We start from the raw sequence: 72,089 nt of genomic DNA, 5'->3' as shown, positions 1-72,089 counted from the left end.
TGGGAATTGAAGTCAGAGATGGGATTGAAGCACGAGGGAGTCAAGTGTTAGACTTATCTAATGGGTTGAAGCAACTCAAAGACGTGCAAGAGGAGCTGGAACGGCCCAACCAAGATGGCCCAATACATGCAGCAACAAAAGAAGGATAAGAACAGTTTGTTAAACATTATGTTATTATAGGGTGCCAGCTGGCATTGTTAGATTTTCTGTTCTACACTTGTAACTTAATAATACCTGCTGTAAACATCACATTTCCTTTATGCAATTAATGAAGTATTTCTTTTCTACAATCTCTCAATTTTCTTCTCTCGAATCTCTTTCTTTTCTCTCAATCCATAACATTGTCGATGCCAATTTGTGATTTAAGGGGTTTGTTTAAATCCACCATAACTGTTATTCTTGCGAACTTGCCTCTTTCTCCTGCTTGGGTATTGTAATCTACTTTAATTACTTGGCTAACCAGATTTGCTATATGCCGAAATAGAGCCTTACAGTAGTATCGGTATTGGAGGCCAGGTAATTTGATCCATACGATAACATGCGATGGGTAGTTTCCGTAGATGGTCCATGGCCCTTCGGTTAAGACATCTGAGTAATCTCTTACATCTTCAAATTTTACCAGGTAGTCGATAAGTTGAATATCTCCTCTTGGTTTCCATAGTGCATGGATCCTGTCCAGTAATGTTTTGTAACCGATCGTTCTTACTAATAGCCAGACTATTATTGTTGTGCTCATACTTTTATCGATTCGTTCATGAACACGGTCAGAGAATTTGATTGTGGGGAATCCACATGTTTCATCTATAGTACAATATTCGTCGAGTACTTCTATCGTTTCGGTTTCAAGTCTGTATCCGAGCCCTTCTCTTTGGTCTTGCGCTATGTTCTTCGTCGTCATTGAGGCATAGGTTGGTTTACCAATATTTGGTGTGGGAGAATTTAACCCTAGCTCTGCTCCTTGATTGATTACCGCACCTGCTTCAGTTTACATGACGGTTGCTTCTGATTGCATGGTAGAGTCCATGGCTGCATCTGTTCTTACCTTCTTGTTTGCATGGTGGTCCTCGACGAGAATTGGAGAGCCCAATCTTTCAAGGATTAACGGTTGTCCTATGGAAGGGATTTTTTCCGGTGGTCAATAATTCCCAAGTTAGGGATTCCTCCCGATATGGACATCTTTTTCGTTACCATTTGACACCTTTATTACATAAGATAAAGACCAATCAACTAGATATACATTTATCTTATATAACCGAAAATGATATAATATCTTTAAATATTTTTTATAGACATTAATCTTATAATTAACTTACAATATTTTGTAATCACATTATATTAATAAAAAACTTTAAAATTAGTATTTTTCACTAAATAAGCCAAACTTCTTACATCCTTTATAGATTTTATAATAAGCAACGAAACAACAAAGAATGCGTGTTAACGTATCGTGTCGTGCGTATCGCAATGAGATAAAAGTATTTTACTGCTATCGTTTATTTATTACAAATTTTTATACCTCAATACATTTATATTATATTATTTTTTATACGTTTATATGTTATCACTAACGAATGTGTACTATATTGAGGGTCAGCAAGTATTTACTATCCAATTATATTTACGTTAAAATTTTATTTATATTCATTTTATATAAAAACTTTATATTATTAATACATATATATTAATCTTTCAAAATATTGTTAAATATATAGTTATATGTTACACAAAATAGATTAGTTTAAAATAAAGTATAAATATATACAAATAAATTAGTTTAAAAATAATGTATCAAGTGACATTAATGGCATAAAAATGTTATTATTCATAGAAATTTTAAATTCTAAAAATTATGTAAGTAAAATATATATATTCTTTATCAATTGATTAAAAAATTATATCTTGTACTTACAGTAAATTATTAAAAAATAGTTTAAAACTCAAATAAAGAAACACTAAAAAAAAATGTGGTATTGTCCAACAGTCGCCATCGGCTCCACTCTTTAATTCTAAAATTCCATATACGGAAACCTATTTCTTCGCCGGTCCCACTTATATTTTCATTTTCCTAACTACAATCCACCGTTGATATGTTTCCCTCGTGATCCGGTTCCACGTGGACGGCCTTGATATTTGGCTGCATTTGTCTTTTTTGAGCTATCACGTCAAATTTGTCTAGTTTACTTTGACGTATTTGTCCATTATCAATAACTTTAAAACATAAACAGACAAGCTGTCCAAATAGTAGTGTTTTTATTACCATTTTCCACGATTTTGACTACTTTTTCTTAGCATATATAAATAAGTGTAAATATAATATACACGTGTACGATATATCGTGTTAGGTAATTTACAATAATTCATTCTTTTAGACAATTTAATTTATTATATTGTGTAATATATATTTTTAAAAAAAATTACAGTATTTGACGAGCATTACTGAACATCACTAATAATAAATACTACTGAATATTATTAATTTAATTTATAAAAATTTAGAATTATAAAGAATTTAACATATAAAAATATGGTGATTTTAAAAACATGTCTACCTGAAATATGATGCTAGCCATCTTCAAAAATTTAGGGATGTAAATTTGATTTGATTTTAAAAAATAATTTTTTTTAATTTAATTTCATGTTGAAAGAATTTATTTGTAATTTTATAAATTTGACTAAAAAATGTTAAATTCGAGTTGAGTTATTAAATAGAATTCGAATAACTCAAAATTTTTTTTAATTAATGAATTTTTTTAAATTCGAGTCGGATCCTTAAACTGTGCATGATATATGCATATCAAATATGAAAAAAATGAAGAAATATATATATGTATGTTTTATATGATTATATAAAAATATTTAAATTAAAATAAAATAGTATCAAAATATTATAAATATTTATAATTAATTTAAACATAAATTAAAATAACCTGACTCGATTTAAAAAACATAAATCAAATTTGAATTATAAAATAAAATTAATCAATTCAAATAACTCAAAAATAGATCAAATACACACTTCCTTGTGACAAAATAAAACCATTCAAAAAATTCAAAACAAAAGAGTAAAAAGTTAATATAATGCCTTTTAGTGGATCATGATGAGCCTGACTGTATCACAGTATAAGAGAGTATAAAACAATAAACATTATTATGTTGTATAACAAAGGTCAAAGTAAAGACAATTTAGGTTAGGGGTAATGATTTAAGAAGAAGGAAAGGTCGATCAGAAACTCGTGATGGGATTTTTATTTTCTATTTAAATTTTAAAATTTTCATTTTCGTTTTCATTTTTAGTTGATATTTATATTTCTCTGAACGTGCTCAGAAAATTAATATTGGGCGATTTGATTAAACTGATATTTTTTTTGGTTGAATATCTCTTTTTTTAATATCATTTAATTGATATTTTTTAAAATAGTACTTTTTCGCTTGAGGTGGCATAAAGACGCATCTTTGGGGACGTGTTTTATCTGAGTTTATACTGACTGGGATGCCACGTGTATAGGCATATCCTCAGATATGCGCTTTATATGGGTTCTGCTGAGTCGGATGTGATGCTGATATTTTTTTAATAATAAAGATTCTATTTTTATTGTTATTATAAATTATTAATATATTATGTAAAGTGTTTCTGTTATAATTTAAGAATTATTGAATGTATTTTTTTAAATATGTGTTAAAGGTAGAGTGAATTTAGGTTTTAGTGTTATATGTTTTAGGGACTTTGGCATTCACTCATTCAACGCGACATTAATCGGATGAAACAATAGATGAAAACCAACTTTGATTTTATTGTAATTATAGGAAAAATGTATGAAATTATAATATTACACGTATGATTATATATCTATTATTTTTTTTATTTTGATTATCGATCTATTAATTTTATCACTTAATTATTTAAATGTTATCAATCTAGTAATCTGTTATCAATATTTAATGAAAATATTGATGCATAAGTTAATAAAATTAATATAATTACACATTTAATCTTCAATACTTACATATTTTATCAATTTAGTCTTACTTTTAATTTAATTTAATAAATTTAATCTATCAATCAGAACATGAAATGTGTCATCGTATACATAATTTTTTTATAACTTTTAATTTGTTTAATTTAATATTTTTTTCTCTACTTAGAAGATGGAATTATTATAATATTTTAAAATTAATAATTAATTTTTTATAATAAATAATATTAATTAATATATTAAATAAATATTTTAAAATAATTTTTTTTAAAAATAAATTATTTAGGTGTACATACATTGAGAAATTATAGAAAATGCAATTACATTTAAATATTAGAAACAAAAACATTCATTTAAATAGAATATTAATCACATAAGGGTTAACGATTATGTGATGATAACAGAGCTAGACATTTTTTTCTATTGTGTCCGATGTTTCTACAATGCCCACATCGTTTTTGTTCTGTTGACTTCTCCTGAATATCCATATCACAATATATTCTAGTAGATTTTGGACGACCTGAGTCCCTCAATAGCAATGGATCTGGTACAATTATAAGCCAAGTTTGAGTCTCATCTGGGTCTCTTTCGTTTCCTATGGGCGGAAACTCAAATTCATATACCTTGAGTACTTGTGAAAGTTGGTATACGAGATCAACATAATTTTTGTAGTCTAAATGCGAATGTGAGCAAGCTGCAATGACATGAGAGCATGGATATTTGAGTGCTTGAAAGAAACCACAATCGCACCACCTCTTTTGCAGATTAACTCTGAAAGAGTTATCTTCAATCCCTTGCAGCAGACGTGGCATTTCGGTAACACGAAACAATTCACGGGTGCGAGAAAAATTTGTAACCAACATCCCATTTGATGCAGCCATTTTTTTTTGTAAATCAGCTACTAGTCTTAGGTGGTAAATATAGTCGTTTTGCACTCAAGTAAGAGCTTGTCCACCGAGCTTTGGAAATAGTTGACACAAACAAAAATAAGTCATTTTGACCAATATCGTGACTAGTAAATGACGCGCCCCTTTAAGGTTGAATTTATTGCTTCAGCCAAGTTGGTTGTCATATGACCATAGTGATACATACGCATTTGTCCACATTTCTTTGCTGATGTCCATAATGTACTCGCACCCCTTCTTATTTTTGCCAAACAACTGTTGTAGCATAGACTCAAACCTTTGAGGTAAGAGTTCGTAACCTAAGCCATTAGGAATATGTAATAGTTAATATGAAGTATAAATAAGTAATACGAAAATGATAGAAAAATTGGGAAAAAGTAACATACCCATCCGCACGACTAACTGAAGTTCATATTTCTTCTTGTATTTTCCGTAATAGTTTGCAGCAATATGACAGACACAATAACGATGTTAAACATATGGAGGTCTATACATTGTACCCAAAGACTCCATTGATCCTTTTATCTCGGCTCCTCGATCTGAAATAATGCATACTTATTCCCTGGTGACAACATATAAACGTAATTTTTTAAGGAAAAAAGCCCAGGACTCAATGTCTTCTCCTTGAATGAGGGCAAACACAACAGGAAGAATTTTGCGGTTTCCATCTTGGACCATAGCCAATAATAAAACTTGCTTGTATTTCCCATACAAGAAAGTCCCATCAATTTGGACAACTGGTTTACAATACTTGACTGCATTAATACACTGAGGGTAAGTCCAAAAGACATGTTAGAATTGACAGCTATCACAAACCACTCGATCATTCACGTAATGATGTTGAGTTTCGAACTCAACAATTGTCTCGGGATTGAGTCTTTGCACAACATGAAACCAACTGGGTAGCTCGTTGTAAGAGGAATCCCATTCGCCATGAAGTTTGCAAATGGCATTCTGTTTCAGCATCATCTGCACCTGGCTCCCGAAGAGGTTATTCTAATGGAGATGAGGGTTCCTCCGATAATCCAATGTTGAGTTCAAATAAGTTCCTGCTTGCGTGTCCTCCCCTTGAACTTGAGGCCATTGTATCATCTGGGATGTGAATAGACTGCCGTCTTGATGGCATTTCCATATGTAAGTCGAAAACATTGGAAGATGAATGCCTGCCCCTTGAAGTATAAGAGATGCTGCCATATGGATTATTGGTGAAGCCACGTGGGTTGAGATCATAAGCAGTTGCTGATGAATGTCTTCCTATTGAACTTGATGGCATGGCATCTAACTTTGGATCTACCATTAATGATGTGAAATCATTACAGATCAGTTGCGTCGGGCTATCAACTTGATCAGCTTGATATGCAATGCCAAAGTGAGAGGAATATGAGAGACCACGAGAAGCACGAACCTCAATAAAAGTGGCATACATTTCAATAAGAGATTGTGAACTCCCCATATGAGCATCAACTATCATAGAAACATCATCATCGTTGGAAAACTGAAATGATGTATACGTGAGTGGAAAAAGTTCAGTAGAAAATCTATACTGAAGTGAAGATAGTCTTCTCCAGCCAGCTACATGAATCTTTAACGGAATTTTTGTGATTAACTCCTCAAGAGTGATATTTCTCTTCAAGGTTAAGGGGATATAATGATCTGACTCTAAATCAACCACCTCTTCAGCTTCCTTAATTTCTCCATCATATAAAACAATAGTAGAAAGACGACTCATTTTCAGAGAATAGAGGATTGAGATTTTTGAGAAATTTAGAGTTTGAGAATTTGAAAGCTTGTGAACTAAAGTTTATTTTGAAAGTCCATAATACGTTGCATATAATAGTGTCTATAACCGGGTTACTATTCATGTGAAGGCGCATTCCTAGGGGGCGCCTTCCATTATTTTGTTAGAGAATATGTTATCATATGCCCTATTATGTCACTCATTTCCCCCGGGGAACTATTCATGTCAGTACCTATTATTTCTGAGGGGACTTGACAAAGTGATGAAAGCGTGTTCCCGGGGGCGCGCCTTCCATTATTTTGTTAGAGAATATGTTATCATTGCCCTATTATGTCACTCATATCCCCCGGGAACTATTCATGTCAATACCTATTATTTTTGAGTGAACTTGGCAAAGTGGTGAAAGCGCGTTCCCGGGGGCGCGCCTTCCATTATTTTGTCAGAGAATATGTTATCATTGCCCTATTATGTCACTCATGTCCCCCGGGGAACTATTTATGTCAGTACCTATTATTTCTTAGGGGACTTGGCAAAGTGGTGAAAGCACGTTACCGGGGGCACGCCTTCCATTATTTTGTCAGAGAATATGTTATCATTGCCCTATTATGTCACTCATGTCCTCCGGAAAACTATAGATGAATGGTGAAATCAGGTAAATTATAACCAAAATTTAAGTTCTTTTTGGAAGTTAAGCAAGTTAAGGATAAAATTATACATATGGATAAATTTAAGTTCATAACTTAAATTAAAACGTTATGTGAAGTTTGAATAAATTAGATAACATGTTATGAATAAATTGAATAAATGTGAAGTGATCAGTTGGTTGTTTGAATATATTGGATAAAATGTTATGGATAAATTGAATAAATGTGAAGTGATAAGTTGGTTGTGACATTGAAATTGTATGGAATGAGCATCGACATATTTTTACGAATAAATGTGAAGTGATAAGTTGGTTTTAATGCATATGTTAAGGATAAAATCATACGTATTGATAAATTTAATTTCAATTTAAGTACTGTGAACTATAATTGGAATATAACTTTTAATTTTGAATACAATTGGAATATTAAGTTGAATTTAATGTTAAATTTTGAATACCATAATTTGTATTTTAATTTTAAATTTCGAATACTATAATTTGTATATTAAAAACATTTAATGTTAAATTTGAATAAAAAATAACATTAAAATATTGGTCTAACAACCATGAAACATTTAAATAACATAACCAAATTACATAAAATTATGAAATATAACTATTTAAATAACATTAAAATACAAATGGATCACTGATGTCGTCTTCTCGAATGAGTTCCACATGGCGGTGGTTGTCTATTTCGTTGAGGATTTCTTCATGGAACTTGTTCTTCAGTCTCTTGATCTTCACTATCACCATCATCATCGACATTCTCTTTGGCTGGTGTTGTAGATGACATTGAAGGGCCTATATAAAATAACGACCCTGGAGGAGTGCTACTAACAATCCCACTGCTCATAGAAAATTGAAAAATGTGTGAAAACATTGGCATCGGTGTCTGTGATCCAGATGGAGATTGAGGTGTCTGTGGAGAAGGACCACCAACCAAATAAGATGTATATGAACCATATGTTGGATCATTAAACATAGCCATATATGCACCTCCATATAGTGTCATAAAACCCTGCGGGCTAGGCATATAACCTGGCGGGCTAGAAATGTAACCCTGAGGGCTAGGAATGTAACCCTACGAAGATGGAATATAAACTGGTGGGCTTGGTATATACCCCTGAGGAAATGGCATTTGAACTGGAGGGCTGGGCATTATCATCGGTAGATAGGGATATTGTAGTGGGACTGATGCAGAACCAGTAGCGCATTCTCTTCGTCCACGAGTCGGGGGATAATGATATTGAGACGGTGGACGTCTATCTCGGCGCCTAAGAATGTTAAGTAGAAACGACTTTCCATTTTCAAAAAACTAGTCCATATAGTTATCCGTAACCATATGACCAGTTTCAGCGTAAAATTGTCGAGGGGCCAACTATGCATACCGGTTTTCCCAAAGCGCAATCCAATCTCTGTGTCTCACCACCCAATTAACCTCTTTCTTGTCTCTTCTATCTATGTTATGCATGTTGTCTAAATTTCTATGTGCTCCAGGAATATATTGCGTACAACCAAACTGACGAAGCACCGATCAACTGGATGCCACTCAATAATAGTTGTCCGCTCTTGTGAGTACTACAAAATGAGTGCGGATATGTGTGCAAGTATAAACAATCGAACAAGTAATACAGTGATAAGTGAGTATCGTCTCCACAGGGATTGGAGGAAGTCGAATAAGTTCTATCAAAGCGCTTTACATTGTCACCTAAGTAAAGTTAGTGATGTTATGTACAAATGATAATGCTGTGGAAAAATGTGATGGATGTTGTGGAAATGGAATGGTGGTATGGTGGTAGCAAATGGATATGTCGTGGCAAAATAGATTGTGTTTAATGCAAACAAATGAAAATGTCAAGGCAAAATAAAATGTAAATATATGATTTGATTAATAGGACTTTGGCTTTCTCACACGACAAACAACTATGGAAGTGAGTGATAGGAGTCACTAAGGAAAATCTAAGTCTACTTCTCCGAATGGTCTTTCTTTTATACCTAGTCTACCCGACATAGTCTACTAAGGTGCCCTATGCTATCTCTAGTAAGGGACTCAACAAATTAAAGATGCCCTGGCAAAACTGATTGGCGTAAACCCTTGCAGTGATCCTATTGGTCCAGATAACAGGATATGTCTCGTCAATACCTTTTTGCGGCAACATTAACATCTAACTTATCGTTCATGCACAACTCCTTTTAGTCGAATGAAATCCTAGCCTTATCTCTAAGGTGGATTAGGCCTAGTTACTACATAGAACCCCTTATTTATGTAGTTCCTCCCTAGTTTCTCTCGAACACTAAGGATATATTACCTAAGTATTCTCTCAAACCCTAAGAATCTCCTAAGGAATGGCTACTCTCGTAGCCCCTACAACCTTAAGGCATTAAACTCCATAAACAAAACAGATTATAGCATAGAAAAATCAACCATTCATTGAAATAAAACTTAAACATCCAAAATGAACTCTCACCAAATAGGATTAGTTCATAGTGGGGTTCGAAATAAACAAGCACAAAGCAAGATTATCCGTTCCTTAAAACCCAAATAACAAAATATGAAAGCAAAAAACTAAGGGAAGGAGAAAAGCCTTCAACGTGCACTACCGGAGCTTCCCTCGGCCACCACAAACTGCTCCCAGCGAACTAGCTCCTCTTAGATGACTAGAACGCCACTCCCGCAGGCTTGTCACGGAAAAATACCACGACAAGTAGGATTGACTGAGAATGATGAGACATTCTCTCTCTAACTTTTTAAGCTCTAAACCGGGTGGAACCAAAGTCTTTAATAATGTGGTTTTATCATCTATTTATAGGGGAAAACTAATCCTAGGACTTGATGTTAACTTTCCTAGAAAACCCCAAAACCATGATTAAGTTACTTAGGAGTCAGCTAGAACAGGCTATGTTACAGCCTGGGTAGCTGGTTGAGTACCCGGCATAATCCCGCTACAGACGCCCAAGGACAGACAGGATCTACAGAGCAGGCGACGTAGTCAGCAGGATCGGCTGTAGCAGCGCCGACCCCTTCAGGAGGATCTTCGAGGTAGATTTCTCGGGCAGAGATCACGGAAAGTCGGATACAACTGGCTTCAAAAATATCTTCTCGCAATGTAAGCACTTTCGAAATGCCAGTTGGACTTGGCAAATTCATTTTGCTCAGAAATCTCCTTATATCACGACATTTTCTTTCCTCTTTTCCTTCATCTTAATACCTGCACATCATCAGACAAATACCTTTCTCATAAAGCAGCACCGCTGTAAAAGTAAAATGCCACGACAAACCGAAATCCACCACATGCAACTAAATGCTTCTAAATGCATCTACATGGTCCTAAATGAGCCTTTAGACATTCAATAACTTAAGTTGAAAGGTCCCAAAATATGGCCTTTTACGAAGTTATCACACCCCCAAACTTAAGCTATTGCTTGTCCTCAAGCAATGGATAGTAATCAGCAAAACAAAAATACCATGACAAGTTCAGAAGCAGAATAGTCTAATGGGATAAAATTTCAGCCCTCAGCACATATGGCTTCACCATGCTAGACTAGTTCGAGAAATCTAGTATTGTCCCCTAGGGCAAGATTCTTTACGTGGGTGTGTGTGTGCTTGTATTCAGTCCCTGTTTAATAAACTTAAAAATTTTCTAAGAAAGCTTTCTAAATTTGCCATGACATTTATAAATTCTTTACTCCCAACTTTCTTTCTTTTCTTTACTTCTGCTACGAGGGGAATCAGCATATCACTATACCATCCCACACTCTAGGTGAAAGAGAGTATACCTTCCACCCCCGAGCTAGTCATGTAGAGTCATCATGTGACTACTTTCATTCACTCATATGCCCTGGCATAGCAGAGTGTCCCTCTACAGATATGCCGAGACATTTATTCACAACTTTATTTTTTTCATTTTTTTCAAATTATTTTTCATTTTTTAGTAGGTTTTTCATCATTCAAAATTTTATGCCACAACATTTTAAGAATTCTCTTATAAAAAATTTCTATGTTTCTCAAGCATGTAAAACATACAATCATGTATTCAAGGATTTCAAAGAAGCAAGTGCTAGAGTTGGTTCTATCATCCTTAACCAGTCATGTACATTATATTCTAGCCATCAAGATTTATCATCATCGGGCATCCTTAACTAATTCCAGAAAACTATTCAAACATTTACTAATGTCATGGCATAATTATTTTACTACTACTATCATGCAATGATTTGAAAACCCTACCTCCCCCAAACTTGAATGAAGCATTTTCCTCGATGCTTACTAAAATGAAACTACATGCTATGAATACAATGCAAATGCAAGGTACCTTGTCTTTAAGCGGGTGGTGGTGTAGCGGTAGCGCGGTGAGTGTGCTTTCTCAACTTGGCAGGGCTGAAATATTCAGAGTCAGACGCGGGTGCGACTGGAGGTTATGTGGACCCTAACCTTACAAATAAAAACAAAATAGTCAATTAAAAGGAAGCTGAATAAAAAAATAACGAAATAAATATTTATTTATGCACATGAGTAAATCCCAAATGTAACGGCATCCTCAAGATGCTTAGCCAGTTTTGACATCGTGCAAGAGAAGTGTAGATTTGTCGCGCTTGACTGGAGCACCAGTGTAGACCAAAATACCCCACACATATAATAGTTCTGCCTTCAAAATAGTTTGCCTTAGCATTTCGTGTCTTTCACATCTGATTTGTAGGACCTTTGCAGTAGTCCTCTCTTCTTGAAAGTGCTCTTTTCTTGAAGCTGAATGGTAGTGGAATGAGATCTCTTTTTGCTCCTTTTTGTTGTGGCAACTTGAAATCATTTGGGCAAAATTTTTTTTGGAGAGGTTGAGGCCATCCCTATGCCAGTAGCCACCATCGTGTATGACCTTATTCTTTCCTAGGCTAGTCAAATAAGGAAGCAAAACAACACTAACGAGAAAATTGATAATGTTAGCATGGCATAAAATTATCGCGACAAATAATAATTTCTCATTAGGGATTTTTTTCTTAATCTTCATTTCACTCCTTAGTTCTTTCACACTTTCTAGCCTAGAAAAATGAGCAGCTAGTTGGGGTTTAGGATTAGTAAATTCAATAGGATTCAAATGTTTAAATTTTATACCCGGTCTAGCTATGGGTGAGCTAGACTTACTCATCTCCTTTGGAATATCCTCGAGCTCCTCTTCGTCTTCTTCATCAAGATTGAAGTGATTATCACTGCATAAAAATTTGTTACGGCAAAATTCTGCAGCGTTCTTTTGGTCATCAACTCCAACTGATGGGAGTTTTTCTTTTGCCGTGGCAAAATTTTTCTTATCTTCATTGGCTGCACTCTTCGAACCCTCATCGTTGTTGTCCAGCAAATATAAATCTTCTTGCACCTTCAGATCTTTGTGCACAAACTCATGACCGGGCTCTCCGAGTGTCTCCCCCCCAAACTTAGCATCTTTGTAGATTTTGATGCCACTCCTTAAGGTGAATATACCACAATGCTCTATGTCTTAAGCCTTAGTGACTTCAGTATCACTAGGAAGACTGTCATTTGGGCGAGACTGTAATGCCATGGCAATTTGACCAACCTGACCCTCCAAGGCCCTCAAAGATGAGTTGTAGCTTTGAAGCAGAGCTTCTTAGCTTTTTATAGAGGTCGCATGGTCATGCAACATGGTCTTTGTTGTTGCGATAAAATCTTGCATCCTGACCTCCAAAGAGCTTGTGTTAGATGAAGATGGTACTCCATCGTTAGAATTATGCCATGGCATATTCGTTTGAAAACCCTGGGAGTCACTGAAGTTTTGTTGCCTAGCGGGCTAACTACAGTTGTTGGTTCCTTGATTTTCCCATAAAAAAGTTTGGATGTTGATGTCATCCAGGATTATATGTGTTAGAATAGGGGTTGTTGTTGCCTCGATTATAGTTGCCCACATAGTTTATGGATTCTTGATTGATCGGGCACTTACTCTCATTGTGATTGTCGTGACATAATAAACATGCTGAATTGACTACCTTTACTTCTCTCATCTCACTTGGCCTTTACAAATTCTTCAACATATTGGTGATAGCAGCAAGTTGGGCGGACACCGTATCCATATAATCTAGTTCGAAAGCTCCATGTGATTTTCGCCCAAGTCCAAGTCGTGTAGATGAAAATTGATAATCGTTGTTGGCAATCCTATCTAGAATGTCAAATGTCTCTGTTGGTGATTTGTCAAGTAATATCCCATTTGCCGAGGCATCTAGCATCATCCTCGTGGGCGCATTAACTCCATTATAGAACATCACAACTTGAGTCCAGTCGTGGAATCCATGATTGGGGCACTTACGAAGCAAACTTTTGTATCGATCCCAGCACTCATACATAGACTCTTCATTGCCTTGGTGAAAATATGATATGCCATTTCTAAGATGGTTGTTCATATTGGGTTGATTATGCCATAGCAAAATTTTTTTGCACAAGTCAGCCCAAGACTTTATCGAGCCGGAAGGTAATCCATTGAGCCATGCCCTGGCATGATCTTTCAAAGAATATGGAAATAACTTCAATTTCAGTACATCTTCATGCATACCTTGTTGTCGAAAGCAGTCACAAACCTCTAAAAATACCTGAACATGTTGCCTTGCATCCTCATGAGGAGCACCACCAAACTATCCAATAAAGTCCAACATGTCGAACATAACCGGATTGAGCTCGACGTCGTTGCCTGAATCATGGGTGCCACAATTCTAGGATGTAGGTCATCTATGATAGGGTTTAAATGATCTCGAATAGTACGAGGCCTAGATGCATTCCCAATATTTGGAATTGCCTCGGTATTCTGATATTCCACTTGACATATTTCTTGATTTCCAATTTGGTACATCTTTGCTTGAGCATGTTGAGTATGTAAAATAAAAGCCTGAAAAAGACAAGGAAAATAACAAGTAAAACTATACAAAAAAAAATTGAACAAGTAAAATAAAAATGCTATGACAAAACTAATTAACTTCCAGTTGCCAATCCCCGACAACGGCGCCAAAAACTTGTCCGCTCTTGTGAGTACTACAAAATGAGTGCAGATATGTGTGCAAGTATACACAATCGAACAAGTAATACAGTGATAAGTGAGTATCGTCTCTACAAGGATTGGAAGAAGTCGAATAAGTTCTATCAAAGCACTTTACTTTGTCACCTAAGTAAAGTTAGTGATGGTATGTACAAATGATAATGCTGTGGCAAAATGAGATGGATGCTGTGGAAATGGAATGGTGGTAGCAAATGGATATGTCATGGCAAAATAGATTGTGTTTAATGCAAACAAATGAAAATGTCAAGGCAAAATAAAATGTAAATATATGATTTGATTAATAGGACTTTGGCTTTCTCACACGACAAGCAACTATGGAAGTGAGTGATAGGAGTAACTAAGGAAAATCTGAGTCTACTTCTCTGAATGGTCTTTCTTCTATACCTAGTCTACCCGACAGAGTCTACTAAGGTGCCCTATGCTATCTCTAGTAAGGGACTCGACAGATTAAAGATGCCCTGGTAAAACCGATTGGCATTAACCCCTACAGTGATCCTATTGGTCCAGATAACATAATATGTCTCGGCAATACCTTTTTGCGGTAGCATTAACATCTAACCTATCGTTCATGCACAACTCCTTTTAGTAGAATGGAATCCTAGCCTTATCTATAAGGTGGATTAGGCCTAGTTACTACCTAGTTTCTCTCGAACACTAAGGATATAGTTCCTCCCTAGTTTCTCTCGAACACTAAGGATATGTTACCTAAGTATTCTCTCGAACCCTAAGAATCTCCTACGGAATGGCTACTCTCGTAGCTCCTAAAACCTTAAGGCATTAAACTTCATAAACAAAACAGATTATAGCATAGAAAAATCAATCATTCATTGAAATAAAACTTAAACATCCAAAATGAACTCCCACCAAATAGGATTAGTTCATAGTGGGGTTCGAAATAAGCAAGCACAAAGCAAGATTATCCGTTCCTTACAACCCAAATAACAAAATATGAAAGCAAAGAACTAAGGGAAAGAGAAAAAGCCTTCGACGTGCACTACCAGAGCTTCCCTCGGCCACCACAAACTACCCCCAACAAACTAGCTCCTCTCGGATGCCTAGAACGCCACCCCCGCATGCTTGTCACGGAGAAATGACACGACAAGTAGAATTGACGGAGAAAGATGAAACCTTATCTCTCTAACTTTTTAAGCTCTAAACTGGGTGGAACCAAATTCTTCAACAATGTGGTTTTATCATCTATTTATAGGGGAAAACTAATCCTAATACTTGGTGTTAACTTTCCTAGAAAACCCCAAAACCATAGTTAAGTTACTTGGGAGTCGGGTAGGACAGGCTACGTTACAGCCTGGGTAGCTGGCTTTGTACCCGGCATAATCCCGCTGCAGACGCCTAAGGACAGACAAGATCTGCAGAACAGGCGGCGTAGTTAGTAGGATCGGCTGTAGCAGTGCCGACCCCTCCAGGAAGATCTTCGAGGCAGATTTCTCGGGCAGAGATCACGAAAAGTCGGATACAGATGGCTTCAAAAATATCTTCTCGTAATGTAAGCACTTTCGAAATGCCGATTGAACTTGGCAAATTCATTTTGCTCAGCAATCTCCTTATGTTACGACATTTTCTTTCCTTTTTTCCTTGCTCTCAATACCTGCACATCATCAGACAAATACCTTTCCCATAAAGAAGCACCGCTGTAAAAGTAAAATGCCTCGACAAACCGAAATCCACCACATGCAACTAAATGCTTCTAAATGCATCTACATGGTCCTAAATGAGCCTTTATACATTCAATAACTTAAGTTAAAAGGTCCCAAAATGTGGCCTTTTACAGAGTTATCAATAGCATAACATATAAGAGGTACAATTGACATCCAAACCTCTAATGACCCACTCAGGTGGGGTGAGATGCAAGCCTTTACTTCATCGCTCGCATAATGTATCCACTGAAACTGAAATATAAATATACAATTCAAATAAATATAATATTCTAATTATATCTAACATTTTAAATTAAAATATACATATTAAAATATTATATTAGACCCAACTTTTGTATCAATAAGTAAACGAATTTCCTCTAGTCTAGTAGGTATATCTCTATGGTTATTTATTTTCATCAACCACCTATGAAATATAATAAAAACTAAATATCACCATATTTAATTAAAAATATTTAAATCAAAATTTAGTTAAAAATTACCTCAATAATAAGAGAAATGTGTATGGTTCATTGACGATCGGGCATGCAGAACCACGCCTATGATTGTAGAAGCAGGAGACATCCACCGATAATAGTTTTCTTATAATTTGTCTCATGACACATTTCTCTAAAGAGAAATGCCAAAACTGCAGCGCCCCAACTATATCTTCCAGCTTCATCAAAATCAATCAGATGCTGCAACCACATACAATGCATCTGGTTGCGAGATTTGTCGGACATCAATATTCCTTCAATGATTCGTAGAATATAAGCCCGAGCACATGCCTTTACTTCATCATCTGAAGCATTTTCATTTAGAACTTCAAAATTAGCTTTCAACCATGATAAAACTATTCTACCTCCATTAAACTCTGGCGGAGCAGCTCCAAGATACTCCATGCACATTGACTGCCAATCACCATCCGCCATACCATACATAATATTCCCATCGACGGGAAACCCCATATACATAGAGACATCCTCCAATGTAATTGTAGCCTCTTCACATGGAAGATGAAATGTGTATGTCTCGGGCCTCCACCTCTCAATCAATGCAGAAATTAGGACAGGTTCGAGTTTGCAACCACCAATAATTGTTGCAATATACCCGAACCTGGTAGAAGACAAATATGGCAAAAAACGTTACGGTGTCGGTATACGTGGATTTTTAATAAAAGTCACTAAAATACGATCAGTTTCCTAAATAATATACATTATAAAAATTTATAATTAATATAAATTCATTATAAATTTAAATTAAAAAAAATAATAAATATTAACATTAATTATAAAAAAATTACCATATCACTAAAATGTATGGAGATATGGTTTGCATCCAACCGCAGCAGCATTTCACTTTCCATTATAACTGTAAACAAAAAAATATAATTAACACAAAAAATAATTAATTAATTAATTTAAATAAATAATAATTATATAAATATTATTTTAATAAAAAATAATATTTATATAATTATATTAGTATAAAATATAAAAACTATTTAAAAAATATTAACTTAAAAATAAATTTCTTACCACTAATAAGAAATTTAAAACTCAAATAGTTGGAGAATTTGAGTTATATAAAAGAGAAGAAGATGATTTTGGTGTGAACAATGAGGGGGGTTGAAGGGGTTTATATAGGGGATGAGGAGGGGTAGTTGGGGGAAAAATAGATGACCATTTATGGCATTTAATGAAGAGAAAATAACCTCAGTGACCGAAAATTCCTTATAATATACGATTTTAACCAACTTTTTTTCGATTTGCCAAAATGACCAATAAAATCGCAATGCGATCTATAAATCGCAACGCGATCTCCATTATCGCAAATCAGTTTCCAGATTCGCAACGCGATTTTGATTATCGCATTGCGATTTTCCAAATTTGCGTTGCGATTTTAGAAAATCGCAATGCAAATATGTAAATCGCAATGCGATTCTGACTATCGCAATGCGAATATGTATATCGCAACGCGGTTCTAACTATTGCAACGCGATAATACGTAATAGCAACGCGATTCTGACTATCGCAACGTGATTCTGACTATCGCAACGCGATTCTGACTATCGCGTTGCGATAATACAAAATCGCAATGCGATTTTCAAAGAACCATTAGTATCGCAACATGTATTTTATTTTCAAATTCCAAACACGAATATTAATATATCTCGTAATCGTAACTCATAACCTAAAACCCTAAATCACAACTCAGTCCCATCTCTATCTCTCACTCTCTACGGTGACATCCGTCCCCATCTCCGACAAAATCCGTCCCCATCTCCGGCGAAATCCGTCTATCTCCATCTCTGAGAGCCACCCTCACAATCATTCACGATCAGAAATGGAAAATCAACCAAATCAACCACCGAGGGTTAGTTTTTTTTAATTATTTTTATGTTGAAATTTTTGCATTATTATTAGGTTTTTTATATTGAAATTGATGATAAGTTTACTTGTAATTTCAATAATAGATTAACCATTTCACTTAGATTGCTTATTAAATTCATTCGATTACTACCAATACTGCTAAACTGTTTAGTCTTTAACCCTGTGAAGTTAGTATTTGTCTTTGTTTTGTCTTTTGGATGAAGTAATGCAATTCATTCAAGTTTCAATTTTAGACAATGACTATTTGAAACTGAGAATCGCAACGCGACATGAAAATCGCATCGACAAAATCGCAACGCGATTTTAGTTTCGCGTTGCGATTATCTCATTGCGATAGTCAAATTCGCGTTGCGATAGTCATTTTCGTGTTGCGATTTTCATTTTTGTGTTGCGATTTTAAGTTTTAGAAACTATTCTTCTTCTGCAAATTGAAACTTGAATGAATTGCATTACTTCAACCAAAAGACAAAGACAAATACGAAATTCATAGTGTTGCAAATTTAAGTTTGAAGAATAAACTACTACTCTTTATGTTTATTATTGTTTTTGGTATATCTTCACATTGTAGTTTTTGGTATATCTAACTTGGTATGTTTATTGTTTTTGTATAACTTTTTTTGGCTCAATTGACATTAAGGAATAAAATAAGCCTAGTTGCATCGAAGCTTTCACATGTACAAAGATAATTGTTTGAGGATACTTGCTTCGGGCCATGGGTGAAAGTACAACATCCGGGTGGAGATGTTATGTTGACCCATTTGTGGCTTCAGATCATGAAACGCGATCTACCCGAGAGTATAGAACGTGGTAATGAAGAGATATGGTTTCATTTTCCACCGGCGTATACGTGTTTTGAACGGGAGGAGTTTTGCTTAATCACTGGTCTACGCTTCGGACATGATGATGTAGTTCGATACACTAGTCATATTACCCGCCCATCATGGTTATCTCGGGTTTTTCCTGAGCTGTCAATGGAGAAGCCAAATTTACACGTCGAAGACTTGAAGAGATTATTTAATAAGAAAGATGGTTTTACTCGGATGGATGACATCGATGTTGTCCGAGTATGCTTTTTAGTACTTTTGCATGCCAGCTTTTTAGGCAGAGAGGCCAGACAACCTATTCCTAAGGACCTAATATTATTGGTAGAGGACCTAAATGCATGGAACCTATTTCCGTGGGGTTCGTATATATGGAAAGCTACCTGGAATAAGTTGTCGTATGCCTTTGATGACCGCAAAAGTTTGCGTGGCGATGGTTCCAAATACACTTTGTCAGGCTTTATTTGGGCCTTTAAGGTAAGAATTTCTATATTATAATGTTTCCAAAATTATAATTAATTATTTAACAATTACTAATGTTTGTGTATTATATTGTTTATAGATTTGGATATTTGAGGCTTTTCCCGACATACAGACATATGCATTAAAAACTTCAAATGATTTAAGTTAACACAAATACTACCATATATAAACAAGTTATTACTAGTACACGTTTAACTTTGTTTGAGCTTTTATATTGTTAGGAGGCTAACACTCCATTACAGAGGCTGACACCCACAGAGGCTGAGCTTGCCACTAATTGGGGGCAAGCTAGTAAGCGTTTTTTTATGGCATGGATGATGAGCAGCCTCCACTTTGAGAGCCATCACCTCACCCAGAGCCATCACCTGATCGACCACACTATACACCTCTACAACGAGAGCCATCACCTATTCCGTCACATCATCAAGCCTCTTCTCCACCATCACCTCATGATAGGAGACCGGCAAAGATGCCTCGACGTTTATCTCCTTGTTCTCTACCTCTACCTCCACGGGATGAGTTAGGGGAGTTATGAGGAGATCGGTACTTTACGCGATGACAATGGTGCATGGCGTGATGAGGTATCTACTTTACGTGGTGAGGTAGCGGCTCTACGTGAGATGGTAACATCGTTGCAGAATGAGGTTCATACTCTACGCAACGAGGTAAGTTTAAGATTTTTCATATTTAACTTGATTTACTCGTAATTTCACTTAGATTAACCATTTCACTTGGATTGCTTAGTAAATTCATTCGGTTGCTGCCAATAATGCTAAACAATTCTAAAATAACCCTGTGGAGTTAGTATTTGTCTTTGTTTTGTCTTTTGGTTGAAGTAATGCAATCCATTCAAGTTTCAAATTGCAGAATAAGAATAGTCGCAACACGAAACTTAAAATCGCAACGCGAAAATGACTATCGCAACGGAAATGACTACCCCAATTTTATTTTTTGATTATAGTTATATAATTATATTTATTATTTAATATGTTTTACCTTAAATATTATGTTGTAGTTAATTTGAATCATTTTGTTTCACTTGATTTTATGGTTTTTAATTTATATATGTTATGACTTGTGATATTTTTATACCTTAACTTAAAAAAAGTGTTACATATATATTAATATTGTTTTGAATATTATGTAAAAATAAAAAAAATTATTATTTTATATAAAATTCGGTTCAACTGCGATTGAATCCGATTGAACTAATGAACCAGTACCTTCACCGATTCAATGTCCGGTCTAATTTTAAAAACATTGGTTTTTATATTTTCAAAGAGCTCCTGCACTTTAGGTTTTAGTCGCTGCTGCTTTGTACTAGGAGTTCAAATATGGCTATTTGACATAACTGACACCAATTTTCTTTAATATTCCCTTTCTGACATCGTTTGACCAATATTTCCCGAAGTAGCACCCTTTCTGCTGAGTTGGCAAAAAATTGTCCCCGGGGACGCGCTTTACCCGTGTTTTCGCTGAGTTGGATGCCACGTGTGGAAGGTGCATCCCCGGGGACGCACCTTCACTGACTCGACTGCCACGTGTGGAAAGCGCATCCCCGGGGACGCGCCTTTCATTAAATGCCATAAATGCCCCCATCTGTTTTTCCTAACTACCCCTCCTCCTCCCCTATATAAACCCCCTCAACCCTCCCTCATTCTTCACACCAAAATCATATTCTCCTCTCTTATATAACTCAAATTCTCCAACTATTTGAGTTTTAAATTTGTTATTAGTGGTAAGAAATTTATTTTTATGTTAATATTTTTTTTAAATAGTTTATTGTTATTTTTTATTCACATTTAACATTAAATGTTTGATAAATGTTTTTAAAATACAAATTATATTATTCGAAATTTAAAATAAAAATAAAAATAATATTATTCGAAATTTAAATTTAAAATATAAATTATAGTATTCAAAATTTAACATTAAATTTCAACTTAATATTCCAATTGTATTCGAAATTAAAAGTTATATTCCAATTATAGTTCACAATACTTAAATTGAAATTAAATTTATCCATACATATGATTTTATCATTAACATATATATTAAAACGTATACATTAAAATCAACTTATGTTGAGTTAATCGATCGACGAAATTGGCCAAGAGGGGGGTGAATTGGCAATTTATTCAATGTCACATTTCAATGCTCATTCCATACAATTTCAATGTCACAATCAACTTATCACTTCACATTTATTCAATTTATCCATAACATTTTATCTAATTTATTCAAACTTCACATAACGTTTTAATTTAAGTTATTCTTAACTTGTTGAACTTTCAAAAGAAGTTAAATTTTGGTTATAATTTACCTGATTTACTGATATATCTAGTGTCCCCGAGGGACATGAGTGACATAATAGGGCAATGATAACATATTCTATGACAAAATAATGGAAGGCGCGCCCCCAGGAACGCGCCTTCAAGTCCCCTGAGAAATAATAGGTACTGATATGAATAATGTCCCCGAGGGACATGAGTGACATAATAGGGCAATGATAACATATTCTCTGACAAAATAATGGAAGGCGCGCCCCAGGGAACGCGCCTTCATGTGAATAGTGAAATAATAGGTACTGATATATCTAGTGTCCCCGAGGGACATGAGTGACATAATAGGGCAATGATAACATATTCTCTGACAAAATAATGGAAGGCGCGCCCCCGGGAACGCGCATTCATGTGAATAGTGAAATAATAGGTACTGATATATCTAGTGTCCCCGAGGGACATGAGTGACATAATAGGGCAATGATAACATATTTTCTGACAAAATAATGGAAGGCGCGCCCCCGGGAACGCGCCTTTATGTGAATAGTGAAATAATAGGTACTGATATATCTAGTGTCCCCGAGGGACATGAGTGACATAATAGGGCAATGATAACATATTCTCTGACAAAATAATGGAAGGCGCCACCCCGAGAACGCGCCTTCATGTGAATAGTACTCCGATTATAGACACTATTATATGCAACATATTATAAACTTTCAAAACAAACTTCAGTTCACAAGCTTTCAAATTCTCAAATTCCCAAACTCTAAATTCTCAAATTCTCTGAAAATGAGTCATCTTTCTGTTGTTTTTTTGTATGATGGACTAATTAAGGAAGCTGAAGAGGGGGTTATTTTTGAGTCAGATCATTATATCCCCTTAACCTTGAAGAGAAACATCACAATTGAGGAGTTAATCACAAAAATTTCGTTAAAGATTCGTGTAGCAGGCCAGAGAAGACTATCTTCACTTCAGTACAGATTTCCTACTGAACTTTTTCCGCTCACGTATACATCATTTCAGCTTTTAAACGATGATGATGTTTCTATGATGGTTGATGCTCATATGGTGAGTTCACAATCTCTTATTGAAATGTATGCCACTTTTATTGAGGTTCGTGTAACTCGTGGTCTCTCATATTCCTCTCACTTTGGCATTGCATATCAAACTGATCAAGTTGATAGCCCGACACAACTGATCTGTAATGATTTCATATCATTAATGGCGGATCCAACGCCAGATACCATGCCATCAAGTTCAATAGGAAGGCATTCATCTGCAACTGCTTATGATCTCAACCCACGTGGCTTCACCAATATTCCATATGGCAACATCTCTTCTACTTCAAGGGGCAGACATTCATCTGCCAATATTTTCGACTTACATATGGAAATGCCAACGAGACGACAGTCTATTCACATCCCACATGATACAATGGCCTCAAGTTCAAGGGGAGGACACGCAAGCGGGAACTTATTTGACCTCAACATTGGATTATCGGAGGAACCCTCATCTCTACCAGAAGAACTCTTCGGGAGCCAGGTGCAGATGATGCTGAAACGGGATTATTCGTTGAACCTGACTCACCACATTTTAACGTACATTCTGATGATGACGAGGATGACGTTCCGATAAATACAACACCAGCCGAACTTCCTGCACATATGTATGAGGCTGATTATGATGCAATGTATGAGCCTGAATTTCCAGATCTTCTTGATGTTGGCAACTATGGACTTCAATCATCAGTCAATGACAGTAATTTACATATTGGAATGGAGTTCGCATCGAAGGAGGAAGCAATGATGGCAATAAAGAGTTACAATATTCGTAACTCAGTTCAGTCCCGAGTTGATCGATCTAACACGGAGAAATATGTCTGCTACTGTGTCCAACGTGACAACGGATGTCAATGGATGGTCCGTGTATCAAAGAGGAAGAGGAAGAACAACTTATGGGAACTAACCAGATACAACGGTCCTCATACATGTTGTGCAACAGGTATAAACCAGGATCATCCCAACTTGGACTCCAAAATTATTTGTCAAGCAATCATGCCCATTGTGAAGCAAAGCTCTCATATAGCTGTTGCAGTGTTGATTTCTGCTATACAGTCACAATATGGGTACACTGTCTCATATAAAAAAGCATGGTTGGTAAAACAGAATGCCATTTGCAAACTTCATGGCGAATGTGATTCCTCTTACAACGAGCTGCCTAGTTGGTTTCATGTTGTGCAAAGACTTAATCCCGGGACAATTGTTGAGTTCGAAACTCAACATCATTACGTGAATGATCGAATGGTTCGCGATCGCTGCCAATTTTACCGTGTCTTTTGGACTTACCCTCAGTGTATTAATGCAGTCAAGTACTGTAAACCAGTTGTCCAAATTGATGGTACTTTATTGTATGGGAAATACAAGCAAGTTTTATTATTGGTTGTGGTCCAAGATGGAAACCGCAATATTCTTCCTGTTGCGTTTGCCCTCGTTCAAGGAGAAGACACTGAGTCTTGGGTTTTTTTCCTTAAAAATTTACGTTTACATGTTGTCTCCAGGGAACGAGTATGCATTATTTCAGACCGAGGAGCCGGGATAAAAGTAGCAATGGACTCTTTGGATACAATGTATAGACCTCCACATGTTCAACATCGTTATTGTGTCCGTCATATTGCTGCAAACTATTACGGAAAATACAAGAAGAACGATGGACGTCAGTTAGTCGTGCGGATGGGTATGTTACTTTTTCCCAATTTTTCTATAAATTTCTTATTACTTATTTATACTTCATATTAACTATTACATATTCCTAATGGCTTAGGTTACGAACTCTTACCTCAAAGGTTTGAGTCGATGCTACAAGAGCTGTTTGGCAAAAATAAGAAGGGGTGCGAGTACATTATGGACATCAGCAAAGAAATGTGGACAAATGCATATGACGGGGGGTATCGCTATGGTCATATGACAACAAACTTGGATGAAGCAATAAATTCAACCTTAAAGGGGGCGCGTCATTTACCAGTCACGGCGTTGGTTAAAAAGACTTATTTTCGTTTGGGTCAACTCTTTGCAAAGCTCGGTAGACAAGCTCTTACTTGGATGCAAAACGGACATATTTACCACCCAAGACTAGTAGTTGATTTACAGAAAAAAGTGGGTGCATCAAATGGGATGTTAGTTACAAATTTTTCTCGCACCCGTGAATTGTTTCGTGTAACCGAAATGCCACGTCCGCTGCAAGGGATTGAAGCTAACTCTTTCAGAGTTAATCTGCAAGAGAGGTGGTGCGATTGTGGTTTCTTTCAAGCACTCAAATATCCATGCTCTCATGTCATTGCTGCTTGCTCACATTCGCATTTGGACTACAAAAATTATGTTGATCCCGTATACCAACTTTCACAAGTATTCAAGGTATATGAATTTGAGTTTCCGCCCATAGGAAACGAAAGAGACCCAAATGAGATTCAAACTTGGCTTACAATTGTACCAGATCCATTGCTATTGAGGGACTCAGGTCGTCCAAAATCTACTAGAATACATTGTGATATGGATATTCGGGAGAAGTCAACAGAACAAAAACGATGTGGGCATTGTAGAAACATCGGGCACAATAGAAAAAAATGTTCAACTCTGTTATCATCATATAACCATTAACTCTTATGTAATTAATATTGTATTTAAATGAATGTTTTTGTTTCTAATAATTTAATGTTATTGCATTTATATAATTTGTCAATGTATGTACACCTAAATAATTTTTTTTTAACTTTTAAATACATAAATATTTTTAATATATTTATTTAATATAATAATTAATATTATTAGTTATATATTTTTTTAAATATAATAATAATTCCACCTTCTAAGTAGAGAAAAATATTAAATTAAACAAATTAAAAGTTATTAAAAAATTTATGTATACAATGACACATTTCATTTTCTGATTGGAGGATTAAATTTATTAAATGAAATTTTCAATAAGACTAATTTCATAAAATATGTAAGTCTTGAAAATTAAATATGTAATTATACTAATTTATTAACTTATGCATCAATATTTTCGTTAAATATTGATATGAGATGACTAGATTGATAACATTTAAATAATTAACTGATAAAATTAATAGATCGATAATCAAAATCAAAAATAATAATATAACCATATGTGTAATATTATAATTTCATACATTTTTCCTATAACTACAATAAAGTCAAAACTGGTTTTCATATATTGTTATATCATATTAATGTAGATAATTCACTCCACCTTTAACACACATTAACAAAATACATTTGATAATTCTTATATTATAATCGAAACATTTTACATAATATATTATTAATTTATAATAAAAATAAAAATAAAATATTTATTATTAAACAAAATACGTGGCAGTCGAGCTGGCAAAAGGCGCGTCACCGGGGATGTGCCTTCCACACGTGGCATCCAACTCAGCGAAAACACGGGTAAAGCGCGTTCCCGGGGACGCGCCTTTCGCCAACTCAGCAGAAAGAGTGTTACTTCGAAAAATATTAATCAAACGGTGTCAGAAAGAAAATATTAAAGAAAATTAATGTCAGTTATGTCAAATAGCCTTCAAATATATAGCATAAAAATCTGAAAGATAGGTCCTTTTTTATTCGATTTTGTTGTCTTCCTTTGTTGCAAGTGAAAAGGAGAGACTTTGGCATTTGAGGGTCTTAAAGAAAGCATTTCTTAGGTCATTGGGAGCCAAAATGGGTAGTTTTGGGAGTACTGGTGCAGTGAGGCAGTATATAAGATGAAGGGTACCTCGTTTGAGATGGACGCCTGAACTTCACCATTGTTTCGTTCATGCCATAGAAAGGCATGGTGGCCAACAAAGTAAGTTGTTCTTCCCTTCTTTGAGCTTGTTTCTATATATCTTTTACTGATAATGGCTTTTTATATATTTCTTCAGAAGCTACTCCGAAACTTGTTCTTCAACTGATGGATGTTAAAGGGCTCACCATTTCTCATGTGAAAAGCCATCTTCAGATTCATCTTTTTCCCCCTTTGATTTGTTTATCATCTTCCCTTCTCTTAATATTTTGTTCCATTTCATCATAAACAAGATGTATCGGAGTAGGAGAAGTGATCTCGGCAGACAAGGTTATCATAACTGTGTTTTTTATGCACCTTTTCCCATATAAAACTATCACAAAATTCTTTTTGCATGTCTTTTCCAATTTCCATGATACTTTCCTTTGATGGCTGTCTTTTTGGTGTTAAAAATCAAAGAGCACACTTCCATGGCTTACATGTATTTTTGGTAAAGAGAGTTGGATGCTTCAGTTCAATTATTACCCTCAATTCCTAGAATGTATATAATTATCTGTTAATTTCTCAATGTTTTCTGCAACAAATTTGTAACACAGAAAATGACAAACCTCCTTTCTTTTATTCCCCAACATGAATAATGCATGCATGTTTGTGGTCTCCTTTAGTTAACATGATTTGTTTGCTTTCTATGACAGATAAGAATTCAACCCATCAAAGAGGACAGTCTTTGGAGAAGCATGATGGTTGTGTTGATGAAGCAAGTGACCATATGGGTTTTCACTCGGCTTCAAAGCTCATTGAAGAAGAAGAATCAGATTCTCATTACTGTTCACTCCTTCCTTCGAAAAGGTCAAGCTTGCTAGGCTTTTCTATTCAGCTACTAGGCTCATTTTGCTTTTGCTCCTAAAATTCTTTTTGTTGTCTTGTCTTGATCTACCCCAGAGCTAGAATGGAGACCACCAGGAGTTCAATCTCTGATCAGAATCCGGGATGCTGCCACGGATTATGTGAGACAATGTCAAATCCGTACACTTTTGATGATTATCTGCACGCCATTGGAATAAAGGAAGGTCATGGGTTTGATCAGCATCAGGGTCAATCAGCAACCTTCTCTCAGCTGCCATTTGATCTTTGCAATCTCAACTCTTTCAGATATTTAGTATAACCTAATAACCATAAGGTACACTACCAAAACCTACATTTCCTTTTCTCTCTAGTCAAGGACGGAGGGAAGTGGACGGGAGAGTCGCCCTAGAAAATTTCAAATATCCTATTTATTACATAGTTTTTTAATATTTTATATTGATAGTAGATTTTAGTTATATGAAATTTTATAAGTTTACATCGTGTAAAATTTTAGAAATTTGTCCATAAAAATTTGAGACTGTTCTTATCTTACTATCGGTATCTCACTGATATTTGTCTTTGTTGCCAGCTTTGAGTGTAATGTTGGTTTTCCACAGACAAAGTGGCTGTTTCTTCTAAGCTCTAACCCTTTTTGCCTGTGTAGCAGGTCTAGTACAAAGTGTTTTCACTTCCACACCAGTTCATTGAAAACCCCAACCCTTAAATAACTTTGGACTATCAGCATTAGGGGATTGAAAAATTCTCTATTTACTTTTTTTTTCTTTTTCTTTCTTTCTTTTTTCCCTTTTCTTGTTTCTTTTCTTTCTTGTCAGTAATGTACGAAATATGAATGTAGGCGGAGCATAAGCATATTTTGCATCTTAATGTTTAAAGAAAGAATGTTCTCTAGAAATGAGGAAAAAAAGAAAATTGGATTGCATAAGTGCTTATATAAATCAATTGAATTAAACATAAGATTCTTACATTCTGTGGTCCACTGCATGAATAGGGGACCCTTTTTGGGGTTGGACAGAACGGAGATTCAAAATTGAACCTTTATTGCATCGGACCAGAAATTTGGTTTTAGAACCAAAGGACTACCCTTCTCTTCCCTTCTAGTTCTGACTCTGATGTAGCATTTCTCCTAATTCAACTTTCTTAATTCTTTACCTTGTTATTCATTAGCAGCTCGAAAATGTTAGGATTTTCGTTAGTCAAAACCTTCGAATAAACCCTTTCGCTTACTGAAGCCACCAAGAGATCTTTATCCTCCAGTTTCAGGAACATCATAACCTTTGAGCCATCTATATGGCTATCTATAGTGTACACCAATGGTGACGCCAGACAGAATAGTGATTATCCTATAGGCGCTTCAACAGATGATTCACAAGAGAAATTCGCCCAAAGAACCAGAGAAAAGAAGTCTCTAGGGTTTAATAAAATATTATAAAATTAAGTAATATCAAAATCAGTCCACTAGCCGGACTGTTATAGCAAAAAATCGTCTTTATTCGAATTTTGTCAAAAATAGCAAAATCCCGAAAATCATTCTAAATTGAAATTCGAATTAAAATAAGTAATCTCTAAAAAATTCAGCTTAAATCAGATTTAAATTGACTTTCTAATTGACAATCAAAATATTACCATAAATAGTAAAAAATAACTAAATCTAGTGATTCGAAGGGAAAAACGGCAGAATTTGAGGTTGAAAAAAAAGTCATATGGAGTTTAGCTTAATGTGGAGAGCGTGTACGTCGAAAAGAGCTTTCCGGATTGGGGTCTTATGCGCGATTCTGACACATGTAGCCAAAGTTATGGCCAAAAGACTGAAATATACTCAAAACGACTTCAATGAGGAATATGTCACAATCAATTCCTGTCTTTGTGCTGATCTGCCAATTTATGGTATCTCAGCGCCATCAAGGTGCAATCTGAAAGTTCAGCATCATCTGTCTCGGATCCCCCTGCATCAAATGACCTCTCACAAACTAACTAGATGTACCAAAGCAAAATCCAAGATTTGACAATCGGATCTATCTAGACTATCGATCTACGAGTAATCATAATGATCTTATACTTGACACCACCCGTTAGAGTCATTATAAATATCCCTTAACTATGATTGGGGACTTCTACCTCCTTTTCCACACTCCTACCCTCTCTTTATGGATCCATCTCTCACATAGAGAAACAAAGCAATGATCATATCTCATCTGTCACAGCTCTTCATACAAATCAGAAATCAGAAAGGATAAACCGTGAAATGACCGATGAGATAAATTTGTTGTCACTAACATACCTACATATATTTTCCCCCTAGTTTACTGGTTCTTGGATGTTTTTGTTAAGGGTTTATCTACGTTGTGTTGGTAGAAAATGTTTTCACATTCTGTCAAAATTTACCCAGCTGTGCATGGACTGTGGTCTGCTAGGGTACTTACACTTAATGTTACTCAATGTCTCAGGTTGGCAAGGGAGAAGTAGAACAACATGCAGAGGAACAAGACTGTAAACATATCCGACAAAACGTAAAGAGATCACACATTCTAGACGATGAAGAAAATGATGAAGCAGGTGGTGCGTTCGAACTATTGTTGTCAGTCACTACAACATCAGCCATGGTCACAGAGAAGTAATATATGCTGTACGAGTGAGATGAGCAGCAGCAAGGGATTCTCATTGTTCTACTCTAATTATAAAGACTGCTCCACCCCACTTAGTCTCAACTTAGATCTATCCATTGCTCTTTGAGGCAACTAAAATCAAGATGTTAAGGTTTTGGAGCTGATCCAGATTTTGGTTTACAGTTTATGTATGATCATATCTTTGAATATAATGAATTTAAAACTGGGCCTACGAGAAGGGAAAAGTAAAAGGATTATTGATTTTAAGTTATAAAATTCAATATTTATTTTAAGTTACATATTTCTAAAATTTTATAAAATAATTAAAAAGTTATAAAAAAACGAAAAATATTCAAGAAATTATTAAGCTATTACAAATTTTAAAAATAATTTTCTAAAAAAAGTAGTTATTTTTATAAAAGAAGTCTTAATTCTTACCAATCCGAGTTTATTATTGTTCCTTAAATAGTTAAATCCATTTTAAATAGAATCAATACTGCATTAGAATAATTATTACTTTTAGATTTCCTCATGCAAACTACCTTTGATTAGCATATCATAATATATTATGTAACAACGTTTGAAGTTCAAAACTCTCTGACCAGTGGGTGAAGACACCTTGAATGAGCAATGCAAACTTCATGGTCCACGTCCCATAACATTGGTCTCTCTGGTGGTTGCTAGCCAACCAGTAGACCTGCTCTAACATGCCTTCTTCCCATATTTATCGCCAACCAGTGGCTTAATGTAGAGTCTTGGTTTTGTATTAACAAGGTTTAGGGGTAGGACCGACACACCAACCACAAGTGTGTTGGAAATAAAACACTCACACAAACAATTTTTATTGAAACTCAAACAAATATTACAAGAACACTCTCACTCAAAAACAAGAACTACAACTCACTCTTATAAGACTTTGCTTCTTCACTCACTTAGAAGCTCTTAATTTTTCTTGATGCTTAAACTAAAATGGGGAGGGATATTTATACTACTCAAGAACAATCCTACACCACACAAATAAAATAACTTAAACCATTAAAATATACAAATACCTAACTCTTCACCTAATTCTTCATCTAACTCTTCACCTAACTAAATTCATGTAAGCAATGACATCAATTTAGTTTGGGTTTGGGTTCAGGCTCCCATAATGGATCAAGTTTATGATCTAACACTCCCCTTAAACTTGATCTTGTGACCCCTAGTAAGTTCCTTAATCTTATGAAGTCTTCGCTTGTCAGTGGCTTGGTAAAAATATTGGCAACTTGATCTTGTGACTTCACATATTCAACTTCCACATCCTTTCTTGTAACACACTCCCTTATATACTGGTAGCGAATATCGATGTGCTTACTTCGATCATGGAATACTAGATTCTTTGCTAAGGCAATGACTAACTTGTTGTCCACACAAACCTTGGTAGGCTCTTCTTGTATCAAACCTATCTCCTTCATTCAATAGATTTCTAAGCCAAATTGCATGACAAACGCATGAGGCAGCAACAACATATTCTGCTTCACAAGTGGACAATGTGACAATCGGTTGTTTCTTTGACATCCATGTGAAAGCAATATCTCCCATGAAAAATACGAATCCAGTAGTGCTCCTTCGATTATCTATGTCTCCACCCCAATCACTGTCGCTATATCTAACAAGCTTGTAATAATTAGAAACTGAATAGAACAAGCCAAAGTTAATTGTACCTTTCAGATAGCGAAGAATTCTCTTTGCGGCCTTAAAATGTGTGGTTGTTGGAGATTTCATGTAACGACTAACCAATCCAACTGCGTGAAGAATATCAGGTCTCGTGCAAGTTAGATAGCATAGACTTCCCACCAAACTTTTGAAGAATGTTGGATCTACACTTTCACCTTCTTCATGTTTGGACATCTTGATCCTGTATTCTGTCGGTGTGCTTATTGGCTTATAGTTCTCCGTCTTGAACTTCTTCAGTATCTCCTTTGTATAGCTTTCCTGTGAAATGAAAATTCCATCCTTTTATTGCTTAACTTCAATGACAAGGTAGTACGCCATTAGCCCCATGTTTGTCATCTCAAATTTTTTCATCATCACATCCTTGAATTCATTAAACATGCTTGGGTTGCTTCCGGTGAAGATCAAATCGTCCACGTAGAGGAACACGATCAAAATATCTCCATCTTTAGTCTTGATATATAGAGCGTTCTCGTAGGGACATTTGTTGAAGTCATTCTCTTGGAAGTACTTGTCGATTCGGCTATTCCATCGTGCCCTTTGACTTCATAGCCTGATGGTTGCTGAATGTAAACTTCCTCTTCAAGAACTCCATTTAGAAAGGCAGACTTTACATTCATCTGTTGTATCTTCCACTTGTTTGAGCTGCCAAAGAAATGATTAGTCTGATAGTCTCCAATTGAGCGACATGAGAAAATACCTCATCATAGTCAATTCCAGCCTTTTGACTATAGCCTTTAGCAACTAGCCTCGCCTTGTGCCTTTCAATCTCTCCTTTGGTGTTTTTTTTGTTTTGTACACCATTTGACACCTATCGCCTTATGTCCATTGGGAAGTGAGGTAAGTTCCAATGTGTCATTCTTCTCGATGGCCTTGATTTCTTCGTCCATCGCATCTCTCCACTTCTTTTCTTGTACTGTTTCTTGAAATCTCACTGGTTCACAGTCGATAAACAAACAAAATAATGTAAGATTATCTTGTCGTTGAGTTACCTCATAGAGATCTCTAAGGCTTCTTGTACGTTGCACAACTCTTTCACTTTGACTCTCACTTGACGATGACGAAGGTGATGAGTCTCCTTGAGTGGTTGATGTTGGTGAAGTGGGTGGAGTTGCAAGCTCTTGTTCAGGTTCACCTAGTCGTTCCCTCATTGTCTGCTCATCTTCTTCAAACTGAGGAAAGAAATTGAAGTCATCTGCATAAGAGTTAAAATCCCATTCTCCTTCTTCATTGAAGACCACATCTCGACTAATCACAATCTTCTTATTGTCTGGATTGTACCGCTTGTAGCTTTTTGAATTAGCATCATAACCGATGAAGATTAAACTCTCACTTTTATCATCAAGCTTAGTTCTTCTCTCGTCTGGTACGTGAACATGGGCTATACTTCCAAAGATTCTCAAGTGGGAAATGCCAGGCTTTCTTCCACTCCATGCCTCTTGCGGTGTTTTCCCCCATACACTTCTTGTTGGAGATCGGTTTATCAAGTAGACTGCACACGTTACTGCTTCCGCCCAAAATTCCTTGGGTAGTTTCTTGCTTTTGAGCATATTTCGTGCCATATCGAGGATTGTTCTGTTCTTTCTTTCTGCCATACCATTTTACTGGGGGGATCTAGGAACTATCATTGGTCGACGAATTCTATTTGCTTCACAGAACTCTTGAAACTCCCTGGAAGTAAATTCTCCACCTCGGTCGGATCTCATTGCTTTGATCTTTCTACCGCTTTCTCTCTCCAATGCTTCTTTGAACTTCTTGAAGACTTTGAAAACTTCTAACTTCTGTTTCAAGAAATATACTCAGGTTTTCTTGAAAAGTCATCAATGAAGAGAAGAAAATAGTTACTGTTACCAAGAGAGTTTGGCTTGATCGGTCCACACACATCAGTATGGATGAGCTCGAGTGGCTTCCTGGCTCTTGTATCTGACTCCTTTAGAAAACTTTTCTTGAATTATTTCCCGACTAGACACCCTTCACAAAGCTGGTCAGGATGGTTGATGCAAGGTATTCCCTTCACCATCTCATTCTTAGATAGTAGCTATAGACCTCCAAAATTGAGATGCCAAAGCCATGATGCATCTTTGTAGTAAGCTATCAGGCACTTTGCAACATCATTTTGTATATTGATCGAGAACATTCTATTCTTTGACGTCGACACTTTAGCAATGAAATTATTCTCATCTTCTTTTATAGAAAGATTATAATTATTCATATGAATATTATAACCTTTTTCTACCAGTTGCCCTAAACTTAAGATGTTACTTTTTATATTGGGCACATAGTAGACATTTGAAATAAATTGATGTCTCACATCTTTCAAACGGATAATGATGTTACCTCTCCCTTTCAATGTTATTTTAGAATCATCTTTAAATGAAATATTTCCACTTACTGACTCGTCTAGCCCCACGAACATGTATTTTCTTCCACACATGTGATTGCTTGTACCACTGTCAAGATACCAGGAATTCGCTTGGCCACCATCAGTTTCCTTTCGTGCTAGAAGAAGAGTTTCTTTTCCATCTGTCTTTTCCTCCACGTAGTTGGCATTCTCCTCAATTTTTTTGTTAGGAGCTCTACATTCTAAAGCATAATGCCCAAACTTCTGACAATTATAACATCGAACTTGAGATTTGTCATGGCTTGAGTTCAGATTGATTCTTCCACGACCTCGTGTGGAGCTTTCTCCTTTCTCATAGTTGTTGTTGGAATTATTGTTATTGTAATTCCAGCCTCGTCCACGACCTCGACTTCCACCTCGTCCACAACCTCTACCTCTGCTTGGCCACATTGGTTTCTATCATTGCATTGGATTTCATGCATATCCTTGAGTTGCAGCTTGAGGAGTTGCTCAGTAAACTCATGCTTCTTCTTATGCTTCTCTTCGTATGCTTGTAATGATCATTGGAGTTGCTCGATTGTCATTTCTTCTAAGTCTTTAGTTTCTTCAATCGTCACGACTATGTGCTCAAATTTGGGATCCAATAAACGGAGTATCTTCTCTATTATCCTCATATCTTTTAACTTTTCACCATTTCTTTTTAATCGATTAGAAATAGCTACTACTCTTGAGAAATAATCTAAAATAGACTCGGATGCTTTCATGTGTAAGGATTCGAATTCACCTCTTAATGTTTGGAGACGTACATTCTTTACTTGCTCGAATCATTTGTAAGAGGTTTGCAGCTTCTCCCACGCTTCCTTGCTAGAGCTTGCACTCGAAATCTTTTCAAAACCAACATTATCTAATGCTTGATAGATGAGGTAGAGAGCCTTCTTGTCTCTCTTTCTTGAATCCTTCAAAGTTGTCTTTTGATCTGGTGTAAGAGTAGCAAAAACATCATCATCTGCAGGCTCGTTATAGCCTTTCTCTATGATATCCCACACATCTTGTGATCCAAGAAGTGCCTTCATTTTGATACTCCAATTGTCATAGTAGTTGTTGTTGAGTGTCGGAACTTGGAATGGTGCCATACCATTTGCCATATCTCTCAATATAATGAATTGATTTTCTGGCAGAAGTCTTCTGGCGGTGCGTGGTGGCGCGTCAGAACTCAGATTGAGAAGATTTTGGCAATGGCGAATTCCTCTCATTGAAATCTTCGATCTTTCCAATTTTCTCTGATGTCACTTTGTTGGAAATAAAACACTCACACAAAAAACTTTTATTGAAACTCAAACAAATATTACAAGATCACTCTCACTCAAAAATAAGAACTATAACTCACTCTTATAAAACTTTGCTACTTCACTCACTTAGAAGCTCTTAATTTTTCTTGATGCTTAAACTAAAATGGGGAGGGGTATTTATACAACTTAAGAACAATCCTACACCACACAAATAAAATAACATAAACCATTAAAATATACAAATACCTAACTCTCACCTAACTCTTCACCTAATTCTTCACCTAACTCTTCACCAAACTAAATTGATGGAAGCAATGGCATCAATTTAGTTTGGGTTTGGGTTTAGGCTCCCATAATGGATCAAGTTTATGATCCAACAAAGTGATCCAGTAGGCACTCCGGGGAGAGGAAGCAACTCGATGAGAATCGATAATTGAAAGATTGGTTATTGCTGTTAGGTATGCAACAGGTTGGAAAATTTAAGACTGTTTACAAGCTGTATAAGATCTTGTGCCTCTGGAGATTTCAGATCCACAACTGAATCTGAAATTATGCCTTTAACAACACCAACAACAACAAGAAAATATTTGTTGCGGTCCAATAGTACAGGTAGATCGAAATTCTTTGAAGCATCTTTTAGAATCTTCATCTGGCTCTTCAGTTCCTCTTCTGTTAAACCCAACTGCAAACTAAAGATAACAATGATGTTGTAAACTTGTATAACTTCATAATAAGAAGAAATGCAAGCGTGAAATATCGAAAGACATATTTCATTTGACAAAATAGCTCAGATATGGAATGTAGAAAAAATAAATCCCCAGTGGTCGGAATTTCAGTAGAAACCAAAACTTTAGTTGAGCAGGCATGTTCGTATTCTTGTAGTGTTCAATTCAAACACAACTGTTCACATGCATTTTGTTAACAATTTGTTTTGAAAACACTAGGATAACCTATCCCGATATTTTCATAGGCCTCTTAGGTAACATACTACGAGCAATGCATAAAAGCTAAAATATTAAATCTCAAACCTTTAGGGGGATAATAGTTCGTTTCCTTTGTCATTCATATATTGTTGAACAATTTTCGATACAACTGCATGCAGTTCCTTCTCATTCAAGGTACATATAGATTGGATAGGGAAGATGCCGTGACACCAACTGCACTAATGAAATGCCATTTCGCCCAAAATTCAATTAACATGATAGATTGCTAAATAAAAAAAATACATGAATGATGATGCAAGTATGGAAAAGAAATATTGTTGAAAAGGTTTTGATATTTTGATATAACAAATAAAGTGATAAGTAATTTTAAGATTTTATATACGATTTAAATATTATATTCGATTCAATTATTCGAATATCACAAATATTACTCCAAGTTTTCAAATATAAGTTTTTACTCCTTACTAGATGGAAAATTGAGATTTATACTTAAAGTATTTTTGAAATAATTTTTACAAAGTATTTCAAACCATAATCGAGTCAAAATTAAGTTTTTAATAAGGAAGTATCGATACCTCTTTCACGAGTATCAATACCCCTCAAACATCAAATGCAAAAGAGGTACTGATACCCTATAGGGTATCAATACCCCTATATAAAGTAGTATCGATACCTAACCGAAGTTACAAATACCCCCTCTTTTGATTTTTGACTCTGAGAAATAACAGAACGCAAAATGGGTACCGATACCATGACAAGTATCAACACCTCTTTACATAGTATTATCGATACCCCCTTAAGAGGTACCGATACCATTGGTTTTGCAACGGTAAAAATATTTAAATTTTATATAGGTAGTATCGATACCCCTACGAAGGAGTACCGATACCCATACTCTCCCAACAACTTTTTAAGTGGATTTCATACAACAACTGCTCTATTAACTTCATGATCATCCCCAACGTTCAGAATTCATTCAAGGGTATTTAAACAAGTCTTGAAGGCATTGATGAAATACAAGAAACAAGTTTTGAGAAATAATTCAAAGAGAGAAAGCCTTAAACTTATTATTTGAGTAATTCAAGCCAAAATCCATTCAATGTTCATTTTTCTTTCAAGAACACCATTTGTGCTCAATTGTATTCATTCTTGAGTTTTCTTTCTTTGTTCTAGAATTGTGCAAACATCTTACCTTGTGAGATTTTTCTGCAAGTTTGCAAAATTTGTAGGTTTCTCTTTGAGAGAGAATGGTCTCAATAATTTGGGGTATAATTCTTGAGGGAATTGTAAGGCTACTCTTTGTCCTCAAAAGAAAGACAAATTAGCGAATTTGTGGAAAATCCTTAGTGTGGATAGCTAAGGTTGTGGACGTAGACTTTGGTTGATAAAGTCGAACCACTCTAAATCGCTGTGCAAATATTTTTAATTTTTTATCAAAGCTTCCACCAAAATTTTAATTGTCAATTCACCCTCTTTTGGCCGATTTATTCGATCGATTAACTCAACAATTGGTATCAGAGCTACACTCATTTGAAGGTTTTACCACCTCTTGAGTAGATTCAAGAAGAGTTCAATTGATATTCAAGTCATCAATGGCCTATACATCAAACTTCGACTTCGTTCTTGATTCTCAGCCCGTCAACAAGCCTCCTTTCTTCAATAGAGCTAACTATGCCTATTGGAAGAATATGATGAAGTTATTCATTCAAGCTAGTGACATGGGAGCATGGAAAATCATGATGAGAGAATACTCTGAACCATCAACAGATCCAGAAATGAGAAGTGAAGAAGAGACGAGAATATTCCTCCTCAACTCAAAAGCTATCCCTATTCTTTTTTGTGCACTTGTGCCAGATGAATTCGGGAGAATATCATCTTGTTCAATCGCTAAGGAGATATGGGACAAACTTCACATCACACATGAAGGAACCAACGATGTAAAAGAATCCAAAATTAGTCTTACTACTCATAGCTATGAAAATTTCAGGATGAAACCATATGAAGATACCAAAGTTATGACAGATAGATTCTCGGTGATTGTCAATGGCCTCAAGACGTTTAGAGAAATAATCCCCAACGAGAAACTTGTAAGGAAGATAATTTATTCTCTTTCAAAAGCTTGGCAATCGAAGAAGACTGCGATTATCGAAGATAAAGACCTAAAGTCTTTAACTCTCGATGAGCTCATTGGTTATCTCCTCACTCATAAAGTGATGATTCAAGATGAGGTAGACCATGAGAAGAAGGACAACACAAAGAAGGATATGGAGAAAAAGAAGAATGTTGGTGTTGCTCTCAAATCCACCAAAGATGAGAGTGACTCTGACAATAACAAAGATGAAGAAATGGCCTTGCTTTCTAAAAGACTCAGAAAATTAATTAAGCCAAATAGAGGAAGAAAATTCCAACGAAATGAAGGATTCAAAACTGAATCTAAGAAGAATGACCCAATCATTTGCAAGGAATGCAAAAAGCCTGGGCATGTTAAATACGATTGCCCATAATTGAAGAAGAAGGGTCTTTAAAAGAAGAAGCATAAAGCACACGTGGCTACTTGGAGTGATGATGAATCATCCGTTGAAGAGGAACAAGAAGTAGTAAACCTGTGCTTGATGGCCTTCGGGGAGGATTCTTAGGTAACCTCTAACTCATCTAATTTTGAAGATTATTCATTTGATGAGTTATTAGAGGAATATAATGAGTTGGCTTCGGATTATGAGAAATTATTTTCAAAATACAAGAAAGATACTTCAAAATTGAAAAATGAAAAAAAACTCATATCCAATATCAACATTGAATTTGAAAGTAAGATTAAAGGTTTGCAAGTCCAAATCAATGATTTTGAAAAGAAAAATTTTGATTTACAAAACTTACTTTCTAAAGTTTATGAAGATCATCAAAGGGAAATTGATGATCTTAAAGCTTCTTTCAATAAAGTTGGATCAAAACGTTTTGAAAAACAAGAAAGTTTAAAATCCAACTATATTAGAAAGAATTTTAAATCTTATAATCATATAGGTCCCCAAAGAACCTCAGATGGTAAAATCGTTAGGAGTATATGGGTTCATAAAGGACTCAATACTACTAAAGATAAGGATATCCTAAACAAATGGATGCTCAAGGGGACAAGGCTTTTAGGGACTAATGAATATGAACCCAAAAGAATTTGCGTAAAAAAAATAAAAAATTAATCTTTATTTGTAGGAAGAGGAGCATTGCTTCAAGGCATGAAATACAAGTTCAAATTCATGGTACCTCGATAGTGGATGCTCGAGACACATGACCGGAGATAAGAGCCGATTTACTAAGCTTAATGAAAAAAAATGAAGGAATGGTAACCTTTGGTGACAACTCAAAAGGTTACATTGAAGGTCTAGGTACTATAGGTAATACCTCTTCCATACAAATAGAAAATATATTATATGTAAATGGGTTAAAGCATAATCTATTAAGTATTAGTCAATTATGTGATAAAGGATACAATGTCTTGTTTGAAACAAACGGTTGTAAAGTTATTGACATTGCATCTAATAGGATTATACTTATTGGTCATAAAATAAGAAACATTTATATAGTGCATTTAGATTATATTAATATGACTAATTTATGCCTAGTTGCCAAGGATGAACATGATAGTTGGTTATGGTATAGGAGACTAGGACATACAAGCATGAGTGTTTTGCAAAGACTAAATCAAGGCAATTTAGTAAGAGGCTTGCCAAAACTAAACTTTAATCTTGATAGAATCTGTGATGCATGTAAAAAAGGTAAACATAAGAAAGTTTCCTTTAAATCCATTAATGATGTATCAACTAGAAGAGTATTACAATTGATCCATATAGATCTTTTTGGGCCAATTAGAACTACTAGCTTAGGTGGAAAACAATATGCCTTTGTGTTGGTAGATGACTATTCTAGATATACTTGGGTTCTGTTTTTAAGTACTAAAGATGAAGCATTAGAAAATTTTATCACTTTTTCAAAAGTAATCCAAAATGAAAAAGGTTACTAAATTTCAAGTGTTAAGAGTGATCATGGTACTGAATTTGAAAATCTTGGATTTACCAATTTTTGTAATTCAAATGGGATTAGCCATAATTTTTCAGCTCCTAGAACTCCTCAACAAAATGGAGTTGTTGAGAGGAAAAATCGAACTTTAGAGGAAATGACTAGAACCATGCTTTGTGAAAATAATTTTCCAAAATATTTTTGGGCGAAAGCCACAAATACTGCTTGTTATGTTATTAACAGAGTAATGATTAGGCCTATTTTAATGAAAACTCCATATGAAATTTTCATAAATAAAAAGCCTAACATTAGCTATTTTCATCCTTTTGGATATAAATGTTTTGTTTTAAACAACGGTAAATACAATCTTGACAAATTTGATGCTAAAAGTGATGAAGGAATTTTTTTGGGTTATTCCTTAAATTCTAAAGCTTATCGTGTATTTAATAAAATAACTTTAGTGGTAGTGTTGGGACCGTCGGCGCACCCCATGGTGCGGCAAAAACAAAACTCGACGGTCTCACCAGCGATCCAAGTACGAAAAAACTGAAATCGGGATAAAGAGATACGAATACTTACAGCGGGTTCCTTGAAAAACAACAAGAACATCAGTGAATATTGGTGGTGTAAACCGGTTCGAATCGTAAGCCTCCACGATATTATGTCTCGGTCTCTACTCAGTTCACCCGATTGAGAGCAATTTTGTTTTCCCCCAAAACCGTTTTGAGAGAAAATGACTGAAGGTTTTGTGTGTGTTCTCTAAAACGGCTGCTAGACCTAGCACACCCTTTTATAGCCAAGTTACCCTAATCATATTAGGGTTTTTATTATTTCAAATTAATTAAATCTATATTTAATTAATTGGAATTTAATAATCCTTTTATATCCAAATTACCCTAATCATATTAGGGATTTTATTATTTCAAATTAATTAAATATATATTTAATTAATTAAAATTAAATATTTGAGATTATTAAAACATATACTTAATTAACTCTAGATATATTTTTGTATCGTACAACAAATTGTACATCTTTGCTCGTTTTAATCCTAGGGTTCGACCTTGTAGGTTCTTGAAACGTTAGTTGTAATTATTAGAACAATTCTAATATTACATACAATGAGTGACATATAGCAATATATCATTGTCACCTAAGTTACAAGAAAATATGATTCGACATATCATCTTGGTGATTAACTCTTTTATGTATTACATCCTTATGTCCTTTATATCTAGAATAGGCACAAGTCTTGGAATAGTCACACTTGTATAGCCCAACTATTGTTTCTTGATATCTAGAGTAGACTTTAATTAACGAATAGTTTATGATATTTCATATCAACTTATTTGAGCATGGCCATGCGTTTCTAGTCTTACTCAATCAAGTGGACTGTGATATATTTCTTATTATGTAGGAAGGACAAATCCTATCTTAATCATACACACCCACTACATATATTGAGATATATTCAATAACAGTCTTTATAGAGCAACCAGTTACACAACTTGTTTATCTGCATCAAAACATACAACAATATATGTTGGGATAATATTGATCTTAAGTCTGAGGATCATACATATAGTCATCACCATGAGCAATGTTATGACTGTCACATAATAATCCAAGACATATGCTCATGGTGGGTCAATCCAATACATTGTTCTCTAACAATATAATCATGTATCAATTCTGACATCTCTATGTCAATGACAACTCATTGTCATCAATCAATAACATGTTAGTCTTAAGCGTATTATTATTGTCCATGCCCATAATAATACTTGATTAGGGATCTTTTAATAATAACAATTATGTCATTATATGGACTTTATTATCTTCCAGTTTATGTTAAACACATATATATAACTGAAAATAATAGTGGCAATGCCTTTATTCAATAAAATCGATAAATAAAAGTATTATTACAATCATCATATGATTGGTCTTTGGGCATACTCTAATAGGTAGAAGAGTCTATTCATGTTTTTTTTATGGTAATCCCCTTCCGAGGAAGGATTCTTGTGTTTATGATGACGTAGGTATTATAAATGCAAATGACGTTGAAGAACCATCGTCAAAGAAAGAAGTGAAGGATAAGGAAACTCAAGATGCCTTCAAGAATATAATCATTGAAGAAAGAAAAATCACATACCCAAGAGAGTACAACTATATCAAGGATGGTGAGATATTAGGTAATCCATCCAAATGGGTAACTACTCGATCTTCTCTTAGGGACATTTGTAATTATGTTGCATTTATCTCATGCATAGAGCCTAAAAATGTTAAAGAAGCATTAACCGATTAAAATTGGATTATATCTATGCAAGAAGAGTTAAATAAATTTGAGAGAAGTAAAGTATGGACATTAGTTGAAAGGCCTAGTAATAAATCTACTATAGGTACTAAATGGGTGTTTAGGAACAAACTAGATGAGAGTGGTAATATAGTGAGGAACAAGGGTAGACTTGTTGCTCAAGGGTATACTCAAGAAGAAGGAATTGATTATGGTGAAACATATGCTCTCGTAGTTAGGATGAAAGCAATTAGAATATTGTTGGCATTTACATGTTTCAATGAATTTAAATTATACTAAATGGATGTTAAAATTGCATTTTTAAATGGTTTTATAAAATAAGAAGTGTATGTGGAACAACCTCCTATATTTAAAGATTCAAAATTTCCAAATCATGTTTTTAAATTGACAAAAACACTATATGGTTTAAAACAAGCTCCTAGAGCTTGGTATGAAAGATTGTCAAACTTTTTAATTGAAAAAGGTTTTTCAAAAGGGAAGGTTGACACTACATTTTTTATAAAAAGAAAAGGTAAAGATTTATTGGTAGTTCAAATTTATGTTGATGATATAATATTTGGTTCTACTAATGATGCTCTTTGCCAAGAATTTTCTAAGCTAATGTAAAGTGAATTTGAGATGAGCATGATGGGTGATCTTTCATTTTTCTTAGGGCTCCAAATCAAGCAAAGGAAAGATAACATCTTCATCAATCAAGAAAAGTATGTTCAAGATATGCTCAAAAAGTTTGGATTGGAAAATGTGAAACCCTAAGCCACTCCTATGAGTTCTTCTACAAAGCTTGACCAAGATGAAGGAGGTAAATATTTCGATGTTAAATTTTATAGGTCAATGATTGGTTCTTTACTTTATCTAACCGCAAGTAGACCGAACATTATGTTTAGTGTTTGCTTATGCGCTAGATTTCAATCATGCCCTAAGGAATCACATCTACAAGCCATTAAGAGAATCTTTAGATACCTTAAGGACACTCATAGTATAGGACTTTGGTATCCTAGAGACTCTAGCTTTAGCTTGCATGCTTTCTCTGATGCTGATTATGGAGGATACAAAATAGATAGGAAAAACACCTCCGCTACTTGTCAATTCCTAGGAAATATGCTAATTTCTTGGTTTTCAAAGAAACAAAATAGTGTTGCATTATCTACCATTGAAACAGAATACATTTCAGCCGATAGTTGTTGTGCACAAGTTTTATTGATGAAACAACTTTTAGACTATGGAATTGAAGTAGGTACCATTCCTATCAAGTGTGACAATAATAGTGCTATTTGTCTCACAACAAATCCCATCCAACACTTTAGAACTAAACACAATGAAATTAGGTTTTAGAATTTGTAGTTTTAGAATTTGTATATACTTTGCATCAATTATCTGATATTTTTACAAAACCTTTAGATAAAGAAAGATTTTGGACACTTAGGAGAGAATTAGGTTTAACCAACCTACCTTGATTTTGTGTTTAAAATAATTTTACCACTTTTAATGATTAAGGGAAAATGCATGTAAAAATAACATTTTTGAATGTCTTCTAAGCTAATAGTTAGGGGAGTTTATGATCTTTAGAGAAAATTAATAATATGTTCAAATAAAATTTAACGGTAGATTTGATTGAACATAGTTAATTTTTGAAATATGAGTTGCTTATACCACTAGAGATGATTTATTTTGCATGCTAAGTGTTTAAATACATATTTTTGACAATTGTGTGCATTGGGTATCGATATTGGTCACCCAGTACTGATACCTCTCCTTCTAGGTATCAATATTGTTCTTAACGGTACCGATACACCTTGAATGTGTATCGATACCCCTCGAAGGGTACCGATACCCCCTGTCTGGTTTAGGCTTTAAAATCCCTAAAAATCAACATTTTTGCCAAAACCTATTATAAACACTCTCTCGCCGTTCCTCTCTAAAATATCCCTAAATCTCCTCATTGCTTTATTCCTTCGATTTCAAGTCGGAAAACTTTTGTTCCTCAACTCCTAATCCTACCAAGATCATCAAATTCGTGCAAACAACACCACATTCCTTCTCAATCCTATTTTTCAAGGTAAACTTTTTTAAAATACTGTTTCATTGATTTTTGAACATAGGACTAGTTTTAGTTAGTTTTAGTTTAAATTAGTGTTCGAGCATTTAGTAGATTATGATTTTACACTATAATCTACAAGAAATTTTATAAAAAACACAAGATTTTTCTGATTTTTTTTGTTTTCGAAATAAAAAATTATTTTCGTTTTCAATTGATATTTTTGATCTAATTATATTATTTTCATGAAAACTATACATATTATGATTTTCAAACTTCGTTTTTCAAAATAGTTTTCAATATTACCCATTAGACACTAAGTTAGAGAACCTTGAATATTGAGGACTCATATTGAGTTTTGGGATTAATTGTGTTGTATACATATGTTGTTTAATTGTAGGTTTAACATTCCAATTTCCTAAACCATGTCTAAACGAGCTAGGTTATATTCTAGTCGTTCCTCCTAACCACAAAATACACCTCCTATTCCACCACAAAATCCTATCCTAATGAACCCAAGATGATCATTCTAAACTCTTGCTTTAACGAACCTAACCGTATAGGTCTTTACTCAAGATACGTTAACCATTTTGAGTCTTATAACATTAGGGAAGAGCGTATCCCGTCTCTCCAAGATATGAAAGAGATGAAATTCAAATACCTCCATACCCTCAATTTATGGAAATTTGATAATCTTTTTAATATTAAACCAGTTGTTTATCACCAACTAGTTCGTATTTTCTACTCTAATGCGGTGCGTGTACAAAATGAGTCCCGAACCACAACTAAAAGTATTCGCTCCTATATTTTGGGGCAATACATCACTATAGACTCGAACTATATAGCTAACACATTTGGTCTTGATAATCGAGGGTTAAATAATGAGCGAGAATTAGTGCGCTCACCTTATAAATTCAAGTATAGTATGAGTGTTTTAGATTACCATGAACATTTTCTTCATCTTATAATCTCTTGGTGATTCAGACCATCCGGAGAAAAATACTCCACGTTTAGAGCCATTGACTTATGGTGGATACATTGTATCCAGCAAAATAAGAAAATAAATCTCCCTCAAATTATCTTTGGGGAACTTGTAGAAACTGTAAATAACATTTCTTCTAAACATTTTGAAACATTAGTTTACGACTGTCTACTTAGTAATATGTTTATGAAAGTTGGTCTTAAGGTAGAATTAGACATAGCCATCCCTCTAACCACATAAATCAACAAAACATCTTTACGAAAATTGGGATGGACTGGAGACAAAGACCAATGGGTTAGATCAACAAAGAAAATCCCCAGTGCTAGCTCTTCACAAGCTGCTCTGGCTCCAGCTGCTGCTCAAGAGCTTGAAGACCTCTTACGGGATGTCGACGATCTCGTAAACTAGACCGAGGAGGAGCCAACCAGGCAAGATAGTTCAATGCCTCCATACTTTCAGTCTTTTATGGAGATATTGGATTTGAGGTTCGTATCCTTAGAGTCTCATTTGACTGCTATGGGAACTCAACAGTTGGAGAATCAAAGGGAATTTCGAGCTCAACGTGAAGCAATGGATATTCGATTCAATGATGTAGATGAGAGACTCGATGCACTAACACGCGATGTTGTTTTCCTTAGAGGACATCGGTTTGATCTTGATCCTCCTACGGATGATTGACCACTCTTGCTAGTTTTCTTATGTGGCATTATGAACTTAGCATTGTTAAACATTTTGGATATTTGGATATTTGGTTTGAATGTTTGCTTGTTTTGGATGTTTTTGGTTGATTCTGGATGATATTAGTATTTTGAACTTAAATTGAACTTTTATGTTTGATTATGCATCATTTACATTTTAGATCAATTATGATCAATTCATATCGCATATTGTTTATGAATATTGATTATATGAACTAATGACTAATATTTCTCTTGACTTTGATCTTAGCAACTATATGCATATATATACATCAATTTGGCAAACTTGTTTTAAAATGAAACATAAAGTCTTTTTGATTTAACAAAAATGGAGAGAATATAGAAAGGGGGAGTGGAGAGTAATTTTTCAAAAATGATTTTTGAAAAGAAAATCTTAAAATTTCAAAAATGTTTGGTTATATCAAAAAGGGGGAGATTGTTCAAAACATTTTGATATTTCGATATAACAATTAAAGTGTTAAATAATTTTAAGATTTTATATACAATTTAAATATTATATTCGATTTAATTATTCAAATATCACAAATATTACTCCAAGTTTTCAAATATCAATTTTTACTCCTTACTAGATGGAAAATTGAGATTAAGGAGTAAAAATTGATATTTATACTTAAAGTATTTTTGAAATAATTTTTACAAAGTATTTCAAACCATAATCGAGTCAAAATTAAGTTTTTAATTGGGAAGTACCGATACCCCTTAAACATCGAATGCAAAAGAGGTACTGATACCCTACAGGGTATCAATACCCCTTAGTACCGATACCTAGCTGAAGGTAATGATACCCCATCTTTTGATTTTGACTCTGAGAAATAACAGAATGCAAAATGGGTACCAATACCATGACAGGTATCGATACCTCTTTATATAGTAGTATCGATACCCCCTTGAGAGGTACCAATACCATTGGTTTTGCAACAGTCAAAATATTTGAGTTTTATACAGGTAGTATCGATACCCTATAAAGGAGTATCAATACCCATATGCTCCCAACAGCTTTTTGAAGTGGATTTCACACCACAACGGATCTATTGACTTCATGATCATCCCCAACGATCAGAATTCATTCAAAGGGTATTTAAACAAGTCTTGAAGCCATTGATGAAATACAAGAAACAAGTTTTGAGAAAGAATTCAAAGAGAGAAAGCCTTAAACTTATTGTTTGAGCAATTCAAGCCAAAATCCATTCAATATTCATTTTGCTTTCAAGAGCACCATTTGTGCTCAATTATATTCATTCTTGAGTATTATTTCTTTGTTTTAGAACTGTGCAAACATCTTACCTTGTGAGGTTTTTCTGTAAGTTTGCAAAATTTGTAAGTTTCTCTTTGAGAGAGAGTAGTCTCAAGAATTTGGGGTATAATTCTTGAGGGAATTGTAAGGTTACTCTTTGTCCTCAAAAGATAGACAAATTAGTTTATTTTTAGATAATCCTTAGTGTGGATAGCTAAGGTAGTGGACGTAGACTTTGGTTGAGAAAGTTGAACCACTCTAAATCGCTGTACAAATAATTTCAATTTTCTGTCAAAGCTTCCACCAAAATTTTAATTGCCGATTCACCCCCTCTTGGCCGATTTATCTGATCGATTAAATCAACAAATACTAAGGGAAGTATTTTATGATAAAAAGTTTAGGTAGACTACTAATCTCTCAAGGAACTTCTAGGCCAACTTATAGGGGGTTTAGGAGTCGGTTACGCTTTGATCTATTAGTGATTTTATCCCAAACAACAATTTTCTGAAGAGATCTCTTTGTGGGACTTGGAAGATGATTCAAATAGAATCGTAGTTTCGAGAAAATAAATATACACTCGAGGATATCTATAACAAACTTACAGCGGTGTCTTTTGTTTAACTATATTTTATAATATTTTGATAAAACAAATTAAGGCAAAATGTTTTTGGACTTGATTGAATTTGTTCAAAGTTTTCAAAAATAATTTAAAGTCCATGAAACTAGAATTTGAGCACAAAACAATTTTTCAAGGTACATAGTACTGATATTGTTCTTACAGTATCGATATTACATGAATAATATCGATACAATTCATGTGGTACCGATACCAAATGTAAGAGAAATATCAATACTCTCTACTTAGTATTGATACTACCAGTTGTTTTCCAAATTGCTCAAATTACATAATGCAAAATAGGTACCGATACTCAAAGCGATACCGATACAACTTTACACAGTGGTATTGATTCCATAAAGCATAGTATCGTTACTCTTCAAGCCTAACAGTCTTCAATGGCTAGTTCATTTAAATATTACAAAGGAAGTTCCGATACTCATGAAAGGAGTACCGATACTCCCTATCCTGTGTAGTTTTATTTTGTAGAAAATTTATCCCCAATGGCTCCAAAACATCCGCACCGGCTAGCAACGACCATAAACTTATTCCAACATATAAAAACAAGTTGAGGACACTAAAATAAGGTTGGAACACCTATCCAAGCAATTGAGATCAAGAAAAAAGCTATTTCACTCTTATTTTTCCTTTTCTATAGTACATAAGTGTTTTTGAGCTCAATGTAAATCTTTCTATTGTTTTCTTGTGAGCTTAAATTTTTTAAACACCCTTCCGTTTGATAGGTTTTTCTTATTTACATCTTATACATTTGTAAAAGGGGATTGATTCTAGCTTAGCCTTTGAAAAACTAGGGAGTTGTAAAGGTTGTCTCTTTCCCTTGCAAAAAAAGAAAAAGAAAAAAAGAGAACAAATTAGTGAATTTGCTGAAAAATCCTTAGTGAAGAGCTAAAGTAGTGGATGTAGACTTGGTTGAGAAGTCGGTCCACTATAAATCTTTATGCAAATTGTCTCATCTTTATACTCCTTAATCCCTAATCTCAAAAAGCCAATTCACCCCCTATTGGCAAATTTATTCATTTGTTTAATTGAGCTTCATCGAAATACCAATAATTGGTATCAAAGTTTGATTCATTATAAGGTTTAACAACCTTGAGACGATCCTTGAATAAGCTCTATCCATTTTTGACACAACCGAGAAGATGGCTTCCACTTCCGGCTCGTTCTACATGGAAGACTCCCAACCGATCGACAAGCCTACATACTTCAATAGAGCTAACTACCGTCATTGGAAGAAATTAATGAATCTATTCATACAATTCAATGATCTTGATACATGGGAGATGATCGAGAATGTCTACTATTCTCCAAAAAATAAGACGAAGGAGTTGAGTGCCTAAGAACAGAAGAAAACTCAACAAAAAATGCTAAAGCCATGCACATGTTGTTTTGTCCATTTGGTCCCGATATTTATGAAGGAGTTTATTTTTATTCAAATGACAAGGAGCTTTGGAATAAGATCGATGAACTTCATTGTAACAAGAAAGAAGAACCACCAAAGGTAGTATGATTAGTGGCTCTTGAAGAGCCCGAGGTATCTTCTAACTCTAATGAATCTAATTCAAATTCTTTTGACGAGTTACAAGATGCATATGATGAATTATTTTTTGAGTTTGAGACCATAAACTCCAAATACAAGAAAATGATTTCAAAATCTAAAATTAAAAACGAATTTCTTTTGAAAACAAAATTGGATTTTGAAAAGCAAAATGAAATTTTGAAAAATGATTTAGAGCTTTCAAAAGTGAAAATTGAAAATTTTGAAAAAATGTTTTGATTTAAAAGTTAAGCTTGAATGCTTAACAAAAGAAAAATAAATCATTTTAAATAATTAATCTAGTTCCATAATGACAAAATGCTCACATTTTCATTATCATGATCACAAGGGACATACTTGTCCTTTAAAGAAAAGAAAACGTTTTAAAATTAAACAAGTATGGATTCCTAAGGGAACAAGGAAAACATTTTAAAATTAAACAAGTATGGATTCCTAAGGGAACAAGGGGCATTGAAACTAACGTTCAAGCATCCAAAGCAATTTGGATACCAAATTCCTAATAAATGTCTCTTGTAGGTGTGTGGGAGGAATGATGATGAAAGTGAAGATACTCAAATGCTCTAGTTACCCTTGGAAAGGAATGTGTAACCTTTAAGCTTATTTTGATTATCTTTAATAATCGGTTGCTCATTTGGTTTAAGCATGCAAGAGTTTTGATTTTAAATAATTTTATGTTTTCTATCTCATGTATGTTAAAAAGAATTGTGATGAACATTTTCTAAAGCTTTAATGATTTTTCATAAATGTTTGTTCATTATAATGAATAAATTGGTTTTAATTTTTTTTTACAAATTTAAATTTTTTACCTTAATTTAAATGTTTATGCATGTGATTTGTTCAAATACATAACATTTTTGGATAGCCTTATGCACATGCACTTAAATACAAAAATTGGTATTGCATAAATCATAGTAGACTTGGATATATTAAATTTCATGTGCTACTAACATGTTTTTTCATCTTTGTTGAAATTCAATGTCTTTTAAGTGTCAAGCTTTTAAAGTCAAATTTTTGTTTGGAATGTATTTATTGAGGGGGAGCTTTGATTTTTAAAATGATTTTAATATTAAAATTACTACTTACTCTTCATTATTGTTTTGTACCTTAAAATTGAATTATTTTTATATAACAAAAATGAGGAGAACTATATGTTTGAAAAATTCAATTTCTCAATGAAAAGGGGGAGATTTAATATTTTCCAAATAATTCTTTATTTCATGAAATATTTTATTAAGGGGGAGTTTTGCCAAAACATTTTTTTTAAAATGTTTTGTTATATCAAAAAGGGGGATATTGTTGAATTATGTTTTATAATATTTTGATATAAAAATTAAGGCAAAATGTTTTTGGACTTGATTGAATTTGTTCAAAGTTTTCAAAAATAATTCAAAGTTCATTAAACTAGAATTTTAGCACAAAACAGTTTTTTAGAGTACGTATTACCGATACTGTTCTTACAGTATCGATACTACATGAATAGTATCGATACTATTCGTGTGGTATCGATACCAAAGGTAAAGAAGTATTGATATTCTCTAGGTAGTATCGATACTACCAGTTCTTTTTCAAATTGCTCAAATTCTAGAATGTAAAATAGGTATCGATACTTAAAGGGGTACCGATACTTCTTTACACAGTGGTATCGATACCATGAAGCATAGTATCGATACTGGTCAAGCCCAACGGTCTTCAATGACTAGTTTATTTCAATATTACAAAGGAAGTACCGATACTCCCTCTCCTGGGTAGTTCTATTTTGTAGAAAATTTATCCCAAACAGCTCCAAAACATCCCCAACGGCTAACAAAGGCCACAAACTCATTCCAACATATAAAAACAAGTTGAAGACACTTGAAGAAGGTTGGAACACCCATCCAAGCAATTGAGATCAAGATAAAAGTTGTTTCACTCTTATTTTTCCTTTTATCTTGTACATAAGTGTTTTGAGCTCATTGTAAATCTTTCTATTGTTTTCTTGTGAGCTTAAATTTTGTAAACACCCTTCCTTTTGAGAGGTTTTTATTGTTTACATCTTATATCTTTATAAAAGGGGATTGGTTATACCTTAGCCTTTGAAAAGCTAGGGAGTTGTAAATGTTATTTCTTTATCCTACAAAAAGAAAGAACAAGTTAGTGAATTTGTTGGAAAATCCTTAGTGATGAGATAAGGTAGTGGATGTAGACTTGGTTGAGAAGTCGAACTACTATAAATCTTTGTGAAAATTATTCATATTTATACTCCTTACTCCCTAATCTCAAAAGTCAATTCACCCCTCTTGACAAATTTATTCGGTTGTTCAATTGAGCTTCATCAAAATTCTAACATTTTTAAACTCCCAGATTCCAAATCACAAAAGATCTGTGAGACAACATCGATTTTGCCTAAGGAGTTCTTGATAGGGATGGTAAGCAGAAGCAAACCACTCCTTGTTAGTGAAAGAACAAACTCTGGTGCTTCACTTTTATCAGTACTTGCAGAGATGGATTTGTCATCTTTAGGAATTGCACCTACAACAATAAGGTACTATCAATAAAATAAGAATTCTAGGGCATAAACAAAATTGAACTGAATGTTGGAGTCCTAGTTTTTTAGGCATGAAAACTACCCACCTGCACCATCAGAGAAATTGCCAATATTTTGATCAATTTCTTCTGAACATATTTTCATTCTCTTAGTATCATCATTTGCATTAGAACATCCTGAACTTCCGGAGATATCACCGTTAAAGGGACCAACAAACTAGAAAAATATTCTAACAATTAACAAGCATTAACATCAACAATAACAGTACAACAGCTATCCATTATGTAATAAAAGCAATACCAGAAAGTTGTTTCCATTAAAACTAGAAAGAAAAAAAGTGCAGATGCAATTTATCCCTTAAACTCTCTTTTATAAAAGGGTAACTATAGAAATTCAAAGGTGATATACAATTTATATGATCAAAGGCACCAATTCATTGATTTGGCATCATTGTATTAAAAGAAAACCACACTCTACATGATCAAAGGTATCCAAGTTTTACTTAAACATATATTCATTATTTAAGAATCCAACAGTCGTCGATTGTGGCACTCAAAGGGAGAACTTTAATTGCTTCATGTTTCTTTCTACCATTGACTGTCCAAGGTTTTGTCTTTCTTGTTCTCGAATCCCATGAAAACAATCCCCATACATGGTTAAATGAAATAAACAATTAATAATGCCTTGAATAGGAATGATATATCAAAACTGAGATGAAAAGACAAAACCTTTTAAAAGATAAACATGTTTTTTTCCTAGTGCTCTTCTCCCTTTCTGATAACAAGAGAAACGAAAATATCAAAACCCCATTTCCAAACTTAGGGAGAGAAGAGAAGATGAAAGAAAATGAGTGGACGGGACTCTGACGTACTAATAGTGCAAGTGATGAGAAAAATGGAGTAAGAGTGTTAAAGTAAAGAAGAATGAGCCTTGTAATCGAAACGAGGGATGATTGTAATTTTGGCGTTGTAATCACAAATTTTATCCCAAAAAAATCATTACAGGCATACCCTGCCACCTTTGCCTCGATGCCCATATTGCAATACCACCATGCCCTGCTACACCAACACTCCACGCTACACCAAAACTCCACGCCACCACCATGTTCCTCATCACCAAACAAGCAAACAAAAATAAGATTTGTAAAGAAGACATTAAAAAAAAAACTTGTAAACATGGGTTATAAAAAACCCAAAGTAACACGTAATTTCGCCCCCTGATATTCGAATACAAGCATATTAAAGGTTTCTTTCTTTATTTCCATTTTTTCGGCAACTTCTTGTCATTTTCGAAACAAAACTAAGTAGAAAGGAAATAAAGGGGTCGGTTACCTTAGTTGTTTGAGCTCCTCCTCAGAGTTTCTGTCACATCCCAAAATATGGCCTAAAATTCTCTTAAAAATTTTTCGAGGACTAAATTGAATTTTGATTAAATTTAGGGACCAAAGTGAAATTTTGATTAAATTTTGGATCTAATTTCAGAAAGTAACTAAAGGTGGAAGACCTATATCATGATTTTGCCATTTTTAGAGTTTATATAACCCCAAAATAAGGAAATACTTCAAATTATTTATTTTCTCTCTCTTTAATATTTTCCTCTTTTTAGAAACAAATCTTTGATTGTTGTTTCATATCTGATTGTTGCCCCGTTTCGACACCTCCCGCACCATCGTGTTCCTTGCGTCGTCCCGAGTCCATGGTGTCCTTTTTATCTCTGTTGTAGCTGGCGTGTGAGGGGGTGAGGAATATCAAGTTTTCGATGTTTCAAAATTGAGCTATCGGTCGTTCACTGTTGTGAATCGAGTTTGGTAAGTGTCTCAAAACCCTTTAAAGCGTCATTAGGAGTTTTTTAAGAATTTTCCGACTCCCTAATGCCTCACACGTGCCCCTATGCATCTCCCCTGTGCGTGGGGAAATTCACCGCCTGGTGGACTGCTTGAAAATGGGTCGATTCGCCCCATTAACCCGTGTCTGACCCAACCTGGTTCAACAATTGATCGTTAACTATTGACCGACCGTTGATCGTTAACCATTGACCAACCGTTGACTTTGACAAAAGTCAAAATTTTTGAAAAGTCATATTTTATGTTTTTTGACATCCTGAGTTCGATAACGAAGTTTATTTTACCAAATTATGACCTGAAAGCCCCGAATCAAGCTCGCTAACCCGAAAATGCTTAGCATTTTTAGCATTTTTGTTTATTTATTTGAGATTTAGTTATGGAATTGTTCCAAGAATATATTTTTATGAAGGTACTCGTGTTTCACCTGACCGAGGGTTAGTTATGTTCGGTCTTTTTCGTCCGTCAGAACCGCTCGATCCGCATTCTACGAGAGTTACCCGTAGGTTTCCATAAATTATTTAATTAAAGGTTAATATTATTCATACTAGGATTCCGATATGGATTTTCTGATTCATAGGATCTAGCGGAGCCGCTGATCGTGATCGACATAATCAATATTAGGCTTCCCTGTCAGACTACTCAGACCAATACAAGTTTGTTTCCTGTTGGTGTTACATTACTATTTTCAACTATCTATCTAAATTGTTTGAGATTTCTGATAATACTGTATATTTTTGATATGATCTATGGATTATCGTATTTTCGTATTTGATTTATGAAAATGAAATATTTTCATATTTTAATGGATTAAACTACCATTTTTACTTGACTATATACATGTTATTTATGTCATTGTGGGTTTTATTGGAGGAAATATCTCAAGCCTAGTTTGTGACTTGTAATACCTTACCGTTTTCGGCAGGCTCCTCGGCTTTGTGCTCAGGGTAAGTCCTTACTGCAGGCTCATCGAGTTTGTGCTCAGGGTAAGTTCTTACCACATGCTCCTTGGCTTTGTGCTCTGGGTAAGTCCTTACTGCAAGCTCCTCTGCTTTGTGCACATGATAAGACCTTACTGTAGGCTTCTCTGCTTTGTGCACAGGGTAAGCCCTTACTGGGTGTACAGGTGGGTGTATGGTTCTGGGGAACCTACACATTCTGGTGATCGAACGGGGGTAGTGTTCATGTTTTTAAAACATGTTTGATAATCCGATTTTACTGAAATATTTTATATGTATGTTTTTATACACCGTAAGGAGCACACTGAGCTTTTTAGCTCATTCCATAAATTTTAACCTTTTCAGATAATAGTAGATTAGGCTAGCAGACTTGGCATCAAGAGTATCGACTACTCCTACTTTTTTATTAATGTATATCTCTATATGCCTTTGTTATTTTTTGGTGACGTGTGTTTTTCTACCGTCTTGTTATATCTGTATTATTGGTATTTTGGTTCCGTAAATATTTTATACATTTTTCTGATATATATATATATATGTTTATCATATGAATCCTTATTATGAATAAATTTTATATCATATTGTTATATAGATTTTAACGTTGTTTTAAATATAAAAGGAATCTATGAATGCGATATGTGACACCTAGATTTGGGCAAAACGTCCAGGCCGAGTCTAAGGGGTTACACTTGGTGGTATCAGAGCTTTCTATTTTAAACACTCAGACTGTGGATGAGTCCAACAATATGGATTTTCAAGATATTTTTCAAAAACCTTATCACCTTATTTTATGAGTTTAAATATATTCGAGGTTCCTGATACTAGTATGACTTAGGTTCAAAATCTTTCTGTAGAGCCTTATAGATTTATCTGATGAGTGTTACTAGAGGTTGTAAGCCAGGCTGTGGCCGTGGTCGAGGGCAAGTGACTCAATCTTCTGTTACGATAGACGATCATATGTCACATCCATATACTTTTGTCCCGCATATAGATCCGTCTATTTCTAGAGATGATCCGGTTACTCCTGCAAGAGACCCTCCCGTTACTGAGAACGATGACACTGATTTGGATGAGGATGCCATTAATAGAGTTGTCTTTCGTATATTTCAGAGTGCTGATAGAGTAATTTCTAATATATATGCGGTAAACATTTCAAAGTTTTTGGTAGCTGCTGGAGTAGTTCATTTTCTGAGGGTCTTAATATCCATGTTGAAAAGACTAAGAATTCGGTGATGGTTCAAATTCCTGTTGGTCAGTTCATAGAGTTAGATCATATTTTTAGAGGGTGTCCTATAGAGATCCATGGGGACATCTTTCTAGCAGACCTGATGGAGTTACCTTTGTAGGAGTTTGACTTGATTCTTGGCTTGGATTGGTTGAACAAGCATCGAGTTTAACTTGATTTTGAGGCCAATAGAGATGTTCTGAAGACTCCAGATAGCCGAAAGATTGTGATGATCGAGGAATATCGTGGATTCATGACTAATGTTGTGTCTACTTTAGTAGCTGAGAGGATGATCAGGAAGGTGTTTCTTGCTTATATTCTGGACACTAGGAGTTCCTGATTTGACATTGAAGGCATCTGGATTGTTAAGGAATTTCTCGATGCTTTTCCTAAAGAGTTGTCTGGATTGCCTCCGGATAGAGAAGTCGAGTTTGAGATTAAAGTATATTCTAATTTTACCCCAGTTTCGATGGCTTCTTACCGTATGGCTCCAAAGGAGCTTAAGGAACTGAAAATCCAACTCCAAGAGTTTGTTGGATAGAGGATTTATTCGACCCAATGTATCACCATTGGGTGTCCCAGTTCTCTTTTTCAGTAAGAAATATGAGACATTGAGACTCTGTTTTGATTATAGGAAACTGAATAAGCTTACAATTAAAAACTAATATCCTCTGCCCAGGATCGATGATCTGTTTGACCAATTTTGAGGGGCTTCTATCTTTTCGAAGATATACTTTAGGTCTGGTTATTACCAATTCAAGGTGAAAGATTTTAATGTCCCAAAGTTACTTTCCGTACTCGGTATAGGTATTACGAGTTTTTATTTATGTTATTCGAGTTAACTAATGCCCCTACTACTTTTATGGATCTGATGAATCAGGTGTTTAGAGATATACTTTATTCTTTTCGGGTTAATTATTCTTTGGACAAGCTGGCTAGATTCTACATTTCTGAGGTCTTTAGACTTCATTGTATTCCATTGTCTATCATATTTGACCGAGATCTAAGGTTCACTTCCAAGTTTTGGAAGGCTTTGCACGAGGCTCTGGGTACTCGTTTGAATTTCATTATAACTTTTCACCCAGAAACTAATTGTCAGTATGAGTGAGTGATTCAGGTGCTTGAGGATATGCTAGGGGTTTTGTGATTGACTTCCGTGGTAGTTGGGAAGATTTATTGTCCTTATTTGAGTTTGCTTACAATAATAGTTACCAGGCAAGTATTCACATGGCACCGTACTAGGCTATGTATGGACGTAGATGTCGTACCCCTATCTGTTAGACAGAGTTGCATGATAGAAAGACTTTGGGTCCAGAGTTAGTTCAAGAGACTGAGGATATTGTTCAATTGATCTGTGATTGCCTGAGAGAGGCATTTGATAGGCAGAAATCATACGTAAATTAGCGACAGAAGGATATTGAGTTTAAGGTTAGGGATCAAGTTTTTCTCAAGTTATCTCCGTGGAAGAAAGTGTTGAGATTCGGACATAAGGGTAAATTGAGCTCGAGATTTATTGGTTTGAATCGTATTTTGAAGAAAGTCAGACTTGTTGCTTATCACCTTGAGTTGCATCCCCAGCTTAATTGCATTCATGATGTTTTTCATGTATCCATGTTGAGGCGATATCGTCTAGATCCAGGTCACATCATTCAAGTTGAAGAGGTAGAGTTGAGACTTGATTTGTCCTATGAGGAGGAGCCCATACATATTTTAGATCAGGATGAAAGAGTTCTTCGGAATAGGCGTATTTCGATGGTCAAAGTTCAATGGAGTAACCATGGCCCCTCAGAAGTAACTTGTGAGACATTGGAGATAATGGCAGCTTAATTTCTGCATCTGTTTACATCAGGTAAATTTTGAGGATGAAATTTCTTTTAAAGGGGCAAAGTTGTCACACCCCAAAATAGGGCCTAATTGTTTTTAATTTTTTTTAGGACTAAATTGAATTTTGATTAAATTTGGGGACCAAAGTGAAATTTTAACTAAATTTTCGATCTAGTTTAGAAAGCAACTAAAGATGGATGACCTAGGACATGATTTTGCTATTTTTGGGGCTTATATAACCCCAAAATCAAAAAATATTTCAAATTATTTATTTTCTCTCTCTTTAATATTTTTCCTCTTTTAGAAACAAATCTTTGATCTCGTTTCATTGCCAATCGTTACTTCATTTTCGACACCTCCCGGACCATCGTGTTCTTTGCTTCATCTCGAGTCCACCCGTGTCCTTCTTATCTCCGTTGTCGTTGGTGTGTGAAGGGGTGAGGAATATCAAGTTTTTAACCTTTCGAAATTGAGCTATTCGCCGTTCACCGTTGTGAATGAGCTTGGTAAGTGTGTCAAAACCCCTTAAAACACAATTAGGAAGTTTTTAAGAATTTTTCTGACCCCTTACAACCACACATGCGCCCCCACTCGCCGCCCTTGCGCGTGGGGAAAGTTCACCGCCTGGTAGACTTCTTGGAAATGGGTCGATCGGACCCGACACACTGACCAGACCTGTTAACCCGTGTCCGATCCGACCCGGTCCGATAGTTGGTAGTTGACTGTTGACCGACCGTTGACTTTGACCAAAAAGGCAAACTTTTCAAAAAGTCACATTTTATATTTTTCGACATCCTAAGTCTGTTTCTAAAGTCCGTTTTACCAAATTCTGACTTGAAAGCCCTGAATTGAGCTCGTTAACCCGAAAATGCTTAGTATTTTTACTTATTTATATGAGATTCAGGTATGAAATTGATCTAACAAAATATTTTTATGGGAGGGGGCTTTGATCTCCCGGTCGAGAGAGAAAAGGAAAAGAGAATGAGAAGAGAGTTTAGGGGGCTTAGGTGAATAAAAAAACAAAATGAAATGGGTATTGTTTTGTAGGGTTAGAAATTAATTAACAAATAAAAGGACAATTTTTGTTTCTGCCTAATATGTTGCCTGTGTTTTTTAGTTTGGGGATAATCATACGAATGGTCCCTGAAGTTTATTGGTATTTACTTTAGTACCTTTTTCTTCACTAACTTTTATTCTGGCCTCCTAACTTTGTTTCTATTTATTTTCGTCCACATATATGGTTATATACGTTTATTTCATTTTTTAATTTCATTTTTGTGCCATTTTTTTAATTATATTTCAGTCTCTATTTTTAAGAAATTTATATATTAGTACCTTTATTTTATGCAATTTTAATTTAGCATTAATTTTATGCATTTACATTTTTCCTCTTTACTTTTATGTATTTATATTTCTATCCTTTTATTTTTGTTATTTATTTTTTGGTACTTTAATTTTTAGCCTTTACTTTTATGTCTTTATTTTTTATTATTTATATTCTAGCACTTAAATTTCTATATTTTATTATTATAGTCTTTTACTATGGCAATTATACCGCAATATTCATATTTCAAGTATTTATTCTCTGTTTGAGTTTTGTTAAATTCCTCTATTTTAGTCCTTGATAGATCACTTGTTTTGTTAGATTTAGTCCTTAAATTTAGGCTTCTTTAAATTTGATCCCAAAACTTTTAATTTAGGAGAATTCTTAATTTGGCTCTTGTTTTTGCTCGAGGTTCTGAATAAATTATTCGATTTGCATAATCGATTAAAATTAATTTAAGTTAATGTTAAAACAACTACTTTAGATCAAGATTTCAATTTAGTCCCTTTAATTTAGGGAGTAATCTAAGTTGTCCCTCGCCTAAATGCTCAAGGGACCATGTCGATTATTCAATTTAATAATAAATTAAAATCAAATAGGATTAATATTAGAGCTTACATTTTTATGTTTATGCCTTTAATTTCTTTAATTTTCATAATTTGACACTTTAAGATAGAGAAAGCCTTAATCTACTCTTAGTTTAATTAGGGTTAATAATAAACTATTTAGTTGTATAATATTTTAAAACCAAAGGCAATGTTCACTTATTAGGGAGTCAATAGTATATCTCCCGCAAGTATGCTCAAGGGGTGACTACTGGTGACTCCCGAAATAGGTCGACATCCTTTTCAAAACCGCATCATGATTTCTAGAATATCGAGGCAATATCCGGTTATTAGGAACAATAGTTGATCTCCCCCATTCATGCTAGGGGCGAATGCTATTGGCTTTAATAAACAAATACCATTTTTCAACTTTGTATCTGTAATGATTTTTAAATTAAATAAAGCTCAAACTCAAAAATCTTCGATTCTAAATATAGGGTAATCAACTAGGTACCAAATTTTTGGGCGCTATGGGGTGTTAATCCTTCCCTACGTGTAACTGACTCCCGAATCTATTTTTTGGTTTTCATAGACCTTAAACTTAGTATTTTGATAAAATTACAAATATTTTATTAAAATCACCCGATTTTTATGGTGTCCCAATCGCACCTTAAAATGATTGGTGGCGACTCCTCATATTTCAAAACCTTTTCAAAGAAAACCCCCTTATTCCTACTAAGTTTTTCCTCATCCGGGCGAAAAACGGTGTCGACAGCTCGGTGACTCTGTTGGGGATGTTTTGTTTTTAAATCAACTGGAGAGTTGAGCCACGATTTGGTTACCTTATATTTAGGATTCTGGAAATTATGAGTTCGATCTTGTTTAATTTATAGTTCATTATATTATTTTAAAAAAAATCTCTCTGGTTAAAGCTTACACTTCTGTGAATATTTAGGACTTTTGCATATCCTAGCTCTAAACCCAAGCTCAATCCCGATCTATTTAAGTAGGGGAAAAGTCACACCTCATGGGGATCATTGGGTTTCCTCGTGTGGGTATGAAAAATTACCCTGGAAAGCATTCTAAGTTTCCTATCCGGATATCAGTTCCGAGATACACTTTTAGTGGTGTGATCCTCTAAGTTGAATCTGATTCATAAGTCTGTAATGGGCCAGAATCGGAATCAACCTTAGTAGGTTGTGAAGATAGCTTGGGATCCCTTTGCTAGAACCCATCATCATGTGGAGAATTTAGTAAACCTACCTCGCTAGAGCCATGTAGATACCCTGAGAGAACTAGAATGCATGTGGTTAGGGTTATAATTTTATATGTATGCTTTATTCACTATATTCATTGTTTATTTACCGATTGAATTTAATCATTTAAGATTATTTTAACATATATTTCTTTTATTTGATCATTATTTCACTTACTTGGTTTCCTTTTGTCTTGTTTTGTGCTTTGTTATATTTTTGCATGAACGTGACATATCATCAAAGATATTGATCCCTAAATTATTGGCATTAGAAAGTACTCAAAGCGACAATGTCTTCCGATAGGTTAGATAGAATTTCATAGATTGAGTGGTGGTCAGAATAGAAACAACTTCAGTCAAGAGATAGTCTATCTGTTAAAGAAACAGTTTGAGCTCAATATGATTCAATGCTGATGGGAGAAGCTGAAGACCGTGAGCTTGCTTAACTAATCTTTGATATGGATTTTAATGATGTCAAAGCATAATAAAGAATGATACATTATCCGACTACTCATAAGAGTTGAAGAGCTAGAAGATAGAGCTAGATTTCTTTCCATAAATCTTCAATATTTGTTTTCCCACTGTACAGAGACATTGTCAGTTCTTTGAGAATTATTTTATGAACAATTATTTTTTGGGATCAATGTCTTTTGTATAGATTCATTTTGCATTACATTTGTATTTCTTAATGCATTTCCAAATCATGCAGTAAAACATTCATTCATTAAAATAAAATAATAATAAGATAAGGTTTCTGATCGCAGTAATCCTGGTTCCTATTAGTAGCAAGAACGCTAAGCATTCACACGACACAAGAAAAATGCCTAAAGAAATAGAGGATATGTTCGCTAAGATTGAGAAAAAACAGAAATAAATGCAAGAAGAAGTGAGAAGTAAGCTAGCTAAAATTGAGGCTGATATCGCAAACTCTCAGCTCGATCTACTAAAGAAGATAGAAGAAATGTTTAGGTGGAATTTAACCGCTGGAAAGAGTCTTGTTGAAGACCCCAGACATCCTTCAAGTTTTATACCTTTTCACATTCCTAAGCACACCTCTGCACATTAGGAAATCCGACCACCAGTCTGCTTCACTATTAAGAGGTCCTTGACCTGAATGAATTAGCTGAGAAGGAAAAATTTACCCAATGACTGAAAAGGTATAGAAGATGTGATAAAATCTAGGGAGATGGTCAAGTCATTCTATGGGTTTGACGCCAAAGAGCTAAGTTTGGTCCCCGACCAGGTTCTCCCACCAAAGTTCAAGGTTTTATATTTCGAGAAGTATAATAGGACCACTTGCCCTTCATCCCATATCAACATATACTATCTCTAGATGGTTGTCTATATGGAGAATGAGAAGTTGTTAATCCACTATTTTTAAGACAGTTTATTTGGACCTACTTCCAAATGGTATACCCAGCTAAACCGTACTCAAAACTGTTCTTGGAAAGACTTAGTTCAAGCATTTTATGGTCAATATAAGTACATGAATGATGTAGCCCCTGATCAAACAACATTGCAAAACATGGAGATGAAGTGCAACGAGAGTTTTCTACAATATTCGCAATGATGGAGGGATGTTGCTTCTCAAGTGCATCCACATGTGGCTGAAAGGGAGTTCACTTCTTTGTTCATCAATACATTAAAATATCCCTATATTAATCACATAATAGGGGTTGCCACTAAGAATTTCTCTGACATCATCATGTGTGGAGAAATGATCAAAACAGCTATCAAGACTGGTGGGATAAGGAGCACTGACAGTACTAACGTCGAGAAATTAGTTGAGGTCAATACAGTGAGATCTTATTCAGCTAATCATGGGACCAAACCTTATAGAATGGCCCAAGATAAGACTTCTATTGGTGAAATTCCGATTACATATGAAGAACTACTCTCACTACTATTTGAGATGAATCTCGTGACTCTAGTTCAGTCTAAATCAAAAGAATCCCATTTCCTGAAGGGTATGATGTTAATACAGTATATAACTACCACATGGGAAGTTCATGGCATACTACAGAGAATTGTGGGGCATTGAAGCGCAAGGTTCAGAATTTGATTGATTTAGGGGTATTGACCTTCAATAAGTGATGGGGCATTCATATGCAAACAAAGAAAGAATCACTACACCCATTAGGAATTTTTGATGCACTTGCATATTATCTTGTCTGAATTTGTTTCTTTCTATTTTTATGTTTAAATGTTTGAAAGTCACTTGACAATCGACCATATTAAATAAAATGCTCTCTTATGAGGTTATGAGCTATAATACCCCAAATATCATGTCAGTGACTAAAGTGTAATGATTAAAAATTTAGTGGTTTAATTTTGATAAATTGAAAAGTTCAATGACTGATTTAGAATTTTTTTTCTAGGACTTATTATCAAAGATGGAAAAATATAAGGGCATAATGGTCTTTTAGCATGAAAAGAATTTAAAATTCATTTCTTAAGGCTATATAACATGTTATAAAAAAGAAGAAAGAAAGGAAAAATCTGGAAGTTCTTCTCTTCTTCCCACCGGGAAGCTCCCTAGATAAGGTGAGATAATTTAAAGTTGATTGTTTCTTGAAATTTTGAATTGGTTTTTATTATTTGGGTTGTATAGAAGTTTAAGGAAGCTTAAAAATGAATAGAAGCCAAGAGATTTATGAATTAATGGTGAATTAGTAAAATGAGTTTTTAAGAGGATTGATTGAAATTGATTGTATTTGGACTTTTAAAGATATATTTGACTTGTCAAGGGTTTAATTAACGTATTAGATGTACTAGAAAGGATTGGAAATATGTTTAAAGAATTGTTACGATTTTTAGTTTCAAGAGTTCTATGATGAATTTTTGGTGTTAAAGGGATTTTAATGGATATAAATTAGTTGAAATAAGTGTAAATGAGTTTAAGGGTTTGATTTGGGTTAAAAGATGAGATTTAGATGAGTTTTGGTAAATTTCGAAGTGGAATGGGTGAATTATGAGCAAGGGTATCGGTACTAGAAGAACAATATCGATATCATATGAATCAGATTAACAACATCGGTATTAAAGGTGTAGTATCGAAACAGAGGTATCAATACTGGGGGTATCGATACCAATAGTAGGGTATCAATACTATAATGGAAAAGGAATTCTAGAATAGAAAAAGGGTATCAATACTAAAGTGGGTATCGATACCATATAAGGGAAGTATCGATACTGAGTGTAGAGTACCGTATTGTTCAACTTGAAAAAAAAAAGAATTTGGTGTTTCCTTTAGTATATGAAAATGTCGGTTTGGTAATAACTATGTGAGATCTGGTATTCATTTTGGTTGTGTTCATATGTAGATTTTGATCAAGTGTAAGTATCATACGGCTCGATGTAGTAAGAGATTTAGTGAAAGTGAAAAGAAACTTTGCTTAAGGACTTAAGTGAGGAAAAGGTGAGTCATTTCTACTATACTTTTAAATATAATAGAATGAAGACTCGCGATGAGTCAACCTCGAATATTTTGAAAGAAAAATGTTTTGGATTTTACTATGAAATACTTTTATCATGCTTTGATAAATAAATTGTGAATAATTTGGTTTGTAAATAGCCAAATCTTGAAAGTTTGAAAATGAAAATGATTTGGATTATGACATGATGTTTTTCTGATATTTTGATATATTCTTGTTTATGAAATTTGACATGAAATAATAAGTGAGAAATGTTATAAGGAATGTTATGAGTAAATCCTTTATATGAATAAATGATAAATTTTGGGGTAATGCTATGTGAAATAGTATGAGTATATGTTTTATGTGAATAAATGATAATCCAAATAAACTATGAATTTTTTTTAAAATGATTAAATCCCAAAGTATGTACTATGAGAATTAGAGGTATAGTTGGCATGCCAAGAGTCTAGGGTTCTACAAGGTCCTTCGGGACAAATTCTATATGGTCCTTCGGGACAAATCTATGTGGAAATTCGGTGCATATTCTACGTGGCACTTCGGTGCAAATTATATGAGCAGTGGTGACTACAATTATAGTACACAACATCAATTTACTCGTATACCTTGAGTTCTCAGTGATATACGTTGGACTAATAAAATAAATTGATATAATTTGAACAATGAGAAATAATATAAGATGTTCATGAAATGTGTAACATCCTCAATATCGGGTTAGTGACTAAATTAAAATATTTTAGAATTTATTGGTCAAAGTATATAAATTGAAAAGTTTGGGGATTTATATAAAAAATATTGTGTAGGATTTAATTATAAAGAGGGAAGAATGGAATGACAAAATGGTCATTTGGTAGGAAGATAATTTAATTGAGAGAGGATATATATATATATGTGTGTGTGTGTGTGCGTGTGTGTGTGTGTGGTTAAACATGTATGAGAGGAAGCACATATCCAAGCTTTCAGACATCTCTTCTCCTCATTCTTCTTCTTCGTGCGTGTGAACCAAGATAAAGGTAAGAATTCTTATTAGTTGTTAATTAGCTGAGATTTAAGTTTGGTTTTGATCATTAGACGATAATAAAGCTTAAGGAAAGCTTAATTTATCTTAAAACAACAAGATGAAGGGTGTAGGAAGAATTAAAGATTTGGAGTTCTTGAATGAAATTTTGAATTAGAGTTCATTATTAAAATTGGAAGATAAATTTGACTTTTCAAATGTTGAATTAAGACATACAAAGTGTTAGAATTGGATTTAGAACATGTTGGAATTTGAGTGAGATTCTTGAATCCTATGTGGAGGATTGGATTTTGAGTTTAAAGAAGTGATTATTGAGTAGTAAAGAGTGTAAATATATGTATGCAAGTTAAGGATATTAAGGGAGGTGAAATATGAAGAGTTGAGCTGAAAAGACAGTGAATTTCGTGCTTAAAATGGAATTTCTGGGTTGTGTGCATCAGTACATCTTCAATGTATACAGATGCACTCTCAAATAAATAAACATCGAATGCAATTAGTGAATCGATGCATAAGGAGTGTATCGATGCACCCTCTTAAGATAAAAACATCGAATGTGAATTGTGTACCGATGCATAGATAGTGCATCGATGCACTGGTTAAGGGATGCATCGATACACTATAGAGTGCATCGATACATACCTTTATTAAGAGATGAAATAGCCTTTATCTTAGTGTATGAAGTAATAGTTTAAAATATATGAATTAGTATACTGATATGTATCAATGTATTGTTATGAAGATTTAGAGTGTAATATTGTTCCGGAATAATCAAGGGATTAGGATCAAATCAAAGCAAGTAAGGAAAAGGTGAGTGCATAATATAGGTATAAGGTAATAGAAATAAGACTTACGATAAGTCTATTTCCGAGATAAATGTCATAGTATAATAGTACGAACATGCATATATTATAGTTTGGATTAAATGTGTGTAAGTTATATATGTTTACATATGATTCACTACATGTTATATGACTCATATGAATGTACTCAAATGATTGTGTGATAAAGAGCTATAAGTTTTTGCTTATGTGATAGAAATAAATGATAAATACAATAACAATACCCATGGTATGTGATGTGAGAACCATATGTATAGTTGGCATGCCAAGAGTCGAGGGTTCATAGGTCTTTCGAGACAAACAGAGATCCTTCGGGATATATATAGGTCCTTCGGGACAACTTTCACATGCCCCTAGTGGGACCCCATATGAACTGTGGTGACAACATAGTGCACAACCTCAATGTACTCGCATACCTTAAGTTCTCAGTAATGTGCATGGTCCTATAAAAGATATGAAAAGAGTTTGTATGATTGTATTTTATCATGTTACCATTGCTTCTATTGAATCACGTATGCACATGAATTAATAAGGAGATTAATAATGATCTATGCATATTTATTTATTTATATGTAATTTGATATGATTTTGTCTGAGATGATGAAATGAAATGAGTTTGGATAATATGATAGAATATATTATGCATATATTATTACATTTTATAAGTGTATTATATATTTTATTATGCCTCACTAAGTCTATGACTTAGAGTGTAAGTGATTTACACGTAGGTACCGAAAAGTAAGAACATTAGTCGTAGGATTGGCGGAGCAACATATCTTCACTCAAGGATCAGATCAGATGTAAATTAATAGTATGTGTTTTGTTAAGTTAAAGGTTTTGGCATGTACAAAAGGGTAATTTACGCGTGCTCTGATCGATTTTTATAAAGTGTTAAACTTAGTCATGTCAATATGGTTTTTGTGTTAATAAAAGTTTAAAAATTTCGTATAGTTTTTAGTTATGTACAAGTTTTGAAAAGTCAATGTGACCCCTCATACTCGTATTCGGGTCGGGTACGGGTTGGGTGTGTTACATTAAATGGTATCAGAGCTAAGGTTTAGCCGATTCTAGGCATAAACCTGAGTCTAGAGTGTCTTTAGATATATGCATGCCAATATAATAGTGATAACTTCTGATCTTATCTTAGTAATAAGTATGTTGTTATGCTAATAGACTTATTTGGTTATATTTTATTAGATGTCCGGACAAGATAGCTCCCGAGTTGAAGCGGGAGATGATAGTAGTAATTCATCTACCCTGGCCAGGCAAGGTGAAGAACGAGAACCTTCTGGAGTGCCTGTAGCTGATCAAGATGTGTTCTTTAGGATGTTGGACGCAGTATTGGTGTGTTTCCAACCTCCTGTCTCCTTAACGCAGAGAATGAATGTGGCAAAAGAGTTAAAGGGATTAGGAGCTCCTGAATTCAAAGGTAAAGCCGAGGAATGTCCAGTTGTTGTGGACCTTTGGCTTAACGTATGAAAATCATGCTTGAATGACTCCATTATTCTGATATGGAAAAGTAAACTGGGTAGTCTCCTTGTTTCATGGGCAACCGAGAATTTTGTGGAAGAATGTCACTTTAAGGATGTCAAGTGATCAGATAACCTGGTATTTATTTTTAGAAGAATTTAAGCACAAGTATATAGGAGATCAGTTCATCAGGCAAATGATGCAAGAATTTTTTAATCTGAAGCAGTTGAATTGCACTGTGTATGAGTATGAGTGTGAATATAACAAGTTAAGTCATTTTTCAACCGAATTGATTCCAACCGAGAAAGATACGTGTGACTGGTTTGTAGAGGGATTACACCCGAGATTAAAAGAGATATTAATTGTGTTAAATTTGTCCTCGTTTCAAGAGGTAGTAAATCATGTGAAAGCTCTTAAAAGAACTCAGAATGAACGGTTTGGGGAGCAGAGAGCTCAATCTTCTAAAAAGAACTAGGGCTTCATCGAGAATGGTACCACCCAAGAAAGGTAGAGATTCGGGTTTCCGTTCTCAAGCACCGTCAGAATCGATAGCATCCTTCGTTAAAGAATCAAATCAAATGAGAGTTAGACAGACTCAATCTGGAAGGTCTAGTGATAAGCGAGCACATCATAGTCAAATTATACAATGTCAGATCTGTGGAAGAAGCCATAGTGGATTGTGTAGAGTGATCACTGGAGCCTATTTCCAATATGGAGAAACAGGGCATTACATGAAGGATTGTCTGTTGAGGGCCGGAGAGCCTGTACAATCAAAGCGATCTTCTTCGATGTCTTAGAGAGGACGCGGTAGAGGTAAAGGAATAAATCTGAAAGAATCTTCTACTCAACAGGAAATACGCTCCACGACTAGAGTATATAATATCAAGATCAATGAGGACAATGATGACCCAGAGATAGTAGCAAGTATTTTTCTATTGTACAGTAAATGCGTTATGATATTGGTTGATCCGAGTTGCATATCTATATATAAGTAGTGAATGGGTGAGAGAATTGAGAATTTAGATAGAAGTCATTTGTAGTAATATTAAAGTGACAAATTTAGTAAGGCACAGTGCTCAAGTAAACCAGATATGTTGGAGGTGTTCCATTCAGATTTAGGGAGTTGAATTCTCTGTTAATCTAATGGGTTATTCTTCAAGGGATTGGAAGTAATATTGGAGATAGACTAGTTATATAGTTAGTATACAAATGATGATTATAAATTAGAAAGGGGTACAACTAATCAGCTTTGACGGATTGGAAATGTCAGTGTTGGAGGATATATGTTATGAGGAAAAATATTAAAAGAGCAAGTGATGGGAATATGTTGTGGAAGAGTTTGGGGAATATATATATATATATTCGTGATCAGTTTATAATATAAAGATAAAGGGAATGTTTGAATTTGAATCAAGGAAATTATATTAGGGACAAATAAAAATTAATAAGTTAAGGAAATAAAGGATGAGTTATTTTGATTAGAAATAACATATATATGGATGATTTGACGAAGGTTTACGTTTTGCTTTAGATAATTGGGTTGAATAACAAAATAATGTGAGAGTGAATGTATTAAAGTTGAAGGATTTATATGTTTGACGGAAGTTAAAGATTTAACAGAAAAGTTTGAGATGAAAAAGGAATAAATATGTTTTGATTGAATAAGGATTTTACAAGGAATAAGGTTGTGCAAGTAGTGTTAAATATCAGAATTATGGAAATACAATGTGGAATGTTATTTAAAGATAAATATAAGTGATATGAAAGGATTATGGAAGCATAAGGAAAAAGATATGATCTTTGAGACAAGAAGATGGTGATTTATGAAGAATTAAATAGATATAGAGAAATTAAGTGGAAAAGAGTGTAAAGTGTAAATTATAGGTTTGATAAGGAAGTAAGGAAATGATAGATAGTGTTATGGAAAGATGGTTTGGTTTTTAAAATATATGTTTTCACCAATTATGATGAATAGTAAAGGTTATAGATAAGAATATAAGGATTTAGTTATATGTATTAAGGAAGTTAAAATATAATTGAAAGAATGTTTCTCTCGGTTCAGGTAGTGAAGGATAGGTCTGTTGTGTTTCAAATGATATGGATGTATAAAGGAAAAGGTAGTAAAAGTCAGGTTATGATAACTCGAGATTAACTGAAGAGGTAATATGTGAATATGAATAAGAGACGGGTAGACAGTAGTTTAATCTATTAGTATAGTGAAAATTTGAGGAATAATTTTCTTAATGGAGGGGAGATTTGTAACATCCTCAATATCGGGTTAGTGACTAAATTGAAATATTTTAGAATTTGTTGGTCTAAGTATATAAATTTAAAAGTTTGGGGATTTATATGAAAAATATTGTGTAGGATTTAATTATAAAGAGGGAGGAATGGAAGGACAAAATGATCATTTGGTAGGAAGATAATTTAATTGAGAGAGGATATATATATATGTGTGTGTGGTTACACGTGTATGAGAGGAATCAAATATCCAAGCTTCCAGACATCTCTTCTCCTCCTTCTTCTTCTTCGTGCGTGTGAACCAAGATAAAGGTAAGAATTCTTATTAGTTGTTTATTAGCTGAGATTTAAGTTTGGTTTTGATCATTAGACGATAATTAAGCTTAAGAAAAGCTTAATTTATCTTAAAACAATAAGATGAAGGGTGTATGAAGAATTAAAGATTTGGAGTTCTTGAATGAAATTTTGAAATAGAGTTCATCATTAGAATTGGAAGATAAATTTGACTTGTCAAAGGTTGAATTAAGACATACGAAGTGTTAGAATTAGATTTAGAACATGTTGGAGTTTGAGTGAGATTCTTGAATCCTATGTGGAGGATTGGATTTTGAGTTTAAAGAAGTGATTATTGAGTAGTAATGAGTGTAAATATATGTATGCAAGTTAGGGATATTAAAGGAGGTGAAATATGAAGAGTTGAGCTGAAAAGAGAGTGAATTTCGTGCTTAAAATGGAATTTATGAGTTGTGTACATCGGTATATCTTCAATGTGTACCGATGCACTCTGAAATAAATAAACATCGAATGCAATTAGTGCATCGATGCACCCTCTTAAGATAAAAACATCGAATGTGAATTGTGTACCGATGCATAGATAGTCCATCGATGTACTCGTTAAGAGATGCATCGATACACTATAGAGTGCATCGATTCATACCTTTATTAAGAGATGAAATAGCCTTTCTTTTAGTGTAAGAAGTAATAGTTTAAAATATATCAATTAGTATATTGATATGTATCAATGTATTGCTATATAGATTTAGAACGTAATATTGTTTTAGAAGAATCGAAGGATTAGGATCAAATCAAAGCAAGTAAGGCTAAAATGAGTGCATAATATAGGTATAAGGTAATGGAAATAAGACTTGCGATAAGTTTATTTCCGAGAAAATAAGAATTTTCTTAAAAGATGGGAGATTTGTAACATCCTCAATATAGGGTTAGTGACTAAATTAAAATATTTTAGAATTTGTTAGCCAAAGTATATAAATTTAAAAGTTTGGGGATTTATATGAAAAATATTGTGTAGAATTTAATTATAAAGAGGGAAGAATGGAAGGAAAAAATGGTCATTTGGTATGAAGATAATTTAATTGAGAGAGGATATATATATATGTGTGTGTGGTTACACGTGTATGAGAGGAATCAAATATCCAAGCTTCCAGACATCTCTTCTCCTCATTCTTCTTCTTCGTACATGTGAGCCAAGATAAAGGTAAGAATTCTTATTAGTTGTTTATTAGCTGAGATTTAAGTTTGGTTTTTATCATTAGACGATAATTATGGTTAAGGAAAGCTTAATTTATCTTAAAACA

General features: G+C 34.3%; 1 long non-coding RNA gene and 1 pseudogene across 1 annotated transcript; both read left to right on the top strand.

Annotated features, from left to right (window-relative positions):
- The first annotated feature begins 26,685 nt into the window (after positions 1-26,685).
- On the top strand, positions 26,686-30,156 carry LOC120215367 (annotated as a pseudogene).
- A 94-nt stretch (positions 30,157-30,250) lies between these two features.
- LOC120215368 lies at positions 30,251-48,919 on the top strand. The gene is made up of 3 exons (XR_005524936.1): positions 30,251-30,370; positions 45,712-45,723; positions 48,907-48,919. It is a non-coding gene; the product is annotated as an uncharacterized LOC120215368 (long non-coding RNA).
- Positions 48,920-72,089: the final 23,170 nt, after the last annotated feature.

Source organism: Hibiscus syriacus, unplaced genomic scaffold, assembly GCF_006381635.1.
Source record: "Hibiscus syriacus cultivar Baekdansim isolate YM2019G1 unplaced genomic scaffold, ASM638163v2 tig00110114_pilon, whole genome shotgun sequence".
Taxonomy (NCBI): Eukaryota; Viridiplantae; Streptophyta; class Magnoliopsida; order Malvales; family Malvaceae; genus Hibiscus; species Hibiscus syriacus.
The sequence above is the reverse complement of the archived record's forward strand: the minus strand, read 5'-3'. Positions and strand labels throughout refer to the sequence as shown.